The 70,000-nt window shown below is 49.4% G+C and overlaps 3 protein-coding genes across 10 annotated transcripts in view; 1 reads left to right on the top strand and 2 right to left on the bottom strand.

The window, feature by feature from the left end:
* The first annotated feature begins 7,704 nt into the window (after positions 1-7,704).
* On the top strand, positions 7,705-8,980 carry RXFP4 (relaxin family peptide/INSL5 receptor 4). The gene is given in 1 exon segment (XM_061119855.1): positions 7,705-8,980. A coding segment is annotated over 1 exon segment (1,122 nt). The 5' UTR covers positions 7,705-7,858.
* A 3,410-nt stretch (positions 8,981-12,390) lies between these two features.
* On the bottom strand, positions 12,391-60,751 carry ARHGEF2 (Rho/Rac guanine nucleotide exchange factor 2). Of its 7 annotated transcripts, XM_061120584.1 has the most exons (28): positions 60,513-60,751; positions 52,858-53,156; positions 51,360-51,477; positions 45,265-45,303; positions 43,598-43,715; positions 42,961-43,000; positions 41,709-41,802; positions 28,040-28,184; positions 25,840-25,907; positions 25,437-25,500; positions 24,660-24,786; positions 24,323-24,432; positions 24,027-24,173; positions 23,300-23,550; positions 22,968-23,093; positions 22,540-22,657; positions 22,094-22,342; positions 20,452-20,528; positions 19,827-19,996; positions 18,042-18,109; positions 16,701-16,901; positions 16,194-16,313; positions 15,996-16,066; positions 15,821-15,856; positions 15,561-15,611; positions 14,916-15,362; positions 14,489-14,672; positions 12,391-13,855 (listed from the first exon to the last, which is right to left on the bottom strand). In XM_061120584.1, the coding sequence occupies exons 2-28, from the start codon at positions 53,133-53,135 to the stop codon at positions 13,782-13,784; spliced, it is 3,591 nt and encodes a 1,196-aa protein (XP_060976567.1). In that variant the 5' UTR covers positions 53,136-53,156; positions 60,513-60,751; the 3' UTR covers positions 12,391-13,781. The 7 variants fall into 7 exon arrangements, with proteins under 7 accessions (XP_060976567.1, XP_060976568.1, XP_060976566.1 ...); XM_061120585.1 differs by lacking the exons at positions 52,858-53,156; positions 60,513-60,751 and adding an exon at positions 52,058-52,195; XM_061120583.1 differs by lacking the exons at positions 52,858-53,156; positions 60,513-60,751 and having other exon boundaries at positions 15,996-16,063; positions 51,360-51,496.
* A 3,912-nt stretch (positions 60,752-64,663) lies between these two features.
* Positions 64,664-70,000, bottom strand: part of SSR2 (signal sequence receptor subunit 2) — a 6,731-nt gene continuing 1,394 nt past the window's right edge. For both annotated transcript variants that reach the window (XM_061120580.1, XM_061120581.1), the window contains exons 3-6: positions 69,482-69,580; positions 68,261-68,369; positions 66,352-66,429; positions 64,664-65,241 (exon numbers count right to left, since the gene is read on the bottom strand). In XM_061120580.1, coding sequence (XP_060976563.1) covers positions 65,131-65,241; positions 66,352-66,429; positions 68,261-68,369; positions 69,482-69,580 — 397 coding nt within the window. In that variant the 3' untranslated portion in view covers positions 64,664-65,130. The remainder of the gene's footprint in view (positions 65,242-66,351; positions 66,430-68,260; positions 68,370-69,481; positions 69,581-70,000) is intronic.

Genomic DNA, 70,000 nt, shown 5'->3' with positions numbered 1-70,000 from the left:
ATGTACCCTTCATTCACTTAATTCCTCAAGATTGCCGAGTAGTCAACCTAATTCCTCCCTTTTCTTCTTTTTTTTTTATTGGCCTCGCCATAAGGCATGTGGAATCTCAGTTTCCTGTTGTTGTTCATTGTTGTTCAGTTGCTATTATTTCTGACCTCATGGACTGCAGCACGCCAGTCTTCCCTGTCCTTCACTATCTCCTGGAGTTTGCTCAAATTCATGTCAGTTGTGTCGATGATGCTATCTAGCCATCTCATCCTCTGCTACCCTCTTCTTTTGCCTTTAATCAATCTTTCCCAGCATCAGGATCTTTTCCAGTGAGTTGGTTCTTCACATCAGGGGGCCAAAGTATTGGAGCTTCAGCTTCAGGAACAGTCCTTCCAATGAATGTTCAGGGTTTATATCCTTTAGGATTGACTGGTTTGATCTTTTTGCTGTCCAAGGGACTCTCAAGAGTCTTCTCTAGCACCACATTCAAAAGCATCAATTCTTTGGTACTCAGCTTTCTTTGGAGTCCAACTCTCACATCCACACATGACTACTGGAAAAATCATAGTTTTGACTACACAGACCTATGTCAGCAAACTAATGTCTCTGCTTTTTAATATGCTGTCTAGGTCGGTCATAGCTTTTCTTCCCAGGAGCAAGCATCTTTTAATTTTATGGCTGCAGTCACCATCTGCAGTGATTTAGGAGCCCAAGAAAATAAAATCTGTCACTGTTTCCATTGTTTCCCCATCTATTTCTAGATCACTTCCCCATGAAGTGATAGGGCCAGATGCCATGATCTTAGTTTTTTGAATGTTGAATTTTTTTTTTTTGAATGTTGAATTTTAAGCCAACCATTTCATTCTCCTCTTTCATCTTCATCAGGAGGCTCTTTAGTTCCTCTTCACTTTCTGCCATCAGAGTGGTATCATCTGCATATCTGAGGTTGTTGATATTTCTCCTGGCAATCTTGATTTCAGCTTGTGCTTCATCCAGCCCGGCAGTTTGCATGATGTACTCTGCATATATATTAAATAAACAGGGTAACAATATACAGCCGTGTCATACTTCTTTCCCAGTTTTGAACCAGTCAGTTGTTCCATGTCCAGTTCTAACTGTTGCTTCTTGACCCACATACAAGTTTCTCAGGAGACAGGTAAGGTAGTCTGGTATTCCTGTCTCTTTAAGAATTTTCCACAGTATGTTGTGATCTACACAGTTAAAGGCTTTATGGTAGTCAGTGAAGCAGAAGTAGATGTTTTTCTGGTAATCCCTTGCTTTCTCTGTGATCCAATGAATGTTGGCAATTTGATCTCTGGTTCCTCTGCCTTTTCTAAACCCATCTTGTACATCTGGATGTTTTCAGTTCACAGACTGGTAAGCCTAGTTTGAAGGATTTTGAGCATAATAAAACCTGTGTCTCCTGCAGTGGAAGGACGGAGTCTTAACCACCGGATGACCAGGGAAGTCCTTCCTCCCTCTTCTTATCACATTACATCCCCAGTCAATTGATTCTATTTCTTAAATATAATCCATATTCCTTCCCTCCTCTACTTCCCAACTAACTCAGCACCTATTTACAAAAGCCTCCTAACTGATATTTCTTCTCCTGCCATTCTTGGCCTCTTTGAACGATCTTTCACATTGTCAATAGACAAAAAATAGATCTGATTCTGCCACTACTTAGATTAAAAACTTTTAGTGGCTTCTCATTCTGACACATGAAAGAGTAGAGATGGTGGCTGATTGGGTTGATGTGAAGTTAGGGATCTGGATTGGGGCGGTCTCCTACTTCTGGGGCTTCTCAGGTGGCATTAGTAGTAAAGAACCCACCTGCCAATGCAGGAGGCGTAAGAGGTGTAAGTCCAACCCCTGGGTTGGGAAGAGCTCCTGGAGGAGGGCATGGCAACCCATTCTAGTATTCTTCCCTGGAGAATCCCATGGACAGAGGAAACTGCCAGACTACAGTCCATAGTATCGCAAAGGGTAGGACATGACTGAAGTGACTTAACACACATCTCCATTACTGAAAACTTAAACTTTTGGGGGGTTTTAGAACAGTAACCCCCGGAAGAGTCTCTGATCATCTACATGCATGTGGAAGTATCTGCCCCATTCCTTTCTCAGGAAGATGAATACCTGACATCCGACATGGAAACCTACCTTTCAGGTGGGGGGCCTTAGAAGACAGAAAGGCTAGGATTCTCAGAGCCACAGCCTGGGACACCCAGTGTGGGGTGCTGTAGAGTGAACCTGGTCCAGAGCAAATGGAGTTGGCGATGAGGCTGTCCTGTTTCAGAGAACACTGCTAGGATTGGAGGCTAGGTAGGCAGGACGTGGCTGCACTTTAGATGAACCTGGAATGCTGAACAGGTGGGAGGAAGAACAGGTGCTTCTGTGAAGCAGATGGGAAGGGGCGACCATGGCCTGGCAGTCATCAGGGCTTTTTCCTCCATGGTTGCTGTTGTACCATTCCACAGCAGTAATCCCTTCCTTTTCATTGTTGAGTAGCATTCCACTGTATGAAAATAACTGCAGCGTATTCATTTACCTCATGGAAAATTAGATTATGCACTTGAGTTCTTTCCTATTTTAAGCTACTTCAAATAAAGCTGCTGTGAACACTGGTGTAGGTGTCTTCATGTGAGTATGTACTTTCATTCTTCTTGAGTAAATGCTTAGGAATAGAATGACTAGGACATATGAGGTGCATGTTTAACCTTTTAGAAAATGCCAAATTGCTTTACAAAGTGATTATACCATTTTACATTCCTATTAGCAATGTATGAAAGTTTTGGTACCCTACTTCTTCACCAGAAGTTGGTATGGTCAGTTTTTTTGTTTTTGTTTTTTTTTTCATTTGAGACATTCTAATCAGAAAATAGTATTATCTCGCTGTGGTTATACTTTGCATTTCCCTGGGGGCTAATGATGTTGAGTGTCTTCTCATGTGTTTATTTGCTATCCCTATATCTTTTTTGATGAACTATCTGTTCAAATCCTTTACCCCTTTTAAAAAACAAGGTGGTTTTCTTATTATCAAATTCTGAGAATTCTTTAGATATTCTAGGTATGTTTCTTTATAAGTTCTGTGATCTGCAAATATTTTCTCTTAGTCTGTGGTTTACCTGTTCATTCTCTTAACAGTATTTTTCAAAGACCAGAAGTTCTAGGCTTGTGGTTGCCCAGGGAGAGGGGGTTGGGGGAGGGATAGATTGGAAGTTTGGGATTAGCATATAAAAACTATTATATATAGAATGGATAAACAACAAGGTTCTACTGTATAGCATAGGGAACTATATTCAATGTCCTGTAATAATAAACCATAATGGAAGAGAATATGAAAAGGGATATATATGTTATATATAACTGAATCACTTTGCTGTGTACCAGAAACTAACACAACATTGCAAATAAAGTATACTTCAGGAGGGCACTTTCCTGGCTGTCCAGTGATTAAGACTTTGCCTTCCAATGCAGGGAGCGCAAATTCAATCTCTGGTCAGGGAGCTAAGACAGAAGCAACATTGTAACAAATTCAAAAAAGACAAAAGAAAAAAAAAGGAAAAGAAAAAACCTCTGATTTTAAATAAAGTATACTTCAATAAAAAATAAACTGGAAAAGAAAAAAAACCCAAGAGCAGAGTTCTTCATTTCAATGAAGCCCAATTGTTCACTTTTTGCAGTTACAGACTGTGCTTCTGATGTTGTATCTAAGAACTTTTTGCCTAAACCAAGGTCATAAAAATTTCTCCTTTTGTTTTCTTTTCGAAGTTTTGGCATTTTAGGTTTTATATTTAGATCTATGATCCATTTTTGAGTTAATCTTTGTGCACGGTGCAAGGTAGGGATCGAAGTTCTCTCACACACACTTTTTTTTTTATGAGTATTCAGTTGCTACAGAACCAATTGTTGAAAAGACTATTGTTCTTCAGTGAATTGCCTTTGCACTTTTGCCAAAAATCAGTTGACTATAAACGTGTGGGCCTATTTCAAGACTCTCAATTCCACGGATCTGTATGTCTAACCTTTTGCAGATACCACGTTGTCTTGACTACTGCAGCTTTATAGTAAGCCTTGGAATCGGGTACATGAGTACTTCAACTTTATTATCTTTTTACTAAATTGTTTTGGCTCTTTTACAAAATCATTTGGTTATTTGCTTTTTCACATGAATTTTAGAATCAATTTGTCAGTTTCTCTTTGAAAAAGCTGCTAGAATTTTGACTAGAATTGCATTGAATCTACAGACCCATTATGAGGAGAACTGACATCTTATTATTGAGTCTTCAAACTCATGAACACGGTATGCCTCTCTATCCATTTATTAAAATCTAAATTTCTCTCAGCAGTCATTTGTAGTTTTCAATATACCAGTACCGTACATCTCTTGTCAGATTTACCTCTAAGATTTTTATTTTTTAGTTTTGATGCTCTGGCAGCTTCATCTTAATATGGAAAATAAGAGATGGATCACCATCTCTGTTTTTGTAATTTTTCTGTAAATATAAAGCCATGCCAAAATACAAAGTTGAGAGAAAAAATAATTCCTTGCCTTGGGAAAAAAAAATAAAGTTGAGAGAGAGCAACAGAGATTAGTTCAGAAGTTTGGTAAAGAACCCACCTGCCAATGGAGGAGACATAGAGACGTGGGCTCAATCCCTGGGTTGGGAAGATGCCCTGGAGGAGGGCATGGCAACCCACTTCAGTCCCCTTGCCTGGAAAATCCCATGGACAGAGGAGCCTGGTGGGCTGCAGTCCACAGGGTTGCAGAGTCGGACACGAGGGAAGAGACTTAGGACGCACGCTCCTGCTTCTGCCACTTGGTAGTCCTCCAAGCAGCTCGTCTCTGTGCTTCAGTTCAGTCGCTAAGTCTCTGTCTCCACCGCAGATACAGATGCAAAGATTCCTTCTCGTTATGTTTTGTGGGCAAAGATCCATTCTCTTTATGCTCTGTCCTGTCCTCCTTCTCCTCCAATTCCTCTTTCCTAGGCTTTGGAGCGCAGGACAGGGATGTGGGGTTGAAAAGACACGTGGACTGCCCAAGGGGAGGGTGTTCGGGTGACTAAGGGGAAGGCCCTTAGTTACAAGTCCCTTTTATGGAAGGGAGACTCTGTGATCTACCACTGCAGGTCCTTGGATGCTGGGATCGAAAAGGAGGCTGGAAAAGAATGGCTCTGGAAGGTAATATGAACATGCTGCTGCTGTCGCTTCAGTCGTGTCCGACTCTGTGTGACCCCATAGACGGCAGCCACCAGGTTCCCCGTCCCTGGGATTCTCCAGGCAAGAACACTGGAGTGGGTTGCCATTTCCTCCTCCAATGCATGAAAGTGAGAAGTGAAAGTGACGTTGCTCAGTCTTGTCCGACTCTTTGCGACCCCACGGACTGCAGCCCACCAGGCTCCTCCGTCCATGGGATTTTCCAGGCAAGAGTACTGGAGTGGGGTGCCAGTGCCTTCTCCGAATATGAACATGAGAGATGGAAAAATAATTTTTATTGAATCCAGTTCCTCCTCCTCTCTCAGTTGTGGGTGAAGACCCCTGAAAGCGGAGTTGTCACTATCCCTCTGTGCATATCCTGCGGCTGTTTTCCTTGGGGATTCCCGGGTGCAGGGTCTGGCACTCTAGAAACGGAAGAGGTTAGAGATGGAAAGAAATGCCCAAGGGGTTTTGTGATGTATTGGAAAGAGCTAGAGTCTAGCAGTCAGAAGATTTTATCTCAAATCCTGACTCTGACACTACTTCCTGGTATCCTTGGGCAAGTCACTTTCACTCTCTATAAAAAGAGGAGTTGAACAAGATGATGTAAAAGATCCCACTCACCTCAAAGAGCTTACTGTATTTCATGAGGAGAGGGACCATGTAATGTTTTTGTCTCCCCAACATCTAGCACAATGCCTGGCACATAATAAGTGTTCAAGAAATGTTGTGATTAGTGAATGAGTGGATGGGTGAAGGAGATACTAAAATGAAAGGGCCCAAAGGGAAGTTCTTAAACCCAGTCAGTTGGTGGCACCACCTCTCTATATAACTACAAGGGAGTGTTGCTAGTCTCAGACCAAGGGAAAGGATTTAGATTAGAAACACATAAAGGTGAAAAAAAAAAAAAAGAAATAATCAGAGGACCAGATATTTCAAATGGAAAGCAGAGCCCTGAAATTGACCCAGCTTCTGTTTTCCAAGTCGAGGGACAATAGGCCCCACGCATTGAAAGACATAGTAGCTGCCAGATCAGCAAGGTGATGCTGGATGGCTGAAAAGCAAACACAGTCCTGAGGGAGGGAGTGATTAACACAAGTCACACAGGGGCAGTCCCTGAGGCTGGGAGGCAGCCCCTGGGGCTCACCTGAGCTTGGGCTGGGCACCCCCTTTACACCTATCCCTTGCCAGAGAACCCAAACATCTGGACACCCATTCTGAATCTCTTTCACTCCTGGGTCTCTCCTATAGGGTTTCATCAAACCCACTGCTGATTATCCTGAAAGGGTCCCTCTCCTCCCCCAGCACTCTAGGGAACTGAACGTCAAACATCTTAATTCGCAGGCAGAGGGCAAGAAGGTGGTTGAATATTTTTGAAAAAGCCTTTCTCTCTACCCTTCACACCCATCACAGCAAATTCTGTAACGGGTAAGGATACAGGCACAAAAGGCGAGGACCCACTGAAGCACAGATCATGGGGAGACAGGATGAGGCATGGTGAGAGTATATCTCAGCATCCACAGCTCTGAAAAGGGGTTTGGGGTTTGGAGGAGATAGTGGGGGTTATCGCTGACCTCTGCCTCCACAGATTAGAGCAGGGAAGGGTGAAATGGCCGTGGGAGTGAAAGAGGTTAGCAGGACTTCTCAGCAGGAAGAGAACTGAGGGCATGCCCAGGCCTGCTCAGGTCCTCATAGGCTCCAGTCGGGAGGGAACAGGAAGCTGTGACTTCCTCTCCCCTTTTCCTCCCTGCCCTTAACCTCAAGGTCACTGGCTGCTGCAGTGAATTCCAACCTGTTTTAGTTGGCATTGTTCCCCAGGCACGATGATCATAGCTGCTCAGTATAAGAAGGGAGTAACTTGCTCCCTCCTGCCACAGATGCCCCCAACTTTTCCTTTGAAATAATAATCACATTCATGCAAATAGCCATGTACAAGGGGCTTTTTCACAGATGTTACCTCATTTTGCCACACCCATTCTGTAAAGCAGAGACTTTTATCTGAAAATTTTAAGCAAGGAAACTGAGGCTCAGGGGAGTAAAGTAATTCACCCACAGTCATACAGCCAGCAGGAAGCAGCCCTGGGACTCCAGAACCTCTCCTCTTTCTCTCAGATACTATTCTGAATCTCTGCCTGTGTGCACAGTCCCAGGTCCCTTCCTCCAGGCCCCAAGGGAACACCTTCTGCAGAGAAGGGGGCCCCTGAACACCAGAAGGAGTAGAGGGGGGCTCCAATTTGGTTCCTGTCACCCCTGAGATGGGGTATTTGTGGCCTCTCCCTGAAGTGGAGGTGTGGGGCTGCCCTCCATAGTAGGATCATTCTCCCGTCCCCCTTCCCTCTCTTCCACACGGGGCTCTACACACACAGAGACGCACACGTGCACGCACACACAGGCACACGCACACACACATCTGTGCCAATGTTCACTTCTTCCTCACCTGCCCCACCCACCACCAAGACCGACAGAGAAGAGGAAGGCTGTCCTGTCCGGCCACAGCCCGCCCCCTGAGGTGTGGGTGTGGGCTGGCTCTCCAGGCAGCCAGCTGCCCTGAGAGCAGCAGACAAGCGCTCTGACCCACAGTGTCCTGCTGAGTGCCTTAGGTGCCCCCTGCCAGTCTGGCAGACACTCGCTGGCCCCTCCGCCCAGCACCACTGACGTCGGCTGCCCTGCGATGCCCACGCCCAATACCTCTGCCCCCCTGCCCGCTCTCTGGGTCAACGCCTCTGGAGGCAGCATGCTGAGTGCTGCTGATGCCACGATGCCTGTTGGATTCCTAGCCCTGAGGGTCTCAGTGGCCCTGGCCTATGGGCTTGTGGGGGCTGTCGGCTTGCTGGGAAATTTGGCCGTGCTGTGGGTGCTGGGTAACTGTGCTCGGCGAGCTCCTTGCCCACCTTCTGACACTTTCGTCTTCAACCTGGCTCTGGCAGACCTGGGGCTGGCACTCACCCTCCCCTTCTGGGCAGCCGAGTCGGCACTGGACTTCCACTGGCCCTTCGGAGGTGCCCTCTACAAGACAGTCCTAACGGCCACCGTCCTCAACATCTAGGCCAGCATCTTCCTCATCACAGCACTGAGTGTCACCCGGTACTGGGTGGTGGCCATGGCTGCAGGACCAGGCACCCACCTCTCGCTCTTCTGGGCCCGCGTGGCCGCCCTGGCCACGTGGGTGGCGGCTGCTCTGGTGACGGTGCCCACAGCTGTCTTTGGGGCCGAGGGCGAGGTGAGTGGCGTGCGCCTGTGCCCGATGCCGTTCCCCAGCAGGTATTGGCTGGGGGCCTACCAGCTGCAGAGGGTGGTCCTGGCCTTCATGGTGCCACTGGGCATCATCACCACCAGCTACCTGCTGCTGCTGGCCTTCCTGCGGCAACGGCACCGGCGATGGCGGGACAGCAGGGGCATGGCCCACTCCGTCCGCGTCCTTCTGGCCTCTTTCTTCCTCTGCTGGTTCCCTAACCATGTGGTCACTCTCTGGGGTGTCCTGGTGAAGTTTGAGCTGGTGCCCTGGGACAGCACTTTCTACACCGTCCACACCTATGTCTCTCCCGTCACCACCTGCCTGGCGCACACCAACAGCTGCCTCAACCCCGCGCTGTACTGTCTTCTCAGGCGGGAGCCCCGGCGGGCCCTGGCAGACGCCTTCAGGGGGCTGCGAGCAAGGCTGCGGCCCCAGGGTCGGGGCTGGGTGGGACAGGTGGCCCTAAAGGAAATGGGCAGGCGGTGGACGGAGAGCACCCCTCAGGAGGGTGGCCTTTCTACCATGCTCACCAACCTGGACAAAGGGACACCTGGGTGAAGGGGGCAAGTTAAACCCCCTCCTCTTTCTGGTTATCTGCCAAGTGCAGGATCCACGCATCCTAGGGAAAGAGAGTTTGGCCTCTCGGCCTTGATACAACGCCCTCAGGGAAAGTCTGATCTTTGATCCCCAGCTCCGGCTGTGGGGAAAGGCAGGTGGCCAGGGCCCAGGTCAGGACTGGGTACAACCAAGCCCAAGTCTCCACATGGCAATGGGAATCTAAGAATAAACCTCTGGATTATCCACAAAATGTCTGCACCTTTCATCTCAGTTCTACCTCCAGGTCAGTGAGGCCAAAAGGATTCTTTGCCCCTTTTCTGCCTTCTGTGAGAATTCCCAGGAAAATTTCCCTACGGGTTCTAGACTAATTGAGTCATAGGTCAGTAACTATCTCCCTCTGTCCTCTCCATCTTCCCTCCCTCACCTCAAATGGGGTGTATACTTGTCCTTCTCTGGTGCTGAGGCCAAATATGCCCTTCTGCCTTGGCCATCTCTACCTTCTTACCATCTTTTAGCACCCATAGAAACTTGGTGCCCACAGACACCTCCGAGGCAAAAGCTGTAGTTCCCCCTGCTGTCTGCAGGATCTTGGTGGATCCCTATCTCCAGCCAAGCCTGGAGTGCAAACCCCTGCTGCTGGCTGGGAGTACCTTGTCTCTCCTCAAATCAGGATTTGGAGGAAGAAGTGAAGATAAGGACAAGCCAAGGACATGGGTGGGGCATGGGGAGGTGAGATTCAGAAAGGGGTTGGGAGAAGAGGCGGCTGAAGGTTCAGCTGTATGCGTGCTCAGTCGAGTCCAACTCTGTGACCCCATGGACTGTAGCCCACCAGGCTCCTCTGTCTATGGGATTTTCCAGGCAATAATACTGGAGTGGGTAGCCACTTTCTTCTCCAGGGGATCTCCCTGATCCAGGGATCAAAACCGCGGATTCTTCACCACTGCACCACCAAGATAACAGGATGGAAGTGCAGAAGGAGGTGCTAGTCTCCCTCCTGTCCCACGTTCTTAGCTCAGAGCATCAACTCAGGTGTCAGAACATCTGGCTTCACCTCCTACGTCTGACACTAACCAGCTGAGGGACCTCAGCGAGTTAAATACTTCTCTGTACCTGTTTTCTCAACTTAAGTTGGGCTGGTAAGGATTTAATGGTGCCTGGAATAGCTATTCTTACACTCCACGTGGGCTTACCAGGTGGTACTAGTGGTAAAGAACCCACCTGCCAAAGCAGGAGACTTAAAAGATGCGAGTTCGATCCCTGGGTCAGGAAGGTCCCCTGGAGGAGGGCATGGCCACCCACTCCAGTATTCTTGCCTGGAGAATCCCATGGACAGAGGAGCCTGGCGGGCTACAGTCCATAGGGTCACAAAGAGTCGGACACGGCTGAAGCAACTTGGCACACACGCACACCCCATGTAAGATGGAAACAGAGATAAGAAAAAGGAGGAAATAAGGGGGGTAACTGGGAGACAGGGACTGGGAACCATAAAGGTCTTTTCTGGAATTTTTACAAGTTCTGGAGTGAAATTAAAGTCACAAAAGGAAATGAGTGAGGGGGTGCTCCCTATTAAAGGTGTGCACTAAAGGGAGAGGGGTTCCCCTTTGGTTTCTATATCCACACATCCATAGATTTACAGCAAAGATAACAGTCAGCCATCAGAAGGGACTTTCGAGGTTGGGGGCAGCCCTTGGAAAGGAGGGAGGTGGCAGAGGGAACATGGAGTGGAGTTCCCACTGCCATTGCCCCACCCGACGCTCTAACAGGTCTTGTAACCCAGGAGGACTCTGGCCACTCAAGATCCCAGGGCAATAGCTGGGCACAGCGCCTTCTGAGTATGTGGAGCTACCTTTGGAAGCGGCACCCCCCTGCGTCAGCTCCATCCAGTTGCTGAAGAGAAAAGGCTCTAAAGTCACCCAATTCACATATTAAGCCATGCTAAAGAGCTTTAATTAGCCTCTTGATGTTTAATTTCCTCTCTTTGATAATGTTTAAACTGGTATCAAAACTCCAGATCTGTTCCCAGCCAATTCAGGATGGAAAATCCTCCCCCACTCAAGTGCCCCTCTTCCCACCCCCTGCAGCTCCTCCAATGGCCCTGCTTGGGCTCCGGATATTGGCTTCTCTGGGGGCATCAGTGCTTTATGGGTTTTATGGGACCCGGAGGTAAATATTGACAAAGTTTAAACAGGTCCAAGTCAGAGGTGAATGAATGCATGCAGACCCCCACTTAGGGATGGGAGATGGAGGGGACGGTGCAATGGAAGGGAGGCACTACCGTGGCAAGAAGCTGGGCTCTGCAGCACAAGCCTGACAGCTTTGAAACTGCCAGCAGGACCGACAGTAAGACTGTTTCCAAAAATGGGAACAGAGAGGGGACAACTGACAGATTGGTGAGAGATATGTGACACAGGGACTAATCTTGGAGGAACTGCCGCGTCAGAGAAATTCGTGTCCTGTTTTGGGATCGAGGATGAGGAGGGGGTTTCAGTCCAGGGATAGCAGGAGGGACAGCAAAGTTGTCCGGTGAGCTGAGGGCTTCTCCGAACTCAAGCTCTGGGCTCTGTGCCTCCAGGTTCCGGTTTCCTTCCAAACAGCATCCTTCACTGGACCTGTGAGAACACTGTAGGACCCTGCATTCCCTTCTGGTGGTCTTTGAATTCTAACATCCCCTTCTCTGCCTTTACAGCTGGGTCCCAGCTGCTGAGCCATGGGCCAGTGTGTTGGAGGCTTGGCGCTCTGGTGTGTTTCGGCAGAGCAACTGAGGAGGGGAAGTGGGGGACTGCAGCTAGGACTGGCCCTTCCCTGGCTGCTCTCCTGGCCTGGCAATCCTTTGCAGCCTGGTTTCCTTGTCTCTAAAATGAGAACAATTGTTACCTCACAGATTCTGTGATGGATGAGAAAGCACCTTGTCAAGGCCAGATGCCAGTAGATGAGAATTACAGGAGTGGAGGGTGCTGGCTGCTCCCCCAAGCCTGCCCACACCCCATGTGATTTAATTCCTCTTTCCAGCTGAGGTTGTGAGCCCCATTCTTCTCATCTTACTCCATGGGCTCCAACAGAGGTCTATGCACTCTGCCAGCATTTATATGCTAGGCTCTCTCAGCCCCCCTCCCCCACAGCCCCAAAGCAGGCTATTAACCAAAAACAGGAAGCAAAAAATTAACCAAAAATAAGAACCGAAACCTACATAATCTCTCACTGCCTCTCAAAATGCAAAGGGCAAATGAGCAGCTCCTATGAGGGGAGAGGGGAACTGTCTTAAAAGAGGTTACCCCAGGATTCTGACACTGTGAAGAACAAGGGCAGAGTGAGGGCTGAATCTGAGGGGAGATGCTAAGGGGAACTGCAACTGTGCAGAAGGGGAGGGAAGGAGGCAAGAGGCTGATGCAATTCTGAGCACGGCATGCAAATGAGATGAAAACAGGTTTTTTAATATTGGAACCCCCCCAACAGCCACTGGAACCTAAGTGCCCCTTCATTTTCATCCTTGTGTTTGTGAGTATCACAGACGACAACAAAAACAGGTTGGCACCATTTCTTCTGTTAGTGCCCTGGGTTTTCAGGGAGGCAGCTGCCCCTCCTGGGAGAGGAAGAGGCTCCTTTCGGAGGAACACAGGGCCCTCCCTGGCTGTCCTCATCACCAGCATCCTCAGAACTCGCAGATATTAACAGACAGCACTTCCTGGGGTTCCAGGACTTTAATTTTCCCTGCTTTATCCCCCCACCCCCGACTTTCTATTTTTTTCCTTTTTTTAAAATAATCAAATTGGCAGAAAACTGGCTGGGGCTGGTGGCCACTGGGCAGGGGGTGCTGGATCCACTGAAAAATCTCCCAAATTCACACTGAGGTTTCGGGTCATGGTTGCTGAGGTGGGGGTGAGGTCAGGGTTTGGAGAGATTTCCCAACTCACCCTAAAACTGTTTTTCCAAATGACGGGAAGAGGTCAGAATGGGGGCCCCCCCCATTACTATGGATGAGTGGAGAAGTCAATGCTCCCCCCATCCCTCAAGTTCTTCAGAGATTTAGAGATAGAAGGCTGCAATTTCTAATTGCCTACAATCTTCTCTTAAAAATATAAAACACGTGCAGTTGGCTTTGGTACAAAAAAAAGAAAACAACAACAAAAAAATCCATTCTGGTCCCTGTGAGTTTTTCCCTTCACCCCCCAACAAACCATTATGGCCAACTCAACCTCTATTCCATCGACTCTAGGAAGCCAGGTTAAGTCCCTGGGGTTTCCATAGAAGACAGAGAGAAGGGAGAACAGCAGTAAGAGGTTGGGGGGAAGGGGAGAGGGACATGGCCCTGACCACAGCCCTTCCTGAAGGGGCAGTAGGGTCTTATGGCTGCAGCCTCTCCTCAAAGATGGGTGTTGCTCAGGAGGGGTGTCAGGGCTAGAACCCAGCAGCTGCAAGGTTAAGCCTGAATAAACCCCAGTAGTGTTAAAGGACAAGGCCCCCTGATCCCTATGGCTTGGTTCCCATGTCCCTGGTCCTCTAAATCTCCCCTCTCCCTCCGTAACTAATAAACAATAAATAAATAAATTTTCCTAAAGTAGAGGGAAGAAGGCATGAAAAAATCGGCATCTGCAGTGTAGCTACTGGATGCCACCAGGGGGCACTGTGGCCTAATCCCCCCAGCTTCCTAAATGGCCCCCACGTATCCAAGGATACCAAGAGCTGGCAAGGACAGTGAGCAGTTCTTTCAAATGTTCCCTCATCATTGGCAGATTGGAGTCCCCAAGGTTTGCCCCCCTCAGTAATGTTCTCCAGGGGACGCCGGGCGGGGGGAGGGGCCCCCTTAGCTCTCGGAAGCTACAGGCTCCCCATCTCGGCTCTCAGTCTCTTCCGGGATGTCCTGCATTCGGGTGAAATCTGGAGGAGGAAGGGGCAAAGTCAGCGAGTGAACAGAGGCTCCTAGATCAGCTGAACCCCTACACGGATGCCTCCCTGTCTGTGGGCTGGGCAGCTCAAAGAGCTGGGAGGGGTGGCAGAGGTCTGCAATCCCTGGGTGATGGGAAAACTGTCCACAAAATAATGTATCCATACCTAGGTACCTTGTTAAATATAAATATGTAAGATACAATGTGGTTAATAAGATACAAAATATTAAAATATATATATATTTTAAGATGAGTATTATATGAAATCACAGTAGCTTCGGGTTATTTTGTATTTCCTGAGCCAACTATAAGAACTTGGAGGTCTTTGACATTTTTTCACTCTGAAAGTCTATTTCTGCTTGAAAAGGTTGGGAATCATGGACCTACTGGAGCAGAGGCACCTATGTTTTCTGCTTCTGAGAGATCCACTACCTGTTTACCAGGAGGCAAGACAGGAAGCACTCTGGGCCGGTCCCAAGAGTGACTGTGGACCTCAGTGGTTGGTTAGGGACCATCCTAAACATTCCTGGGCTTTCCGATGCAGGCTCCATTTGGAAACTACAGCCCAAAGGTCTGTGCCCAGGTTGCACCCCATTTCTAAGCCATGTCTCCGCCAGGACCTCACCTCGCGGACTATGGGGTGGAGACAGACGGCTGCTACCCTCCTCCTCGCTGCCGGTGTCAGGGTCACTGCTATCTTGCAGCCGCTCGTCGGGGCTGCCCAGCTCCTGCCTCTCTCGATCCTCAAAGGGTCGATGGACGGAGCGAACAGTCACAGGCAAATCCAGGCGGTCGTGGCCTCGGCTGGGCTATGGACAGCAGGTGGAAAAAGCAGGAGGTCCAGGAATGAGCAGTGCGAAGACTTGACCCTCAGTACATCTACCACTGACTGATTTCTTTCTGCACCCGTCAAAATTGTTCAGCCCTCCCATCAGTATCCTAATATCCTTCAAGTCTAATGCCTGACTTCATTTGGCCTCCAGTTCCACTCAGATTCTCTCCTGGACCCTGATGTCCACCCCAGGTTAGCTCACTACTTCAAGCGTCCTTACTTGTGGGGGTGTGAAACTCAAGTACAGGGCATCGCCAGCAGGGAGGCTCCGACGCCGCGGATCCAGGGGCCGGCGGGCCCAGGGGGCCTCAGCCACGAGTGGGGGTTCTGTGTGGCCCAAGGCGGCCAGCTGCCTGCGAGCCTCCTCGGCCTCCCGCTCCAGCAGGGCACGGGCCTGCTCGCTCTCCCGGAGCCGGGCTTCCAGGCTGCCGGCCTCGGTCGCACGCTCCTCGCCGAGCCGCCGGCAGCGCCGCAGCTCCTCCTGCAAGAGCGCGTGTTGCCGCTGCAGCAATGCCAGTTCCGTAGCCTGCTTTTCAGGAGCCGCAGGGACACCCCCGACTCTGCCAGCCTCCCCATCCCGGGAGTTGGCTCTGGTCAGCTTCTCCCGCCGCTCGGGGCCCTCAGGGAACCGGGCTTCCATCAAAGTGTCCTGCTGGGCCACAGCCGCCTGGGGGTGGAATGGAGATGAAGGGGTGTATCAGAATCCCATTTCTTCTATCCCTCACTCCCCAGGGCCCAGGCTATGAGTCCCATAGAGCTCGAATCAGAGGAAGGCTTAGGCCTGTTAGGATGGTTCTGCTCTAGCTAAGTGGGCAGCTCTGGCCTGGCCCCTCCCATTCCCATTGGAGCGCCTGCCCTCACTGACCTGTAGGCCGTGCAGAAGTCCATAGAGATTGACCAATCGTTGCAACGCTTCCTGAGGACAGAGGAGGGGCGGGGGAACAGAGTCCAAGCTTCAGGATGGGAGAACTGACCAGAAGTTGAATAAGTGTGGGTGTGGGGATAATAAGACTGTAGGTATTTTGAGGTGTATACAGCACCCCCCCCACTCCAAACTGGGCTCCAGTTTCTCAGCTGAGAGTAACCCCTCTTTCAGTCTCCCATACCACCGCAAGCCCATCTCACCTCCTGGGGAGATCTCAGCTGATTTCCATTTCGATCCTGCAGAAACGGGCAAGGATGGGGCATCAGCAGACACACGAGTCCCTGGTGCCTGTTCCTGATAGCTGTCTCAAGGGTCTATAGGCCACCAGTCCATTTCCCACCCTCTAGCTAAGTCCCGTCACCTCCTGAAACCCACCTTCTGGCTGGAGTCTGAGTCGGCTCTGCAGAGCTCAATGGATCCATTGAAGGTTCTGGCCTCACCATCTACTGAGGAGGGGAAAATGATGCACTGGCCTCGCTCCCCCAGCACCCTGACACCACTCAGACCTTGGTACCACCCCGTTATCCTTAACTCCTCCCACGTGCTGCCGAGGCCCCCTGCCCTGACACTCACTGGCAGTGACTCCAGGACTCGTGTTACCACCACTGTCTGGTTCCACCGGCAAGGATGGTTCCCGGGGCGTCAAGAGCAGCTCCACTCCAGGCCCTACCAGCAGGTCTTTCAGGCCCTCCACTGTGCGGAAAGAAGAAGAAATGAGGATAGAAGGGATGGAATTCTGCAGGGGGTGTGAGGGGCTGCCATTCACTCAGTTCACAGGACATGCAGGCGTCTAGGGAAATGTCCCCTGCACAGGTAATGGGGTCTCAGTGTCACCACCACATACGAGGAAAAAGTCATTAAAGTGCCCAGGGGTGTGCAGGATGTGCAAGGACATGCAGGATGAGAGGTGGCAAACAGCAGCAAGGGCCATCTTCCCCCGCCGTTCCTGGCATCCGGTACCCAACAGGCACTCAGGGGAGTTACGGACTATGGGATGGACATCCCCCTTGGCTAGCCACGTGTCCCTGCTGTGTGATGGTGAAGAAGTGAGTCCAGATTCTTCCCCAGAAGCTCCCTCACCCTCACGGATGGCGTCCTGCAGTAGCCGCTCGCCACGAGGGGACTCAAGGGACTCAGAGCGGAAGAGGCCCCTGGGCAGGGTGGGCAGGGGCACCCCGCTGCCGCCATCCTCTTCCACCTGGAAGTGGGTCATCTCGGCAAATAGCCCAACCTTCTCCTGCAGCAGCTCCACCAGCGCCCGATCCTTCTGCTGCAGCTCCACTGTGGATGAGAAACAGGTGAGCACCCAAAGAGCCACTAATAGTGGAGGGGCAGCCCCAGGGATGAGGAGCCAGGTATGGGCAGAGCGGCAGGACTGCATTTTGGGGTTTGTTTTTTTTTTTTGGCATTTATGCAAAAGAACTTTTGTCGGGGAGGGAGTAACACATGCACTGTTGTTTTCAAAATGAAAGTAAAACAATGTGTAGCAGGGACTGCAGGCTGTCCACCAGTTTTCATCTCCCCACTTTTCTTTAATTAGAGAAGGTGTGCAAGTTTCATCTGGGCATGTGGCTGCCTAGTTACACGCCATTTCCCAACCTGCCTTGCAGTTAGGCATTGCCACATGACTAAATTCTGACCAATGAATGGGAATGTCTTCCTGATCCGGCCTTAAAAGAAATGAGTATAAACTCTCCTTGTCCCCGACCCCTCCTTGCCAGCTGGGATGCAGATGTGAGAGCGGAAGCTGGAGGAGTGGTGTGGACATAGAGATGGGGAATCTTCATGACAAAGAGGGCAGAGCCGCAGTACCGCCCTGCACTTCCCACTTCTGGACTGTTACGTAGAGAGAAATAAACTACCTCATGTGACCAATGGGTTTTTGTTGATTTTTTGTATAGCAGTTGGATCATACCCCCAGTTAACATAGAGATCTATGGTAAAAAAGTCAGTATCCTAATCCTGTTATTCCTAGTTTCCCTTCCCAGAGAAACCACAGTAATAATATCCCCCTAGAGATACTCCACACATATACACAAAATACATGGCACATATCTATCCCCAATATTTTCACACTAGTGACAGTATATACTTCACAGTGTTTTAAACCTTGCTGTTCTCACTTAACTAAATGTTTTGGTTGTGGATCTACATCAACCCTCATACAGCCACCTCATTTTAAGATAGTACTCCCCTGTGTGGATATATCATATTGATAAATTATTTAAACAAGCTTTGTGGGTAGACTTACTGTTTTTTGTTTGTTTTTTGAAAATGTCATGTAATTTTTTTTATTAAACTTTTTATTTGGTATTGGAATTTAGCCGATTAACAATGCTGTGATCGTTTCAGATAGACCGCTAAGGGACTCAGCCATACATATACATGCATCCATTCTCCCCCAAACTCCCCTGGACTTACTCTTGATACGCCGGAGGTAAGCCTCATCCTCTGTCTCAATCAGGGGGAAGTCCTCCCTGGATGGGCATCTGGAGGGATCACAGGTCGGGTGGGGTTCGGGGAAGGAAGCTAGGTTACACACCAGGAATCTGCCTTCCCTCCTTCCCAGACGTGCTCTATACTTCCCCGATAAGACTCGTCAGCTCCACACCCTGGCTTCATCTACTCTTGACCCTCTCCTTTTCCTAACACTGATGACCTGCATCTACTGGCCAGTACCTCTCCAAACGTCACCCAGAGAGGCAGAAGGACTACAGGTTTTGGCATTAAGTACATTGGACTGATTCTGGCTCCACAATTTACCAAGTGGTAACCTCTCTATTGAGAAACAGGGATGATATCTTCCTCACTGTTTTTTTGTGTGTGTGAGGATTAAATGAAATAATGTACTAGTGCTTTGAACGTGGCATAAGCTCAATAAAACAATTATCATAAAAAATGTTTTCACAACTACAAATATTAACATTATTAATAAAGAGGCCACTATAGATCTACTGTCAATGGGATAGGAACTTTGGTCTTGTTTTCCCAGAACAGGTAATTTCATATTTTTGCACAAATTTCTGAAAAATTTGTTCAAAAGTCTAAATTGCAGAAGTGAAAAAAAAAAAAAAATATATATATATATATAGGTTTATATATTATAAAGTAGAGAAGAATGCATTCCATGAAAAGTAAAAGAAAAAAAAATCGTAAACATCCTAATTGAGTTTATTTTTCAGGCATTATTCTTGAGAATGCACTTTCTTTTCTTTTTTCAAGTTCTATTTATTTATTTTTGGCTGTGCTGGGTCTTCGCTGCCACACAGGCTTTTTCTCTAGGTGTGGCAAACAGGGGCTACTCCCTAGTCATGGTGTACAGGCTTCTCACTGTGGTGGCTTTTGCAGTTGTGGAGCATGGGCCCTAGGGCGCTCGGGCTTCAGTAGTTGCAGCACGTGGTCTCAATAGTTGCAGTTCCTGGGCTCTAGAGCACAGGCTCAATAGCTGTGGTGCTCGGGGTTAGCTGCTCAAAGGCATGTGGGATCTTCCCAGATCAGGGACTGAACCTGTGTCTCCTGCACTGGCAGGATTCTTTACCACTGAGCTACCAGGGAAGCCTGAGAATCCATTTTCCACATTTTACATGCACTTTACTTTTTTTCAGTATTGAAGGCAGCTCTTCGTCTGAGCCACCAAGGAAGCCCCTTTACTTTTTTTTTATCACAACAGACACATACTCAGATCTGATGTGTGTCCAACAGAAGCCAAAGATTTGCTGCTTTAGCACACAAAATGATTTCTTGCTAGCCTCTATCATATGGAGTTTGAGTCTTGTTCCTTTGATCACTAGTATCAATGCTTTCATTATCCTCTTTTTCTTTTTTTTTCATTATTCTCTTTTTCATTCATTTTTAGAAAATGAAGGTAAAAGACAATACAGTCCAAATAATGGCCCACTGCCTACAGACTAAGATGTTAATGGAGGTGAAGCTGTACTGCTGGTTGGTAGGCATGCCGGCACGCGCCAACTTAAAGTATTCCTCTGGCTTGTCAGCTCAAGGTGCACTCAGAAGGCGGTTGGGGTCGTCATTGTATAAAATATAACTTTACTGGGCAAGAGAGCATAGATGACCCTGCCTGCCTTGGGCCATCTTGTCTCTCTCCTGGCCTCTCCTTCCACTTCTGAACCCTGGGTTCTGTTCTCTGGGAGTGCCGTGGTCCGGGGCCCCAAACTGCAGGAACCACAAGTCCATGCACACACTCACACTCGCACACTCTGCTGAATGACGCGGATCCAGGTGCTCCGGTCATCCCGGGATGCCGTGTGGACCTCGTACATCTCCGGGGGTGCCGCACTGATCAGAAACATCCCTTTCTCCTGGTTGGCTATGTCCCGGACGATGAGATTCTGCAGTGACACCACCGAGGGCTTGTCCTGCCAATTGGGGCACAGGAAGGATTAAAGCTGGGAATCCTGACCCCTGAATATTTGAGTCTTCAGTCCTTCTGGAGTACCCAAAGGACTGAAGAGTCCACGGAGAATACAAGAGCCCAGGCTCTGGTGCCAGCCAGAGTGGACTTAGAAACGCTTGTGACCCTTGACAATTTAATTAAGCTTTACTTTTCTCATCTACAAAAAGAGGATAATCATGTGCCTTTCTGACATGTGTAAAAAAAGTCGCTGTATATAGTAACAATATGCATTGGCTCTTTTTATTTCTTCTGATCATATTTATAGGTGTTGGCTCTTCTTATTTCTCCTGATTATATTACGGTAACTGTTACAATAATAGCTATTTGATCTTGGAGGATTTCCTGGCCGGGGTAGGAAAGTAAGAAGGGTCTGAAACACTTGTCTGTGCTGAGAAAGAAGAAGGTGGAAAGTCTCACCAGGACAGGAAAGATGTACTTCTGGTCCTTCTCTTGGAGAAACACCAGCACATCTGTCATCAGCAGCATGAGCACATCTGGCAGGAGGATGAAGGCAGGAGAAGAGTCAGCATTAGAGGATACGAGCAGCTGTTTCCCTTTCCCCAGCCTCTCTCCCTCTGGTTGTTTCCTCCACCTTTGCAGACCTCCTGCCTCTCTCCATGCTTACAGCTCAGAAATGGTGGGGGGTGGGGGGGAAGGCATGTGTCATTAGATAAAATAGTTTCTTGGGCTAGAGATGCCTATAAGCAATCACCCAGCGGCCTTGAGTAAAAGCCTCTTTATCCAATGAATGCAATTTCCTTAACCTGTGGTCTGCAGACACCTAGGGTGTCTACTATCAGGTTTCAGAGGCTCTGTAGATCCTCTGAAGTTCCATAAGCAATTTTTACATATTAATCTATCACATGTGTGCTTTTCTGTGTGAAAGGGTCCAGAATTCTTGTGAGGGTAAAACGATTCCCAGAGCCTTTCAGTTCCATGTTGAACAACTAACTAACATAAGATCTTTTTGGATATTTGGTCTAACAGTCTCCCCACCCCAGCATATTCCCCACTTATTTTGTGCTCCATGGGGAGGGGAACAGTTGGGTTCCTTATTCATTTCTCCCACCATTGAACAATCCCAATCTCCTTCAACAAAAGCAGACCCTGCTTTCATTTGCCTTTTCTGCCCCACCTTCCAGGCTCTCACGTTCTACAGGGTCCTGTGCTTTAAGACTTGGGGGAGACAAAGGTCAACCCGTGAAAGTCAGATGTCACAGTCAAGAAAACACACATGCATTCTCTGCCCTTGGAGATCTTTCTAAGTTGTGGGCACACAGAAGGGGAGGGCTTTTGCTAAAGGCTTCAGAAATAAAGCTCTTCAGCCTTGCTATTTTTAACCCCCCCATGGTTTATATTCTTAGCTGCTGCGTGGGAGGGATGGGAAGGAGAGAAAGGGATGGAGGAAAGGGGCTGGCAAAGCCTGCAATACTCAAGCCTATGGAGTGGGGACTTCATGACACGGGACAGAGGTGCAGACAAACTCTGGCCTCAGCTAGCACTCCTCACACCTAAAGCTGAAGTCTGCAACTCTTCTGCTTTGATTTAGGTAGGCGAGCCTTGGCCAGTACAGTCTGGGAAGAGAGGCTGGGACAGCGTGCCCCGCCCCCAACACACCTTCCCAGCAGTCTTTTCTCTGCTCCACTTGGCCCGCCCTTCCCTGGGCTCCGCCCCCTCCAAGGGCCTTCCTCGCTGTGTTCCCAAAGTGCCTGCTCATTCCCCAGCCTTAGTGGCTGGGACTCCAGCTGGTAGAACCAACTACCCGGATCTAGTCCTCCAAGCCTGGAATTTCTCTGTTTTTCTCATCAAAATCGGTAGCTTTCTGGGCACGCAAGGACCAAAGGAATGAACAAATCCTGACAACGAAGTCCTTGTGTCGCCCATGAAGTTAAATCCAGAATTCTGACTTTTGTTACAACAGAGCTCACATATTTTCCTCCCACTGGGTCTCACCCTGGGGTCTCGGGCTACATTAAAAGAGGTCCTTCGGGCTTGGAGGCTTCTCCCTCCTTATATCTGGCCATGGACTCTCGCCCGGTCTGCCAAGCTGTCCACTGACCTTTGAAGCGCCCGGTCGCCGTCTTCCAGAGCAGGCAACCATCGTGGATGAGCTTGCGCCGCAGGAGCTCCTCTCGGCCAAAGGGGCCCTTGCCAGGAACCGGGGCCTGGGCCCGAGGGTCCATGCGGTTGTAGATCTCCTGCAGGCGGGCCCCTTTCTCCAGCTCGTGCACATCCTGATCTACGTTGGACAGCAGCGCCTTCACCAGCCCCAGGGCCGTGGTCAGGTCCTGGCGCTCCTCCTCCATCCCTGACACCGAGGTCAGCGTGAGGAAGGGGTGGCCCAGCCAGCTTCACGCCAGCCCCCATCCCACTGATCTCAATCCCACCTTCAGAGGCTGCCCGGGCTTCCATATCCAACCCTCTCCCTCCCGGTGGTGGTCCAGGGCCTTCCTCGCCCCTGACGGCCCTCTCGAGTCCTCCTCCCTCCCGGACTCGCCCTCTCACCGTGCGAATGCTGCAGGATGCGGTTGATGAGCACCGGGTACTTGGTGATGCGCTGAGTCACTAGCAGAATGCACTCTTGCACCCCATGCCGCTTCAGCACCGCCGAGCGGGTCACTTTCTACAAAGCGAGAGTCAGGGTTCAGGGCCAGAGGGGGACCCGAGGGGAGAGCAACAGAAAGGACGCCGGGCTTGGAGCCTAAGCCCTGGTGCCGGCCTGCACTTGTTTATTTACCTCATGCCGGCTGGTGTAGGTTAATGACTCTGGAAAACGGGGCAGACAAGGTCACAGGTTTACTGTGAGGACCCAAGGAGCGAAAGCACTCGCTCTACCACTCCGAGGGGCTAAAGAGGGAAACACGAGCAGCTGGGTCCACTAGGGCTGGGGCACTAGAGCAGGCGGAGGGCGGGTCTTGGAGAGGTTTGCTCACCCGGATGAACTGCTGGAAGCGTTTGTCTCGGGCATACAGCTCCTTATAGAGTTTTAAGGCCTTGGTGTGGCGGCTACAGAACTCTGAGTAGGTCTTCCGCATCTGCTCTGCACTGGGACCTGAGAACTAGAAGTTGGGGGAGCACGGCTGGGTCAGCATGTCCCCCAAAGTCACATTTCATCCCCAATGCCCTCTCGCCTCCTGCCAAACAGGCTGGGTTCCTGCCTCTCCAGCTCTCTCTGCACCACCCCCCAGAGTCTGGAGATGAGAAATGCCCACTCTAGTCACACCCCCACCCAGGACTGCTGCCCAGGAGTCCTGGCTTTTCTCACCTGGCTGATGAGTAGGTCCCCCAAGCGATGGATGACGAAGTTCCGGGTGCTGCCGGGGCACAGGGCCTGGCGCCGGCGATCCAGCAGCTGGCTGAGGAAGCGTGTGTGGATGTCAGTGAGCTCGTCCACACAGGGGAACAGGCCCTGGACCACTGCCGGCTCCAGCTGCAGCTCTTCCAGCATGCCCGTGCGGAAGAGGCGGGTCATGATCTTCAGTGTCCGCACGTGGTGTAGCTCTGTCTGGATCAGCTCTGTGGGGACGGTGGAATACCCGGCTTGGCCACAACTGGTGGGGCCGAGGCTGGAGACCTCAGGCTCATTAGAGGTTTTCAGTTTCCCTTCCAGGCTAATATTCTGCATTATTATGATCTTAGCTCATTTTTCTAATCTTTTATCTTTATGTCTTGCCATCTCAAGGCATAAAGGCAACAACTATGTGTTCCCTACATGTCTAGACTTCCCACAGTCCCCAGCACAGAGTTGTGCATGGAATGGGCAGAGAGGAAAGACTAAGAATTGATTGGAAGGAATGGATTAAGAAGGGCCTTGGAGGTCAACAGCCCCAAAAGGTGGAGACCTCGTAGCTACTTATGGGATCCCTGGCAGGGTCTTGAAGGCCAACGGGATAAGAGGAAAGTGTCTTGAGAGGTAGGGGCTGGCAGAGGAAGGACACAGAGGAACAGGACTGGTGACAAAAGAGAAGTCCAGGGTGGTCTTCCTTGCTCACCATAGATGACATCCTGCTGCTTCATCACCTCCTTTTTATGCTGCTGCAAGAAGCTGCTATCCACCGCAAGGCTCCAGGAATCAGCTGCAAAGTCCTTCTCATCCATCTCAAAGTCACTCATCAGCTCGTTGTAGATCACCTCAGCACCTGGACGCGAGTGGGGGAAACGACTCAGACCCCAAATCTCTTCCCTGGGTCCGGGGCCCTTCCCCGGATCCCTTTCCACCCTGCCTTTCCCAGGCCAGCTCCCACCCGCCCCTCACGCCTGGGTCTTGCCCAGGTCCGGGCACGGTCACCTTCGTCGATGAGGGACTCCACCGACAGTGTCCGGTTCCGCATGTTGAGGGAGTCCGTGGACTGTGAGAGGATCCGGCGCAGTCCCAGGGGAGACTCATCATTGAAGTGTCTGAGGGGAATGGAGCCTGGCTGCATCATCCGACTGACTCAGGCAAGAGATCCCTTCCCAGGTCGGGGAACCAAGACAGGATCCCAGAGGCAGTCACCCCAAGTTCTCCTTACCTGCCTATCATTCTGAACTCAGAGATGGGAAGGATCTCTCAGCCCCTCCCTCCCACCTGTCTCCACCGCCTCACTCTGCCTGCCTGGTTCTCCCGTCCCCAAGTAGAGGCTCACCCAGCAATGTTGGTGGTGGAGACGCTTTTGGCTAAAGACAACGAGGAGCGGCCACGGCGGGAGCCGAGCAGGGACTGCCGGATGTCGGAGGGGTAGATGGCTGAGCTGGGCCGCTCCCGAGTGGTAGCTGTCAGAGGGGATACCAAGCAAGCAAGCCTCAAACCTGGTGCCTTCCCAGGATTCAAGCCTCCCAGGCTCCTTGACTAGAAGGAAGGCCTCCTCTCCCACCCCACCTTTAGCCCAGTTCTAGTCAGAGAAAGATGATAATAATGCTACCCATACACTTGTGCAATACTTTTAATGGTTACAAAGAGCTTTTCTTATCTCTTCCCCGCCACAAGCCTATAAGCAAACTGCAGCTCAGGATGGTGAAAAGACTTGTCTGGGGTGACTCAGCTGGTGGCGGAGCACAGACTCAGACTCTAGTCTTCCTGACTAAGCACCCCACTCTTTCTGTCACACCAGATCTTTCTGAATTGGCCCTTAACAACTTCTGCCAACATCCCCAAGTGCCATGTAAATAACTAATCATAATAATATAAAGTGTGAGCAGGCTCAGATGACCAGTCATCCCAAGCCTTCAACCTCATTTGAATTCTGCTGTTCTGCCCCCAGGCCCACAGGTCTAGATCTCCCTTGTGGCCCTGCCATCAGCTTCCAACTGAAGGGAGGAAGGTGCTGTGCCAGGGAACGACCTCTGGGGCGCAGCAGAGCCCATGGGCCGAGAGGCCTGGGGGTCCAGGGTCCTACGGCGGCTCCTGCACCCTCACTACTCACTCTTACTGCGAAGTGAAACGGACTGCAAAGCAGTGTTGTTCTTCAGCAGGGCGGCTTTCTGTTGCTGTGAGACAGAGAGCAAGAGAGACACCAAGAACAGCTGTCACCTAAGGGTCACCTCCGTAGGCCCAGGACAGGAGCTGGGTGGCTGGCCCCCTCGGGAGAAAGCTGGCTCAATGGCTAAGGGCATCAGGCTGGCTGAGCCCGGTGCCAAGGGGATGTGTCTAGAGCAACAGGCTGGCCCCCTCTGGCGGGGCCTGAGGCCTAGGGCGGAGGGTCTGGGCTGCCCCGTGGTGAGGAGAGGGGTTGAGGAACACAGGGTGAGGAATGAATGGAATAGGTGTGAGGGTACCACACACTCACTACCCTCTCCCCCCGCCCTCTGCCCTCCCTGCCAGCTCACCTTCTGCTTCACCTTGGTACAGTTGGCGAGGGTGTCTTTACAGCGGTTGTGGATAGTCACATTGCAGGCTGGGAGGGTGGGGTAGAGAGGGTGACGGGAGGGCCGGGTGGTGCAGGACAGGACACATCCACATGCAGACACCCATGTCCCCCTGGCCACGCCGCCGGAGACTCACCCCCTCCCCAGACCACATCCCAGTCCCTCTCCTCCCGCCTCCCCCTTCCTTCAAGCAGGAGATGAAGGCAGGGGGGATAGGTGTGGACCACAATTAAGCCACAGGAGGGGACAATCCTGACTCAAAGATGACCTGTGAGGTGGACTAGAGGGAAGAAGGGGTTACTGGCTGCCAGAGATGAGCTCAAGAGGCACAAAGGTGGTGGAGAATGACAGATGGCAGAAAGGACGCCCACGGAGCAGAAGGTGGCACAGGAGCAGCTGGGATGGGGGCTAGGGGCAGGGGGGGTGAACATCCCCCGGGCGGGAGGAAGCGTGCCACATCTAGTGGATCCTAGCAGACGCAACGATCCTCACCGGACAGATGAGGAACCTGTCTCCTGGAGAGCTTAAATCATTTGCCAGACGTCCTAGTGGCAGAGCTGGGGTTTAACTCAGGGGTGTCTGGGTTCTACCCGTGGAGCCACGTGTCTGCCCGTGAACCCTGGCTAGGCCTAAGCAACGCAGAGGCTGATGGATCCAGCAGCAGAGTGCCAACTGACCATGCCTTGCCCCTGCCAGCCACGCCTGCCTACCTTCTGTACTGCTCAGCTATGCTTGCTATGACTCCAGTCTCCCTTCCGGGCCTGGGGAGTCTTGTTCTCCAAGTAAGGCAAACCCACAGCTCCCACACTCCATCTGCTTCTCCCTCATCACCCACCCCACCTTGCTGTGGGGTAGGAGAGAAGAGGAGAGGGGGGTAGCCATGCCTGGGCGCTGGGACTACCGGCTGTCCTGTCCCTCTCCCCGATGTGCCCTCAGCCCTTGGCAGGCTCCAGCTTCCCCTCCCCCCATCCAACAACACCGGAAACTCTGCTAACTCCTTCAGACAATACCCAGCATCAGGCTTACTTCCACAAATACAAGGCGAGCAGGGTGGGGCAGAGGGGCAGACAGAAGTGGGGGCTGGGGGCTGCGCCCACCCCACCGAAGCTCTCCTCTACCTTCCAGCACCCAGTGTCTCTGGATCGAACCTCCGCTTTCCACCTGCTCTCAAAATAGTGCTCGCTGCCCGCCTCCCCAGTTCCCCTGGCAACGAGCTTCCAGATTTGGAATTTTGTCAGGTCTCTAGAGGGATCTAGATTGGGGTTCCCTCCTCACCCTCATAAACTCAAGTTGAACAGTGAAGAAGGAGGGAGGCCTCACTGGTTCTGTCTGTGGTTCCCTGCCAGGTTCCACAGAGATTTAGAAGCTAAAGCTTTTGCTCCTCTGTTCCGCAGTGGGCCCCAACACCTCTCATCCTGCTCAAATCAGAAGCAGCTCTTTGCCATAAATCTGGGGGTGGTTGGGTGGACAGGGTGGGAGCCCTCTGTATAGGCATTTTGGGGAAGGAAGAAATCTCGGCTTGTACTTAATACAGGGCTATCCTGAGATGTGGCTGAAGGTCAGGAGTTCTAACCGCTATTCCCTCAATATACACATTGCTGCCATCTCCTCTCTTTCTCACTACGTATCAGTCGGGCTAGAAATTTGAGATGGGTGTTCTTATCCCTAATCCTTCAGAGATTTAGAGATTTCAGCCTCCACCCAGTCAACAGAAACGGAGGGGGCAAGGGGACTCTGAAGTCCTGAACACCCAGTTCGGCCCAGGAAGATCGGCAGAGCAGCTGCAAGGCTGGCAGCCTCCCACCCAGCTCCCCTATCCATCCCCCTCCCCAGACACACAACATTCCTGTTCCTTCTCCAATCAGTTCTCTGACCCTCAGCAGCTGTTCGGGGAGATGAGGGAGACCCGGTGGACGACAGCTGCAAGGACAGCCACCCTGGCCTCCCCTCTCCCATCCCCACCCCCCCAGTCCTGCTCTTGCCATATTCTGACCGCCACTACTCCTAGACGTAAGGAAAGGGAGAAAGGGATCCAGCATCCAGCCCCAGCATTTGGGGCTCAGAGAGAGTGAGCCTTATGGACCCAGGGCAGAAGGGACAGAGAGAAGGATCAGGGTCGGGGGCACTGAGGCACAGTGGCACTCAGGTCCGGAGAGCTTACTCGGACAGATGAGGGCTTCCTTGGCTGTGATGCTCTTGTTACATGCATAGCACATGGTCATGCCCGAGACGGAGATGGTGGTGAAGAGGTGCCCATTGGTGTAGCGGGCGTCCTTGGCTTCCTTCATCTTCTCCTTTTCCCGGGTCTGCAGAAGGGGCGAGAGAGACAGGAAGTGAGGCTGGAGGATGCCAGGGTGCCTGAGAAGTCCAGAGAGGCAGGCGAGGGCAGAGGTGAGTGAGCAACACCTTCCTGGGGTTGCCAGCAACACACCACTTCCTGAAGCAGAGCCTGCCGCGGCGTGTCAGAGGCAGCTGTCCAGGAATGACTGGCCATCCCCAAGGGCCGAGCCGGCCCCTGACCTACCTGGCCCCTGCGGCTGGGTTGCCTCCTGTTGCCGCTCATCTCCACGGCTCTAGACCTCCACGTCCTCACTCTACCTCCCGGCTCTAGCCCTGCTCGCCCCCAGGCTGCTGTACTCTCTTCTCTGTGCCGGGGGAAGATGCGCAGAGAGGAGGGGAGAGCAGGCAAAGCAGAAGGTGCCAGCTCACCAGCGCTTTCAAATCTCTGGGAGTTAGCTCCTCTTATAACCATGACAACCGGTGGTGGAGCCACTGTCTCCGTGGCAGTGGCAGTCACAGTGGGGGGGCAGGAGATCCCCTGATCAGATTGGCTGAAGGGGGCAGGGTGCCGCCACTGCCCCCCTCAACAGGAGGTCAGGATCCCAAACTGTAGCGGCCTCCACGTCTGCTCAGCCCAGGGACACGGGGCCTCTGCGGGAGGCAGCATGTCCCCTGCTAACCTCAAGGAGGAGGAGCCTATTTCAGTCTCTTCACTTGTCCTCTCTGGGATCTTTAAGAAAGGAAACTTGGCCATCAAGGTCTCATTCCTGGCAGGAAGTCTCTTCTGCAGTTTAACTTTTATCCTTCTCACGCTCCCCTCCAAATCCTAGGATCGCTCCCTTCTTCCTCCTCACCCAGTTAGTCTAGGAAGTCCTTTCTGGCACCCGCCCTCCATCCCAGCTGCAGCATCAGTTCCTCCTGCTCTGCTCTGTCGAGATGGGGCACTCTCTGGGCTCTCTGCAGAACCTCAGAAGCAGGCATTTCCCACCAGCTTTCTCATCTCCTGCTTCACCCCCCCGACCCCCACCTCTGCAGGTCAAGTCCTTCTCCCTGACCCCTTTTCTGTCCTTCCTCAAGGCCCCTGAGCTTTCCCTGAACCTGAGGACATGAGAAGATGGGACACCATGCTTTACACCCACTCCAGGACCCTCCTCAGTGGTCACTTCAGATCCCTGGATTTTCCCTCCACTTAGAGAACTGAGAGCAGGAAGCAGAGATGACAAGACCACTCCTTGCAAGGCTTCCCTGCCTCTCTCAGAAACCAAAGAGCGAGATCTCGATGGCCGAGGGTAATGAGCCCCAAGTCAGATGATGCTGTCTGGGGCCCTGGGACAGCCAATCAAAACTCAGAGGAGAATCCGCAGCCTGGACTTGGGGGTGACTCTCAGTCCTGACTCTCAGCTGAAGTCACTCTAGCAGTGAGGAGGTGGGGGAGGGGAAGAGACGCGCTGGCCTGGGGCGAGGATGGAAAAGGGAAGTGTGGAGGGACAGGATGAGTCAACAGCACAGGGGCCAGAGGGCACTGGACCGTGGTGCCCGAGGGTCTCAGGCCTTCCTGGTGCCCCAGGATCCCTCTCTCTCCCACCGACCCTCAGGAGTCCCAGGTGTGTCTGATGGTGAGCAGAGCCTAGAGGCCTTGAGGTCACGCCCCACCAATCACCCACTTTGCCTTTCTCCTCCCCTGCCAGCCTCCCGTTCTCCCTCTAACACCCTCTCCTTCCCATCCCCTGGCCTCCCACCCCTTTCCCGCTCTTGCTTCTCCTCTGCTGCCCTTGGCCTCGCCCTCCCCTCCTCCTAGGCCTTGTCAAGGAAGCTCACCAACCTCTCACTCTAACCTCCCTTTTTCTATTCTGGTACCTACCTATCTGGACCACTAGAAAATTCTCTCTTTGGTCTAACCGCCATATGCCCAGCTTCAAATGATAGTTCTTTAGGAAATCTAATCCTCCTCTGAATAAAATGGCCTTATAGAACCTGGGAGACTTCCCTCATAGCTCAGTCGGTAAAGAGTCTGCCTGCAATGCAGGAGACCCAGGTTCGATTCCTGGGTTGGGAAGATCCCCTGGAGAAGGAAATGGCAACCCACTCCAGTATTCTTGCCTGGGAAATCCCCTGGACAGAGGAGCCTGCGAGGCCATAGTCCATGGGGTTGCTAAGACAAGACTTAGTGACTAAACCACCACCACCATAGAACCTCAAAGTCCAAGTCCAAACAGCTCACTGCCCTACACTCTGCCTTCTTTTCTCCTCGCCTGCCCTCCCAACCTTCTCCATGACATAAACAGAGAAGTTTGAGGAATTGTTATGTTTGAATTAAAAGTAAGCAAACAAAAATCCGTGACCATGTTAAAAAGAGCAACATGGGGAGGGGAAAATTAGGGGTATGGGATTAAGAGATACAAACTACTGTGTATAAAATACACAGGGAATTCCCGGGTCTGGTCCAGTAGTTATGACTCTGCAATTTCATTGCTGAGGGTTCAGTCCCTGGTTGGGGAACTAAAATCCACACAGCATGACCAAAAAAACAAAAACTGAAACAAACAGATGAGAAGCGAGGATGTATTGTATAGCACAGGGAGTTATAGCCATTATCTTGTAATAACTTTAATGGAGCATACATAATCTGTAAAAATACTAAAACTAATATAATATGGTAAATCAACTATATTTTTTTTTAAAAAAGTGACATGTCTGAATCGGGGTCAACTCCAAAATGGGCAGTCCTGCAGATCTGCTGCAGTGCTGCTACAATAGCCCCCTCTCCTCCCCCGACCTCTGCCCTCTGCCTTCCACCCTTAGGCCTCCAGGAGCACTCACCGGGGAAAGAGGGCGAGAGGACTGGGGCAGCCAGAGGACAGGGTCTCCTGTGGACCTTCCCTCTCTGGCTACAAGGGCCCAGCCTCCTCCACCTCTCAACACTCACCCTCTCTCCAAGGGACGCCCTGTCTAGGTGGGCCAGCAGCGGGCAGCAGCCACAGCAGCAGCACATCCCAACACCGACGCTGCCCAGCAGCGAGCGGCCCTGGCACTGCCTAGTGCTATTGTCCTGGAGGCAGTCTGCACCCTCCCCAAGGGCTCAGGCTGGTGAGGCAAGGAGGACAGAGGGCCGGCACCCCGGGGCTGCCTGCTCCAGAGTAAAGGGCCCTGTGTGCTTCTCTGTCCTACTCTTTCCAAGTATTCTTAAGATCACCCCTGTTAGCTGCCTGCCCACCAGCCAGCAGGACAGCCCTTCACCTCATGACCCCATCTGGCCACCAAGAAAAGGGCCCATCACCCCCCAGTCCACAACACCCACTCGCACCCTCAGAGGCCCTTCCTGCTTGCTTCAGCCCTCTACTGTCCAGTGTCCGAGTCCTGCTTTCTTACAAACCCTCACAGAAAGTCTTGCTACACAGCCTGCATCTCCGCCACTGTGGCATCAAGGATGAAATGAATAAAGCACGGGAAAGCACAAGAACAACGGCTGGAACATAACAGGCACTCAACATGTGTTAGGAAAGAAAGGAAGTAAAGAAAGATGAATGGATGGCTAGACACCAGGACAAGGGGTCCTAGCAGCACCCTCACCCCTGCTCTAGGAATCCCCTCATTCTTTATCACAGCTTCGGAGCTTTCAGTCTCCCCTTCCGCCTCTTCTCTTTCTCTCTCTTTGGCTGAGTCATGCACTTGCGAGATCTTAGTTCCCTGACCAGGAATTGAACCTGTGCCCTGTGCCCTGGAAGCGTGGAGTCTTAACCACTGGGCAACCAGGGAACTCTGGACTCCTCCTCTCCTGTTATTCTTTCCTCCCTCCTCCCGGAACTTCACTCCTAATTCCTTTGAATTTAGGCTCAGATGGTATCCTCTGAAAGTCAGGGGAAGACTTTCCTTTCCACTGTCACCCCAGACTTTGGTCATTTTGAAGAAAGAAAGACTAGGCAAATGGCAGAGGGCATTGAGGCTGCTGGCTCAAACACAGAGGCAGTCTCCCCTTTCTCTGTGCCGAGAGATGAGGAAAACAGTGACATACACAAAGGCCAAGGAATGCCAAAGCCTGGACTTTGGCTTCCTGTATTCCCAAGCGGGCAGCAGAGGGTGGCGGAGCTGACCCAGAGGAGTGAGGGCCTCTCCAAACAGAGCCTAAGCTCTCAGTATCCTTGTTCCTCCATTGGGTATGTCCAAACCAAGACCTCTGGAGAAGTCACATGATGCTGAGGATGACCTCTGCACCTGGGCAACGGGCAGCAGCCTCCTCCCCAAGGTGGTATAGTCTCTGTCCAGGCCGTGCTTGGTGGCCAGAAGGTCCCTGGAAGGTTCTACTAGGTTTCAGGTCATCTGTGGCTTAGACCCTGGACAGCAGGGGTTCAGAGTCATAGGCTGCAAAGGGCCATGAGTCCTGAGGGATGGGTTCTCGGGCTGGGAAATGAGAGAGGGGGTTCCTGGCCATGGGACTGAGAAGAGGGCTTGGGGTGGTCTCAGCCAGGCTTTGCTTCCTTTATGAGCTCCATGGATAAGATAAAGGCAGGAGGCTGAGGAGAAGGCAGCCAAACAGAAACATTAACACCAAAGCCAGAAACCTAACACAAAAAGACATCACTGAACACACAAAGGCACTTAATAAACGCTCGCCTGATGAATGAAGATGAGATACCGGACGGTGGGCGTGGGCACACGAGTGGAGCAGAAGAGGGGTGCTGAGGGCCATAGGGAATAAAGTTGGGCTGGAGACCGTGAGACTCAGGCATCCTGAGCCCCAGCCCGCCCCCCCCACCAGGCCACACCTGTCGGGTCAGGAGAGAAAGACAAGCAGAGATGGAGGGGGGCAGTGATGCAAACAGACGGGCATTTGTGCAGGCGAACAATAGCTGTGCCAGGACTCCCTGCCCTCCTGGCACAGGGCAGGCCGGCTGAGTTGGGAGGGGGGCAGCTGCTGCCTGCAGCCCCTCCCCCACCCTCCCCCAAGGAGACATAAACAAACCCAGAAGGGTCCAGCCAGCGCCTCTCAGCCATTTCTCCGACCAGCTCCAGGAACCATGACCAATCTGCTCCCTCTCCTTCCTAGATGATACTTCAAAGGAGAGACTGAGCTAAGAATGGAACTACTTCCTCACGTCCAGAGTGCAATGAGCCCCCTACTTTGGTGACCATCATTCAGAACAGTGACCCAGAGCATCTGGGGACAGGCAGACAGACACAGACACTCACACCAACACACAAACACATCAACACACAGGACAGGACATGTGCACACAGGGGATTCACTCCTTCAGATCTGCCCTCCCTGACTCCCAGGTCAGGGGTTCCAGGAAAGCCAGAGGGCTGAGACGGAACCCCTCTTTAAATCCCTCGGGCAGCCCAGGCACATCCCTCTCTAGGCGCCATCCCACCCCCTGGAGTCACTCAGCCACTTCCTTAAGCATTACGCTCCCTTCCCCCATCCTTGCTTCTCCCCTCCCCCTCAGCTCTTTTCCTAACCTCTAAGGCCCCAAGAATCTTTCCCTATGCCCCCAAAGCCTCAGCCTCTCTGGAGACCCCCCAATTCCTCAACTTCCCTCCCAGACTGCCAGCACCGCCAGTTCCCTCCAGGGCTCCCCCAGCCCTTGTCTCCGGTTCCACTCCCCGTCCTGCACACAAAGCCAGCCACCTCTCCAACACTCAGAACAAAGAAATAGTCTCTCTCCTCTCCACCACCACCACGCTCCAAAGCTGGGGTCCTTTAGATTCCAAGGGGACCCCCTAGCCTCCAGAGCCATCCCTGGTCCTCTGGTCCCTGCTTCCTTCTAGGCAGGAAAGGACTCTTTGTTCTGAGAGAGGAGATAGTTAAGGTTTGGGGGAGGAGGAAGGTGGGAACAGAGGAGGAAAGACAGAAAAGGGACCTCTGGGGTTTGGGGCCTATGGAGGTAAGAAGTAGAGCACAGAGAATGAGGGGGTGGAGGACTGAAGACAGCCTGGAAGAATAGAAATGGAGTGAAAAGAGAAAGGAGTCATGGGTGGTGGTGCGGGAGCTGCACAGACTCTAGGAGAGTGGGAAGGAGAAAGGGGCAGGTTCCACTTAAATTCCTTCTTCAAGGAAGTACCGAGGAGGAAGGCAAGGAATGGTGGGGGGCGGGGGCTCTCAGGACCTGCTGTGAAGCATCCCCCCAAATAGGCAGCAGGGAGACCATCTTCCTCAAATTATCTCATTTCCAGCAGGCCCCCTCTACTTCCCACCGCAGTATAAAAAGAAAGGAGACAGCTGGTGTGCTTGGGGGAGGGGGAAGAGGGGATCCAGGGTTTGTTGGCTAAGAACCAACTCCCCTCTTCTGTAACCACAGTTTTCCGGAGGTGGCCCTCCCCTTCCGACCAGCCCAAACTGACAAGCACCCTCCTCCAGTGGCCTCCCTGCCCTCTCAGATCTACCCACTCAGCCCCCCACATCCCCACCCCCAATCAGATTCCCGACACCCCCCAAACCAAGATCAGCCCCAGGACCCCAGGATGGAAAAAGTCAAGCTTCTAGATTCCCAGTCCTCCCAATGACCCAAAACAAAACAAACACTAAACCCCCCACAAGGCATTAGGACCCAGTTATCTGGCTCCCCAACTCCTCCCAATAACAGAAAAGGGACCCCAGTATCTACCTTCCCAGAACCCCTGTCTATAGCCCCTCACCAGTGCCCCCACGGCTTTCCTTTTTAGGGTGGAACCAAATTTCCGTGGTTTCATAAAACCTCTCCTCCCCCCTTGGCTCTACTCCAGAGTCTCAGCTCAAACGGTTGAAAAATAAACAGACTTTCATAGCTGGGGCCTGGCCTGGCGCAGGGTTGGGAAGAGCCTGCCTGCCACCCTGCTGCTTCACCGCACTTCAGCCGTCACTCCTCTGGACTTCTATTTGTCTCAGGCCCTACCCAAACCCCAGTTGCTTTCCTGTTAGCAGAATCTTATCCCAGCCTCCCTAAAGAAAAGTTCCAGGACAGAACCTCTCCCAAGTTGGTCTCTAGATAGGTGGCCAGGCTAGGAGCTAGGAGGGAAGTGGGGGAAAGGGGTTCCATCATCTCTGAGGGATCCGAAGGAGTACTGCCCCCATGCCTGAAGACAGTGATGGTGATCAGCATAGGCTGCCTGCCAGGGCAGAACACTGGGATCGGAAAGAGGCCAGAGATTAAACCAGCTATGGACTGGGTCTTGGCCTTTCCAATAACGGGTATACTGTAGCTGCCTCAGGCAGCTGGGAGGTGCTGTCTGCATGCACCACCTTCCTCCTCCCAGCTCTCACTTATTCACATACAAGTCAGCTTCATCATTTCCTGGGGGCTGAAGTGTGGACAGGTCACAGTCTTTGGCAGTGGGCCTGGGTACAAAGGCAGAAAAAAAAGGATACTTGGAAAGGAGTGGCCAAGAGCTGGAGATAGGGTTGGGGGACTAGGCTAACTATATACCCAGACTCTAGAAATGACAGAACAGTCCCAAGATGAAGAGATAACAGCAGAGGTGGAGAGGAGGGAGGAGGGCACAGCGCCAAGTGGGTCAGCCTAAAGGTTTCAGGTTATTTCAGGAAGCTGGTGGGGCAAAAAGGGATGGGCGACACTGATATTTCGGGAACTGGGGTGCCCAGGAACCCTCCTAAGGATGGAAGAAAGGATCCTAGCTACACAAAGACCTCTGCTCCTTTCACCTGCGGGTGATGCCTTGGGGGGAAGTAAGCTGTCCCTAAGCTGTCCTGACCCCAGTCACCCGCCCACCGGCGGGGAGAACTGAATCACAGCTGGAAAGTCCATCTGTGAGGAGAGGAGGAGCTGACTTTTGTCTTGCACGGGTGGTGATGCGGGTGGTGTTGGTGGTGGGAGGAAGCTGGGAAACCACCCCCTCCCACCCCTCGGCCGGATGGCGGGGACAAAGAGGGAACGACCGAGCCAGCGACTGCAGGGGGGCGGGGGGGGGGGGGGAATACAGAGAGCAACCTGGTGGGACCCTGGGAGAGGGGGTCCCCGAGAACCTTCACCGGGCCCACCCCCGCGACACACACACCTCCCTGTTCCCGCTCCGTCCCTTACCGGAGCAACTTTCTTTCACGAGGCCCAAAACACCGAGTCCCGCCGGATCGGAAGCAGCCCAACCCCAGGTCCGCTCTCTCCCGGGATCCCGGCGGAGAATCAGCACGGAGCTGGAGCCGCGGGTCGCGGCGACGGCTCCCCCAGCCCCCTCCCCACTCACTCACAGTCCCCACCCACCGCGTCCCGCCGCTTTCCCGGCCATCGCTCCGCCCGATTTTGGCGCCCAGAAAGCAGGCGGGGAGACCAGGGAGCGCCGCGCGGCTGCCGGGGATCGAAGGGCACCCCGAGGACCGCGGGCGGGAGGGACAGGGGTTTCAGAGCCCACCTTGCTGGCCAGCTCTTTGCTCCGGTCGATCCGCGCCCGTGTGAGGGATTCGATCCGAGACATAATCCGATGGAGGGGCGCCCAGGAGGATGCGGCGCGGACCCAGGCGTCCAGCTATTGTGGGGGGAGGGCGGGGGAGGGGTCTGCCCCGCACGCGTCAGTCTGGGGGACAGGAAGTCTGACTCCCCTCGCCCGGCACCCAGCGCCAGTTCCTCAAACCCGAGTCTCCACCCCCGCCCGAGCTCAGGAAGGGGGGAGGCGGGGCAGAGGGAGGGCGGGGTGCCGCGCGGACGGGACGCCTCGGTCCGTGGAGGGGCGGCTCGCACAAGTACGCGGGGCCGTGGACGGGCAGTCCGGCGCCGGTGTGTGCATGTGTGTGTGTTGGGGGCGGGGGGGGGGGGGTGTCTCTAACCCCAGCCGCCGCCTCGGCTGCAGTTTTCCTAAAACCCTCCCTAACCCGCCCCATAGCCCCCACCCCACCTTCATCTTCCCCTTCCCCTTCTCCTCCCCCAAAGCAGTCCATCAGTCTAGAAAGACCCGCGGGCCGGAGGATTCCAGCCGTTCCCAGCTCTCCAGGGAACCCGGACCAGTTCCTTCCAGGCCTTCGGGGGCCCATCAAAGCAGGCCAGAGCTGACCGACCCCTTTTACGATGGGGGCAGGGGTGGGGAGAGGGCGGAGAAATCAAAGGGGAACTAAAGGCTGGGTTTTAGTTCTTTACAGGGCCTGGAGGAAGAATCCGAGAGGAGAGAGTCCTTCCCCAGTCCCCATCCTCTCTGGGGCCTTCCAGGCCGGCACTCTGCCCACCCCCTTCCCTCCTGCTTCTGCCTCCACCGACGGCTGGGGCCAGGGGTTGTGGGACCAAGGTGCTGAGGAAGTCCTTCCTTGTGTCTAATCCCAGTTCTCTCTGTTGCAAGTTAGACCAGAACCAGAAAGCCCAGCAGCCAGCCTGCCCCACTGGAGAATGGCCAGTGTCTCCACGAGGAGGAGCGGTGGAGTGGGACACGCTTTCTGGAAACTCTGCCCTAGCCTGAGGCAACCTCCACCTTTTGGGGGAAACGCCTCCTCCTCTAGAATTATAATCATTCACATTGCCCTTCATTTCTACGTCTCAGAGCCTCTGTGTCTCTGGAGCAACCAGAAGCACAGAGAGTCCTGGAACAGAGCATCTTAAGTTTATAGGGTCCTGCCTGACTCTGGTCCCCAAAGGTGTGGAGGAAGGAAGGGAGGAGCGGAGGCCCAACCCAGACCCAGCGGCTCCCTGCAGGGCTTCAGCAGCAGGGTCTGGCTGCAGGTTTCAAGCCCAGCTCAGCACTCTTGTAGGTGCCAATTTTAGCCTCTGCCACTATTTTGGGCTCCACTGCCTCACCACTGGCTGAGCTCCTTGGGCTTCTCACCCCCACGCTGCTCCTCTGACTTCCCCTCCTGCCTAGCAACTCCTTCACCTCCTTCTTCACCCATTCCCCTGTTTAGGATCCTTATATAGCAAAGACCAGAAGAAAAGGAGAGAAAACAACCATGCCCAGTTCTAGGCTGGCTGGAAACTAGAAAGCAGAAAGGACTTCCCAGGGCCATCAGGGAGGCTGACTTCTCCAGGGTTGCACCTGCAGGGGAGATTTACAGGAAGGCCCTAGGAGCTCCCCAAAAAGCAGTGGTCTTAAAGCTCCTAGACCCATTACCCCAGACTTACCTCCCCCCAGTGGGCAGCCAGGGCTGAGGAATGTACTAAATTTAAAAACAGACAGCCAGAAGCCAGAATCCTAGCCACAAGGCTCCACCCACTGGGGGCCCAGAGACCAGGGGTAGGCTGAGACCTCTGCTTTTCTCCCAGGCCTGGGGTAGGAGGGTGTTGCAAGCTAAGGATGGAATCTTAAAGGGCCAAACTCCAGTCTGGATCTGCAGTAAACCCAGGACCTGAATCCCAGAGTTATGTGAGGGATCTCAGTCACCAAACTCAACTTAGAAGGTCTCTATATGAAAGAAGAGGACCTAATCTCGTAACCCTCTTCTGTCTCCCACCCCAATCTACAATAAACTTTCCACCCATTTGCTCTTTGTTACCTTCCCTCTTACCCTTCCTCTTCTTCCTCTTAAGAGGTGAATAGTAAGAAGGGGACTTAGGGAGTGTAAAGGGAGTCAGACTACCTTTAAGAACACCTGTGTTTTCAGCCAGCTAGGCTTGCAGCTTGACTTAATTTCCACTTTCTGTATCCTCTGGAATAGTGAACTCTTTTCCTTTTGCTTTGGCATCCCCTGACCTTTCTTCCAAACCATTTTCATCTCAGTCCCTGCTCCTTCTATCCAGTGATGCCTCTCAGATTTTCTGAAATTATTTTTTTAGATACACAGAAACAAAAGCCAATATTAATTTCTGCCAGAATCTAAAAGTAACCACCCCTTCTTTAGCTTATTTAATTTGACAGAGAAGTGCCTGCGTGCTCAGTTGTGTCCGACTCTTTGTGACCCCATCAATCGTAGCCTGCCAGGCTCTTCTGTCCATGAGAGTACCCAGACAAGGATACTGGAGTGGGTTGCCATTTCCTTCTCCAAGGGCTCTTCCTAACCCAGGGATCGAACCCATGTCTCTTGTGTCTCTTACGTCTCCTGCATCGGCAGGCAGGTTCTTTACCACTATCGCCACCAGGGATGCCCTAACTTGACAGTTAAGTCCCCCACATTTCAGGGGTAGGGAGGCTGTCCCAGAGAAGAACCTGGTTGTCAGGGTCTTGTCCAGTAGATGAGTGGAGAAAGCCACAGAGATACCTGGGCCCAAGTCCTATGGTGCCCAAGAGGTTTGTTTTTCTTCTTATTACTTTGGACCTTGTGTATTGTGGAGGGGATGATTAAGGCGTTATTGACTCCAATGGCCATCCATCAGAAATGGTGGAAGAAGGGGACTTCCCTCGTGGTCCAATGGCTAAGGCGCCATGCTCCCAGTGCAGGGGGCCCGGGTTCAATCTCTGGTTGGGGAACTAGATCCCACATGCCACAGCGGAGAGTTCGAATGCCACAGTTAAAATATCCTGCATGCCGCAACTGAGACCTGGCACAGCCAAGTACATAAAGACTTTAAAAAGAAGAAATGGTGGAAGAAGTAAAGAGAGGAAATAAACTGTTCCGTAGGTTTACTGACAGAGGCAGAGGCAACAGTATATAGTCAAAGCTCTAGGTTCATAATACAGCTCCACCTCTTACTAACTGTGGGGTCTTGGGCAAGTGGCTTAGCCTCTAAGTTATCTTGCCATAAAATGGAAATTAAAATACTTATCTTTGCCAGAGTGTTATAAGAATTAAATGAGATGAGGACTTCCCTGGTGGAGCAGGGGATAAGAATCCGCCTGCCAGTGTAGGGGTCACAGGTTCCATCCCTGGTCCAGGAATATCCCATATGCCTCTGAGCAGCTAAGCCCATGCCCCTGTGCCACAACTGCTGAAGCCGGAGCACCCTCGAAGCAGCAAGTCACAACTACTGAGCCTGTGTGCTGCGACTACTGAAGCCCGTGCGCCTAGAGCCTGTGCTCCACAACTCGAGAGTAGCCCCTGCTCTTCACAACTAGAAAAAGCCCACATGTAGCAGTGAAGACTCAACGCAGTCAAAAATGAATTAAAAAAAAAAAATAGATGCGATGAGCTCTGTAGAAGTGTTGTTGTCAACTCTGCATTGCTCGTCAAGTAAGAAGAAATAAGCTACTTCCTTCTTTCAATGCTTGACTGAGCGTCTCTCCAGCCACACCTCTGGTGTTTACCTGCTTATGGCCCCTATCCTGAGCTAGGAGGAGGGGAAAGGAAGAGATTTAGTGACTCAAGAACACACATTCACGGGGGTGGGAGCAAGATGAACCAAGAGATGACAAAGAAGGAAACAGGTAGACAGGACCAGAGCCCTGGTGAGGAAAGGCGACGGGGACAATGTCCTGATGATGCTAGTCCTTCCTGCTGCTGGTCTGGGCTCCTCTCTGCCCACTTTCCCCTTCATCCCCTCACCAAACTGCCAGGCCAAGCGTGGGCAAATGCAAACCAACTGGGATCTGGATGGCCCCTGGGCAGCATCGACTTCCCTTCTCATTCACATCGCAGGAAAAGAGGGTGATTCTGCCATCAGACTCTCCTACCCTGCACTGAGAGCCCGCGGGGTGAGGGGCCCCAGGGCCAAGGTCTCAGTATTGGCTTTGTTCCCTAGAGAGCTCTGCCCCCCACCAAGAGGCAAGAAGGAGCCTCACTGTGCCCAGCTTGCCCTGGTCTCAGACTGCCTGACCTCATGCTTCAGCTTCTCACTACAGCCTGCGGTGAGAAGGTGCTAAGAACCTGGTTTCATTTCTGCCCTCCCTGCCTACCCAGAGGAAGGAGAATCCTGGCTAAAAGACTGACAGAGAAGAGGGCCCAGGCCCTGCAGGCGGGTGAGAACTTTACTGGGTAAGAAACCTGTGGTGTTTCCAGGTGAATATGATGATGTCTCGTCTGGGGTTTTTCTCAATATTCAGAAGCTACCCCGGTGGGAAAATACATGCATACTGGGGTAAGCCAGGAGAGGAAAAGGGGGATGGCTCATTCTGCCAGTAAATGAAGAACGTAGAAATGAATTCAAACAGTAGGCAGAGGTCCCAGTTTCACCAGAGCCTGGGGGTTGGTAATATGGAAGAGAGCAATGTGCCTTCATCTTCCTGGGGTCAGAACTGCACACGGCCCCACATGCGTGCTGTATGTGTGCTTCCATAATCATACACTCCTGGCTTCCACTCTGCCTATGGTCTAATTTCAAGTCCTTCAGCTGCTATATCCACCCATAAAATTATGAGTGTAAAAGCACTTTGCAAAGCCTAATACTCTCTGAAGAAGTAAAAAGTGTTGCTGTAATTATTATCATCATTATGTCCAATGGCTAAGATTTCTGCTGCCCACCTCTTAGCTATGTGGGGCCTAAAGAGAGGGAGGGCTAGGGCACTCCTTAGCTTCTGAGGTTCCTGGCCCTTCTCTTCCAGCTGTCTATAGCTGGCTGCTAAGCTAGAGGCATGGGGAAAGCAGAGGAAAGGAGATTTACTGGGACACAGGGAGGGAGCCTGAGAGACATAATGTGTTCCCTTAAAACTTGACCCATTGCCCTGTGTCTCTGCCTACTGGGGGAAGCTGGGGCAGGGGGCAGATGGTGAGGTGGAGAGGAAGGGAACTGGGGAGGGCAGTGGGGCCCAGGCTTCCCGCCCCCCTGAGCGCCTACCTTGGCCTTCCCGGTCATGCCCAAGATGAAGCTGAGTGTCCGTCGCAGGGAGGAGCCTGCCCAGGTACCTGAGCCCCCTTCCAGTTGGCTGCAGCTACAGAGAGAAAAAGAACAGGTGAAGAGATGGAGCTAGAGCTGGAAAAGAACAAGATACTCCCAGAGATATGGTGGACGAAGGTGCCGTAACCAGGAGAGAGAAGATGGAGATTCAGGGGGAAGACTGAGAGAAGGATGGGGACAAGGGAAGGAGGACTTAAAAAGAAGAGGCTCCCACCCCCTACCTCCTGGGATTTTCTGGCTATGGTCACTACAGTTTCCCAGGCCCTTCTATATATGAGGGAAACTCCAGGCTCCTCCCAGATAAATACAGACTCCCCCCCCACCTCCCTAATCCAGGACCAATCTCCTTCATACTGCTTCCCAACGGAAATGATATGGGGTGTGGTGGGCTCTCCAAGAGGACGTTTTTCCCCTACAAAACAAGAGCCCTGTGTACGACCCTCTCTGCTGTGTGGAAAGGGCCTCTGGGCCTACCGCCAATAAGGACTGAATTTCCTGGGATTTCATCAGCCCCATCCCATGAGCTAATCCCAAACCCAGAGCCAGGAGGATGTGTCAGCTAGAGATTTTCAGGACCACAAATCAGAGCTTGATATCTTAAAGGGCCCATTCCCAGCTCACACACCCACACTGTCTCAGAGGGCTGACCCACTCTAATCAGGCTTTGGCAGCAGGAGCCAAACAAACAGGTGCTGATTCGGCATGCTTATTTACATAGATACTGAAAGCTCCCAGCTTCCACCTCGATCCTTGAACTACATGCCTTCAGCCCCTGCCCTCTCCCCTAGGGGCTCAACTGCCCATGCCCACTTCTTCTTAGGGCCACTCCCCATTGGTTCTTGGTCACAGTCTCTCCCTAAGATTGTAGAGCAGCCAATCTTCTGACCCTGACAACAGCCATCAACCTCCACTCTCCTATTCAACAGACACCCTGGGGTCTAGATACTCCTTTTCTTTCTCTAATTTCTTCCTCATCCCATGGAGCTACCGGGAACCTTCTTTGCCTTCCCTGCCCAATGAGAAGAAGGGGAACTCTTTGCAGTTCAGGGAGAAGGATATTTGGAGGTCTTTGATCAAAAAACATTAAGGGGAGAATGTTGCAGAGACCCTTGAGGCTACAAAATTCCTGGCCCAGTCCCATTGCCTCTCCCCCATCCAGGCCTTTGAGAGGCTCTGAATCCCCCAAACTTACCTTTGGCTGAGGTCAGCGGCAGAAGACTGGGACAAATTCCCTGCCAACACAAAAGGAGCCGTGAGGTGTCCAGCTAAAGCCAGACAAAGGCGCTCAGAGCTGCCTCCCCCACCCCCTCCACCTGGATCAGGTTCCCAAGCTGCAGGTGCCTGTGACGCCATTCCTGAGGGCGGGCACTGGGGAGCAGGGAAGGCGGTGTCTGAGCAGAGCAGAGCTGAAGAACCTAGAAGCCAAGGTAACAGGGCCCTGGGGGGTTGTGTGGAGAAAGGCTGGGGGGGCCAATGTCACAGTTCTGTTCCCAGCGACTGGAAAGGGCAGAGGATTCACTCTGAGCTCCCAGTGCCTCATCTTGACGACAAGGCACGTTGCGGGTAACCGTCCTCCGTCTCTGGTCAAAGGGGGACCTGGAGAGCCTCTTTCTGTCCTGTGTCCTCCTTCCATGGAAGGAGGACCTCAGAGTACCAAAGGCTTGAATTCAGATCTCTCGTTTGCATAAAGGCATTTTGGAGCTTCCAAGGGTGTGTGGTTGAACACAGCACAGGACCTCTGGACCCAAAATTTACAGCTGGCTCTGAGGACTGGGGTGAGACTGGCAGAAGGAGGGGCCACCACTGCTTTGCTCCCCACTTTTACTCACCAGCTGGGTCTGAGCAGCCCAAGAAGCAGTTGATGCCACTCATGGATACAGACTTGGAAAGCATACCAGTGCCTGAGTGGTCCAAAGGGCCAGCTGGTGGGTGACTGGAGCCCTGATCCTAGAATCAAGTTAAGAATCTTCATGCAAAGACCAAGCTTCAACCATCTTCCCCCCAGGCTCTTCACTTTCCCACAGCAAAAGGCCCTTCAGGCCTTCTACCCCTCCCTACTATCCATATCTGGAACATTCCACTTGAAATAGTTAGGAAGTTATTCCTGCTATTTAGCAGTCATCACTCTGTTGCAACTCAAATCCAGGCTGCCTTAATATAGAAAATATCCTAGAAAAGATTTACCCTGAATGGTTTCCAAAGTGACAAACTCAATCTACAGAGGTCAGGCAGATAGTGAAAAAAACAAAACAAACAAACAAAAAAAAACTGGGGCAGTCTGGTTTTAAAGAAATATTCATAAACTGCACACCCAATCTTTCGAGCCCTTTTTTTTTTCTCAACCCTACTTGGAACATTACAAAAACTGGCTATATATCAGTCCATAAGGCAAAATTTAACATCCTTCAGATAATCTCTATCAGAGAGAACATAGGAAGCAATCCAGAAATCCCTTTTCACAACAGACTGGATAAAGAATCTATGGTATATTTATATATAAAAGCATTATATATACAACAATAAAAATAAACAGACTATAGTTCACCCAATAATACAGATGAACCTCACAAAGAATGCCAAGTGAAAGAATGAAGACACAAAAAATTTATATCCATAATGGTTATATTCATATAAAGTTTAAAACAGGTAAAACTAATTGATATTGTTTAGAGATGCACATAAATGTGGTAAATCTATAAGGAAAATTGACCTTGAAAGTCGAGAAAGTAGTCCTCTCTATCAGGAGAGGGCTGTGAGTGGGGAGGGACCCATGGGGGCTCTGGGTTTGGTGGTGCTCTTATTTTTTTTAACCTAGAGTAGTTACATGAGTGTTTGCTTCCTAATTATTCATTACATTGTACAGCTATGTTTTATATACTTTTCTGTACATATGTTATATTTAAAAAAAATTTTTTTAATATCCACATATTTAGAAATTTTAAAATACCCTTCCAAAAATAAAATAAAATAAAATAAAATACCCTTCCAAATAAACTTGGTGATCAAAGAAGAAATCACTATGGAAATTTAAAGATATTTTATAACAACAATAATGAAAATACGACTCAATAAAACTTGTAAGAGATCGTCAAAATGTACCTCAAGGATAATTTATAACTTTAAAATGCTTATATTGAAATTTTTTAAATTGAAAATTAATGAGCTATGTCGACTTAAAAGTTAGAAAAAAGAAAAACAGAACAAACCCAAAGAAAATAGAAAAAAGGGTATCATAAAGATAAAAGCAGAAATCAATGAAGTAGTAACAACATAAAACAGGATCAATAATGCCAAGAGACAGGCCAATAAAATAGACAAAACTTTGATAATAGTGATGTGCAAATAAAAGTAGAATGAAAAAGTGGATCTAACTATAGAAAGAGCAAAAGGTGACTGGAAAGATAATGCTATGTATAACTTAATGCCAGTAATTTTGAAAATGGAAACAAAATAGATAAATTCTTAAAAAAGAAAAAAATATATATATATGACTTACCAAAACTGAATCTAGAAGAAATAGAATGTCTGAATGGTCCTATTAAAGAAATGGAATCAGTAGTTAATCTTTCCATAAACAAAACACACAAGGCCAAAACAGTTTTATAGTCAAGGAATAGATCTCTCAAGTAATAGATCACTGATCCAAACTCTTCCAAAGAATAGAAAACAAAAACAAAAACTTTCAAACCCTTTCCTTGATTCTTAAGCTACACATAGACAATATGACAAAGGAAAATTATGGTCCAATCTCTCTTATGCAAAGTACAAAAATTCCAAACAATATTAGCAAATATTAGCAAACTGTAACAGGTTTTAAATAGCCTTAATAGCCACAAATTATTTACAGCTCCTACCATTAAGAAGGAATCTATTTCTTCACTCTTTGTATCTGGGTGGGCCTGTGACTTACTAAGATGAATAGAATGTGACAGAAGTAGCATGATGTGATTTTTGAGACTACACCTCAAGAAACCTTAACGCTTCCTCTCTTGCCCACTTAGAATGATATTTCCATGTGATGGAGAAGCCATATGAATGAGAACCAGAGTATCAAAACAGGGAACCTAACAACCCACAGGCATGAAGATCACCATCCTTGACCATCAGTCCTTTTCAGCCACCAGATAACTGTGACCACATAAGTGAGGCCAGATAGAACTGGCAGAAGAATACCCAGCTGAGCTCAGTCCAAATTAACCATCCATAGCCCTCTGAGGGGGAAAAAATGGTGGTTGTTTTAAGTCATTATTAAGTTTGGGGTTGATCTATTATGCAGCAATAGATAATTGATGCCACAAATGAATTCCAGTAGTGCATAAGAAAGAGAATCCATCACGAATGAGTTGGAATGATCCTAAAAATATGAGGGTGGTTTAAGATGAGGAAAATCTTTAAATGTAATTTACCTCACGACATATTAATGGAGAAAAAAACATTACCAACTCAGTAAAAGCAAAAAAAAAAAAAAAAAAAGGATAAAATCCAACATTCACTCATTGTAAAACCAAAGACCTGGCAGTTGCCAATAGAAGGAATCGTCCTTAACTTGAGGAAGTGAAGTGAAAGTCGCTCATCTCAGTTGTGTCTGATTCTTTTGCAACCCCATAGACTATACAGTCCGTGGAATTCTCCAGGCCAGAATATTGGAGTGGGTGGTTGTTCCCTTCTCCAGGGGATCTTCCCAATCCAGGGATCAAACCCATGTCTCCCGAGTTGTAAGCAGATTCTTTACCAGCTGAGCCACCAGAAAAAACCTTACAGCCAAAAATCAATTTTAATGGTAAAACATGAAATGTACTCCCTCTAAAATCAGAAACAAGACAAGGATAGCCATTATTCCCATTACTGTTTAGCATTGCAATAGACCCCTAGCCAGGCACAGTAGGACAAGAAAAAGAAATGAAAGAAAGAAATTATTGGAAAAGAAGAAAACAAAGTTCATTTAAATATGACATAATTGTCTACTAAGATAAACCAAAAAGAAAATCCACAAATTGTTATAACTGAAAAAAAGAGTTTAACAAGATGAATAACTATAATTAATTCAACTACATTTCTATAAACCAAAAATAATTGTAAAATGTAATTAACACAATTTCTTTATATAAGAAAGCATTTATAATAGCAACAAAATCTATAAGGCACATAGAAATAAATCTAACAAAGATTGATAAGACCTGTATGAAGAAAACTAATACTTTGTTAAAAGACATATTTTTTAGAAAGCCCAACTAAATAGAGATATCATTTTTCATGGATAAGAAGACTCAATATTAGAAAGAAGTCAGTTTTTCTTAAATTATCTTTAAATTCAATATAATCTCAATAAAAATTCAGCAAGAATTTTAGCTGATTCTAAAATTCACATAGAGATATAAAGGACCTAGAATAGCCAAGATAATTTTAAAGAAAAGTAAAAAATTTGGTGAACTTAAATTACTACATTTTTTTTTAATTACTACATTTTTAAGATTTACAGTAAAAGCTACATTAGCCAAAAAATAAATAAATAAAACTTGTAAGAAAAAAAATTCGTCTATGGAGAAAGGAATGGCTACCCACTTCAGTATTCTTGCCTGGGAAGTCTCATGGACAAAGGGGTCTGGCGGGCTACAGTCTGTGGGTGTGGGGTCACAAAGAGTTGAATATGACTCAGCGACTAACACTTTCACTTTCATAATAAAGCTACATTAATTAAGATAATGTGATACTGGCATAAAAATAAACAAATAGATCGATGTAACAGAGAACAGGCCCCAGAAACAGACTCACACAAATACACTCACTTGATTTTCAACAAAGACACCACAGCAATTTAAGTAAGAAAATAAGTTTTTTTAATGAAGAAAATGTATATTTTTATGGGGGGAAAACCAAAACTTTGATTTCTTCTATATACAAGAACCTAGATAAGTCACAGACCTAAACATGAAAGCTAAGACTATAAAGCTTCTGGAAGAAAACAGTAGAGAAAAATCTTCACATTCTTGGGGTAGGCAAGATTTCTTAAACATGACCAAAAACACTAAGCACTAAAAAACTGATAAATTGGACTTCATCTAAATTAAAAACTCAAAAAATAAATAAATAATAAATTAAAAACTCATGCTTATTAAAACACAGTATTAAAATAAAAATGCAAGTCAAAGGCTGTGAGAAGATATTCACAATACACATATCTGGCAAAGGACTCAAATCCAGAATGCGTAAAGAGCTCTTACAAATCAATAAGAGAAAGACAAGCTGTTTTAAAAATTGAGCAAAAAACTAGAACAGACATTTCACAAAACAATATATTTGGATGGCCAATGAGAATATGAAAAGGTGCCCAATAAAATTTTTCAACAGGGACATGAAAAGTAAAACCAGAATGAGACAATTCAAAAACACCCACCAGAATGGCTAAAATTAAAATCTTGACAATAACTTATAATGTAAATAGATCTGAAAAAGAATACATATCTATCTATACATGTACAACTGAATCACTTTGCTATACACCTGAAACATTGTAAATCAACTGTACTTCAATAAAAATTTTAAAATTTTAATTTAAAATCTTGATTAAAAAGTATAATATACCTAAGAAAACATCTAATATATATCTATAAACAGTATGGAAAAAAATGATCAAACTTTATTGAAATACATTGAATGGAGAGGTATACTGTTTTCATGGGTAGGAAAAAGCAATATTGTAAAGATGTCCACTTTTCCTAAAATAATGCAACGCCAACCAAAATCTCAAAAGTTTTTAATGTATGTTCTATACATAAGTTATACTTCAATAAATATGTTCCTTTTAAATTAAGAAACTGTTTCTTTAAAGACATTATAGAGAGGAAAAAGACAAACCACTTTTCTCAAGATCATTGCAACACATATAACAACAAAGGATTAGTTTCAGGATATATAAAGAACACATTCAAAACAATAAAGAAAAAACCTTCAAAGAATCCAATAGAAAAGTGGGCAAAAGATAGGAAAAGGAACTTCACAGAAGAGGAAACACAAATGACCGAGGCAGAGAGAAAAAAATGCCAATCCCATTTGTAATAAGGATAATTCAAATTAAAACCACAATGAGATTTATAACCACTAGATTAGCAAAATTAAGAAATCTGATGATTCCAAATGTTGGAAAGCATGTGAATCAATGGAAGCACTTATATAGTGCTGATAGAAATAAAAAGTTTGTTATTATCTCATAAAAATGAACATTGTATACTCTGTGACCCAATAATTGTACTCCAAGGTATACCTCAGAGAAATTCTTGCAAATGAGCACCAGAAGATGGATAAAAGGATGTTCATAATGACACTCTTCATGATAGCAAAGAATGGAAATTATACAAATGTCCATCAACAGAAGACTGGAATGAAAATAACGGACTACATTTGCAACACGTGGATAAAAATTAGAAACAGAATGCCGAGTGAAAATGCAAGTTATAGAAAATTTTGTAGAATATAACATCATTGTTTTTAAAGTTAGAAACAAAAAAGAAATAATATATTACTAGGCAATACTTTGTGCAAATACTTTTTTTAAAACTACTTTTAGAAAGTAAATGAGTGATTAAGAAAATTGAAGACAGTGATTACCTCTGGAGGGGAGGCAAGGGAATAAAAGAAGAGAGGCAGACACAAGCAAAGATAAATGTGTCCGTAATGTTCTTGTTCTTGAGATGGGTGGTTGATTGATTAGGCATTCATTTTTCAATATTACTTTTAAGACAATGGAAAAATACAATACAGAATATTAGCAACTCTGGCAAACTGGAGGATAAAGCTCCCATCTAAGGACATCTGAATTTTAGAAATTGTAAACACTGTGCTGGCCAAACAAAATAAATTTTGAGCTAGACTTGGCTCATGGACTGTCAGTCTGCAAGTCCCAGTCTAGTTTAATGAACTTCAGACTTTTAGTCTATGGACATTGCAGAGGACTTAGCACCAACTTGCTGCTGCAGGAAGAAACAGACAAACAAAGAAAAACCAGACAGACAGACAAGGAGAAATTTAAGGGAAGTACTTAAAGATTAGATGAAGAGAGGAGAGGAATGAGAGAAGGAAGGCATAAAAAGAGAAAGGAAAAAAAAAAAAAAAAACACTAGAGAGGAGAGAAAAGAAGGAGACACATAATACCAGGAAGCGGGCAGCCGGACAAAGAGAGAGGTGGAAGAGGGGGGAAATAAGTATGAAGGGCCCGGAGGGGAGAAGAGGGGGAAAAAAAACCACCGTCTCCTGCATATTAGCTGCAGTATTGGGCACTTCAACACTTTTCCCCAGTAAAACAATCACAACTTGAAGAGACAGGTTGTAGTAGCCTGATTTTCAGAAAGATGAAATGCATTGTTCAACTAGGAGTCAGTGTGATTCCCAAATGCTGTTCTTTCTACTATACCACATCCAACTGGGCTAGAGGGAAGAAATGCAGAAATGCTGATGGAGAAAAGTGTGACCTGGGATAAGATGGGGTTTGCCGTTTCCCTGCCAGCCTGTAACAGCCCCTTCTTCTCAGCCTCTCGCGTGAACCACAGGCCCTAGGGTCATGAGGCCAGTGGGTACCCTGGTCAGTCAGAGTATGTGCTGGACAGGACGTAACCTTAAGTCACTGAGCTTGAGGTGTTTCTGTGTACAGCTGTCCCTCATTATCCATGGGGGACTGATTCCAGGATCCCATGGATACCAAAATCCAAGGATGCTCAAGTCCTTTATATAAAATGGCATAATATTTGCATATAACCTATGTGCATCCTCCCACATACTTTAAATCAGCTCTAGATTAATTATAATACCTCATGCAATGTAAATGCCACATAAATTAGTTGCAAACATAATGTAAATGCTATGTAAATATTTGCCAGCATGAGGTAAATTCAAGTTTTGTTGGAACTTTCTGGAATTTTTTTTTTCAAGTACTTTGACCCATGCTTGGTTGAATCCATGGATGTTGAACCTGTGCATATGAAGGGCTGACTATACTCAGGGACTCTTAGCTAGCAGACCCAGAGGTGTCTCTAAAACCTCCGTGTATCCTCAGCGGTCCCTAGGTCCTGGTTTGAGATCTTCCCTGTGATGTTCCCTGAAGCCAGAAGCCTGAGCAATCTCCATATCCTTTCTTACTTGATAGTCCTGTAGTTATCTTGTTAGAGAACTATTGTGTTTCAGGGTTACCAGATAACTAGTTTCATCCTACAAATAGTAAGTTCATCTCCAAATCTGGGAAATGTGGGGTCCACAGAAAGAAGTAGTTATAACTAGGGGAACAGGGGCCTCTTAATGAGAGAGGGGCAGAGATGCCCACATCAGCACAGAGACACAGAAAGCAGGGAACAGAGGGTCTCAGAGAAAGAAACAGAGGCAGGATACCAAGAGTGGGGGACAGAGCATACAGACCCGGGGAAGCAGACAGAGGGGTATAGACACCAGATTCAGATTTGGTCAGATGAAGTCAAAGTGATCCCTGGGCACAGAGAGCCTCAGCAGCTGGCAGAACAGAAGAGGCACAGGGTGGTGGTTGGACAGGCCAGGGGGCAGGGGAGGGGAGGAAGGTGGGAGCTCCCGTGGGGATTTGTTTGTCCATACCACGCAGGAGGGTTGGCCACCTTGGTGCCGCAGCTCCAGAAAGGGGTCCAGTTCCTCTTGGCTCCGCAGTAAGGAGGGCTCCTCGGGGCCTGTGCATCCCGATGCCTGCAGTTTGTTCCTGAAACACACATTGCCGCCGCTGCCCTCCGTGCCCAGTGGCTGCTGACGGGCACCAGGGAGAAACACCGCCTCAGCCCAGTCCCTGTTGCTTGCCCCCAGCCCAGCCCTTCCTGTTGGCATAGGCGCGGACCAGACCCAAACTGGCCTCCCTTTCGGGCTGTGCTTCAGCAAAGCTGTGGCACTGGCTGCGGGCAAGGACGACCCCTGCTGGTCAAAGGGCAGTACTGCGCTCCAGAAGACAGCCGGCGGTCAGCGCGGAGGGAAAGGGGATGGGGGTTCTGATGCGAACCTTAGCCCCTCCTCAGATAAATGGTGTGCCCAGGGCCCCCTTCCTTCTCACCCAAGGGACAGAATTAGTGCCTGATCGTGAAAGGTGAACCTGGGAGATCCTGAGATATAGCTGACATCACAAAAGTCACCTCTGCCTTAGACGAGCTGCTCTTAGGAAGGTGCCATGAGTCCTGAAGACCAGGCTTCTCACCCAAGTTCCCTCCCAAGCCAGTTCAGAGGCAAAGGTCCTCTCCCCTCACACGCCCAGCCAGCCCTGCCCAGGAGCTCGAGAAGTTTGGTCTACTTACCAGGCTAAGAGAATTTGTCCAAGGGGACCATTGCCAAAGCAGAGAGACAGGCCCTTCCAAGGCTGGCAGGCCCTCACAGGCACCACTCACACTGAACCCTTCATGCTGAGCCCCGGGCCTTCTCTTTCTGACTTCCTCTCTGTCTTTGGGGAAGTGGTCAGGGTTTTTCCAGGAGAGGGGAAGAGCTGGGTCCCTCACTTCCGGTTTGTCACGCATATATAGAACCCTGAGCAAGAGGAGCTCTTCCCCCATTGTACGGCTGGACTACGATGTCTAAACATCATGGGCTGCCTCAGCCCACACCATCAGGCAGGCAGCAGTTTGGGAAAGGGGGCTAGGTCCCATGCCCCAACCCTGGGAGCACGTCTCTCAAGAAAACTCCCAAAGCTCTCTGGGCCTGTTTCCTCATGTGTAAAATGAGGCGATTGGGCCATATGATCCCTGAATCCCTTCCAGCTCTGACTCTGCTGTATGTGCTATGAAACCCAAGTGGGAGGAGGAGGCAGTAAGACCCGAGTGTCCTGCTACTCCCCTCCCCTCCCCTCCACACCTCCCCCTCTCCATTCTCACCCACTGCCCTGGAGACTAGCAGAAGGAAGGAGCTAGGATGCTAGGGAGAGCCACATGTTGAAAGGCAGACTCCATTCTCCCCAAAGGCCCACCACAGGCCTGGGTTCAGACTCTCCAGACAAGAAGCTCAGGGCCAAGGCCTCTTCAACTCCTGTCATTCCTTCCCAACCACTTTCTCCTGGGTCTAGGACTTGAAAGAAGGAGAGACAGAAGGTCCCCTGGTGTTTTACCTGCTCAGTGGATCCTGGAGCTCCCTGCCCGGCCCCCAGCTATGCCTTTTGAAGGGGTCGTAGTTGTGGCTGTGGGCACGAAAAGCGCCTGACCTTCGGAGGGGTACAGCATGGAAGGCTTTGCCCTCCCTTTTTTCCCCCTCCTTCTCATTCTCCTCCTCCTCCTCCTCTTCCTCCAGCTGTGCTCTGGACTCAACTGCAGAGAGGCAGCGGCGAGTGTGGCCTCGGGGCACCGGGTCTCCACCTGCGAGGAACACCTCTGGGACTTCTCTGTTCATGGGAGGCACACACAGGCCAGTCTGGATCAAGAAGACAGAGAACAGTGAGCAGAGTTCTAGAACTCTGAACCTTGGAACTAGGAAAGTGTCACAGTCAGCCAGGCCTCGAGTCACCCACTCCTCCCTTCCCCAAGGCACAGAACTGGAGGATGGTTGGCTCAAGATCACACAATTAGCTGCAGAGTCAAACCAGGAACTTGGGTTTTCTGACTCCCAGTCTAGTGTTCTGTCCAGTACATAATGACATCCTCATTCACTCATTATCATTCCATTTGGTGAGCACCTACCTGACAGGAAACCATGCCAAGCAAAGAGAAATAGATATTGTTCTTACCCTCAAGGAATTCATTCTGGTGAGTGCGTGCATGTGTGCATATAGACAAAAGCACAAATCACAAACAACTGCCCAGAATTTGCCAAATGTCACAAGAAAAGTTTCAAAAAAGAAGACTTTGTGCTGAGTACATATAACCAGTTGGAGGACTCGGAAAAGGGAAACAGAAGGAAGTAAATAGCTGTTGAGATGGGCCTGGAAGGGTGGAGTGGTTAGGATTTGGCCACGTTGGAGAGGGAGGAGTCTAGGCAAATAAAACAGCAGGGAGAAAAGGTGCGTGAGTGAGGCAGTATCATGACTTCTTCCTTCTAAGACTCTGGTCATTTGGGGAGTAAGACAGCTATTCTGACCTCTCCCCATGGAGCAGAGCAAAGGGCCCCCAAATTAGCCGTGTTGAAATTCCTTCACTCTGTCTCCCAGGTGGGCATTGTTCTCACAGCCCAACACTCCTGGAGGCCGTCAGGGCTTGCCTCAGTGTGTCTCAGAGTTAAGAACCCTCAGGAGCTCTTTTTTTTTTTTTTTTTTTTCCTCAGGAGCTCTTAAAGTTGAAAGTGATAAGCCCCGCTCTAGAAACAAGTACCAAATACCAGAGTACCAAGGTGGCGGAGGGGCGGGCAGGCAGCTGCTAGAATGAGTTTCCCAGGCTCCTCTTCTCCCAGGAGAGAAACAGCTGAGATGCTGGGAGGACCCAGGAGGACCAGGAAGCAATGAGCCAGAACTCGCCCTCCTCCCAGGCTTCCTGTGAGGGCATCAAGCCTTCTGCAGTTTATGTTATTGCCCGCCCCCGACGCACACACACACACACACACACACCCCTAAAGTCCAGGTTGTTGGAAGGTCGTTCCTTCCAGCTGCTTCTCCCTCTCTCACTGCAACCTGCTGCCGCTGAACCCAGAACCACTGAGACAGTGCCTGTGCCCCGCTGCACGCCTGCCTACCATGGGGAAGGGAGGACACAAGTACTCAGGCCTCTGCAGGGGGATTCTGCTGCTCTGCCAGGTGGGTCTAAGAATAGAAAACGAGAGGCCAAGGAGACCAGCCCAGACCTGGTGTCTCAGCCTATCTGGAAGCCACATAGAGGGGCCCTCTCGTCCAGCCACTGGGACACATCCTCTGTGTCCCCAGACTTGGGCCTCATGTCATCTGATGTGCCATCTGCAAACAGGATGGCCCGGGGACTTCCCTAGTGGTCCAGTGGTTAAGAATCCACCTTGCAAGGCTGAGGACGTGGGCTCAATCCCTGGTCAGGGAACTGGGATCCCACATGCTACAGGGCAAATAAGCCCACGTGCCACAACTAGAGAGTCCGTGCGCCACAATGAAACATCCCACATCCCATCTTAGAACAAAGATCCTAAGACTCAACACAGCCAAATAAACAGATATTTTAAAAAAATAAAATAAATGGAATGGGCAGTTCTGCAGGGAGCAGGACAGAGCCTGAGGGACACAGCATGATCCCTGCCAACCAGGGGTCTCAAAGCTGAGATTTGGGGCAAGGGGCGGGAGGTACTGATAAAAAAGTATTGAGGGAAGCTGGGAAGGAGGAAAGAGTAGGAACTGGGAGTGCCCCTCACAACAAGGGCTAGGAATAGGACACAAATGGGCACTGAGGGGGCACCATGAGGACCTTGGATCTGGCATTCAATGACCTCACAAAAGAGAAAAAGCTGTTAGACCTATACCCCTTGTACCCAGCTTCTATCTGCTCTTCCTGGCTAGATTTTGCTCGCGGGGCTGGATTTGACTAGATGAATGAAAAGCAGTGAATGGATGCCCTTTCCTTTCCCTCCATCCCTGGAGATGCTTCCTGTTGGAGGTGGTACCTTGCTGCCTTGGCCTGGTGGACAGACATTTTTAATCCAGAGATCTTCATGTCCTGGGATCTCACCCTTCTTCCTCCAACTGAGACCACCTTGAATCTGACCTCTTCTCAAAGATCTACCTTCTTTCTAGCCTCTTCTGTCATGTCATTCATGGTCTCTGCTCTCTGTGAAAATGGAATCCACTGGACTCCTTCTCCCTCATATCTTCATTCCATTCTTTGGAAAGTTTTTTCTGTTTTCTAAATTCCACTCCTTCATGCTATAATGTCAATAATTTTCATTCTCTCCTTCAAAGAGATGAGGTTTAGCAAGGCTTTCTCATCCCCCTTGCAGAGATATTCTGCCCTCCGCTTTCTGTGACTGTGTTCCCTTCCTCGCTGCTCCTTCCATCAGTTCTCTCCCAGCCGCCTCCCATCTTTCCCTGGGTTCCCGAGCTCAGGAAATGGTACAAGGGAGCGGCCAGGGCTAGGGCTCACACAATGGCTTTATTTAGCTCCTGAATGAGATCACATCGTGTCACATCACTGCTTCCGCTGAGCAGAGATAGGAGAGTCTGAAATAGGTCTGGGATCAGATGCTGGGGATGGGGGCAGGGGAGGAAAGCCAGAAGGGGCCCTCAGTTACTTTACTTTTCTTCCTGCCTCAGATCAGATGCTTTTCCCACCAACACAGACCATCAGCATCTCCTGATTTCCCCTCTGTGTGTAATCTCCATCATTTCCCTAGTCGCCATTGATTTGTTAGACATTCTACCGTGTGCTGAGATGGAGGCATGTATTATTTTAATAGAGAGAGATTTCTCTTATTCAGAACTCTGAGACCATAATTTCTTCAGGATGCTACAGTGGCTTTGAAGTTCGGCAGATTTGCTAGCTCTGCCACCTTCATAAGCCACGTGAACTTGGGCATCTCAATAAATAACCACATGACATTGCTTAGTTCATGTTTTTGAGCTCTGGAATCATCTGTAAAATGGGAATGATAATACTACCTTGCAAGGATATTGAAAGACTTGATGACAATGTAGGTAAATACAACTAATATTGTGCTTGGCACATATTAGGTACTTAGTAAATGCTACTATTGTTATTGTTGCCGTTATTTAGAGGCAGAGAGAAAGCAGAGCACTGAGAAATGGAGATCTGGAGAGAGGAAGGCTCAAGACAGAAGCACTATATGATGGTTACCTCACTGTTACCTCTTCAAAAGAGAGAGTGAATAAATAACCCACAGGCTGACACTAAAACAGCTATGATGGGAACTAATGATCATAAAGTACTTCTGATATAAAAGAAGCAAACAACCAGAGCAAGAAGGACCTTGATGAACCTGATGAACCTCTTCAAAGAGAAGGGAGGGGCGATAGCCTCTGGTGATTTGCAGCAGAGGTTGGCAAACTATGGCCTGTGGTCAAATCTGTACTATTTTCTTTCTTTTTTTTTTTTTTTAATTTTCTTTTTTATATGCTTGGGGAAAAAAATCAAAAGAAGAATACTACTTTGTGACACATAAAAATTGTATGAAATTTAAACTTCAGTGCTCATAAATAAAGGGTTTTCTTGGAACACAGCCATGTTCATTCATTTACATATGGTATATGGCTGCTTTTGCATTACAACAGCAAAGTTGGTAGTTGCAACAGAGACCATATGGCCTGTAAAGCCGAAAATATTTATTATCTAGGTCTCTACAGAAAAAGTTTGCAGACTCTTGATTTAGAGAAGCTGGGCCTCAGAATCTCAGGAAGGAGAGAAAAAGTGATTAAAGAGAGACAGTAAGGCTCACTGCTCACCAGCCAGGCATCTGCAACCAGCTTAGGGAAGAGGGACATCAAAGACCCCAGCTCATCCATTTTCTAAATAGCATCTGAGCCTACAGGGGTAGAGGCTTAACCCACAATCAGTGCCTATATCATCTTGTGGGACCCTCCCAACCATTTCTTGAAATAGATGTTATTATTCCTATTTTGCACCAGAAGAAACAGTCACCACAGAGAGGGACAGTCACTTGCTCACGGTCACAGGGCTGCAAGAGGTAGAACTGAGTTTTCACAGCAGATCCAACGCACTGCAGAACCTGAGTTCTCCTCTGAAACCAGAAGGCAAGCTCCCAATGAGCGCCAGTGGCTAGCTTTGAAAGAAGTCTGGGGAATTCTCTGGCAGTCCAGTGGTTAGGACTCCATGCTTTCACTGCCGAGGGCACAGGTTCAACCCCTGGTCGGGGAACTAAGAGCCCATCCCACAAACTGCTCGGCCAAAAGGAAAAAAGAAAAAAGAAATCCAGCACTGTTGTTATTCACTCCCATTCTCATCCTCATTTCTGCCCCCTCCACACCAGCCAGAGAGAGAAAGCAGCTTCCAGAAGAAAGTAGATGGGGAAAAAAAAAAAAAAAGAAAGTAGATGGGGGTTAAGTTAAATTTGTCCTTTTTACTCCTTCTGGATCTTAGATATCTGAATGAGGTGATGGGTGGTGGGCAGGGAGGGCCCTGCTTACTTTTGCTGCCAGCAAACACTGAGGGTAGGAACTGCTCAGAGCAACCCCACAGCTGGGCACGTGGGATGCTGGGCAATGCTGTCGGGCCCCTTCACAGTCTGGGTAGCTTCCTGGGTCTGGCTCTAGGGTCCTAAATCTCCCCAAGGGGGAAATAATGGGGAAGACCTGAACAAAACTAGAAAGTAAAGAATGGGGAGGAAGGGAGAGGCCAGGTGGCATGATCTGCGGGCTTCTCCTCCAGGTCTCCTAGCCCTGGGGGACAGGGTCATAGAAAACCCTTTGATGGTTCAAAATGTAACATACCTGCTTCTTCTCACATAGAAAGTAAATCATTAATCCAACAGTATCCCACATAAAAGACTACAGCAGTACTTCAGGTAAAGAAGGCTTCAGTTTAAAAAAAAAAAAAGGCGGCTTCAGTAACCACAGTTCCTTCCCACCTGTCCCTGCTCCCCGAACACCCCATTCTACAGTGGGTCATATGGCACCCAAGTCTCTAATACCTCCTCACCTCACCTCAGCAATGGCTTCACCATTGCTCTATTTCTCAGTGTGAGACATATGAGATTTTGCTATGTGCTCAACATTGTGTAAATGAGGGCTCTGAAAAGCCTCAGTGGTAAAGAATCCGCCTGCCAGTACAAGAGATTCGGGTTAGATCCCTGGGTTGGGAAGATCCCCTGGAGAAGGAAATGGCAACCTACTCCAGCATTCTTGCCTAGAAAATCCCATGGACAGAGGAGCCTGGTAGCTTACACTCCTTGGGGTCGCGAAAGAGTTGGACACGACTTAATGACTAAACTACAACAGTGCCATAAAATTAAAAGATGCTTGCTCCTTGGAAGGAAAGCTGTGACAAACTTAGCATACTAAAGAGCAGAGATACCACTTTGCAAACAAAGGTCTGTATAGTCAAAGCTATGGTTTTTCTAGTAGTCATGTATGACTACAGTGCCCACCATTGTGTTTGCACGTAGACCTTTCTGGGTCCTGCCAGATGCTGATAGGTGCTAAAGAAATATGTGCTGAACATGTTGTTCAGTCACTAAGTCGTGTCCAACTCTCTGTGACCCCACGGACTGCAGCATTCCAGGCTTCCTTGTCCTTCACTGTCTCCTGGAGCTTGCTCAAATTCATGTCCATTGAGTTGGTGATGCCATCCAACCATCTCATCTTCTGTCATCCCCTTCTCCTGCCTTCAGTCTTTCTCAGCATCAGGGTCTTTTCCAGTGAGTCAGTTCTCTGCATCAGGTGGCCAAATTATTGGAGTTTCAGCTTCAGCATCAGTCCTTCCAATGAATATTCAGGGCTGATTTCCTTTAGGATTGACTGGTTTGATCTCCTTGCAGTCCAAGGGACTCTCAAGAGTCTTTTCCAACACCACGGTTCAAAATGCAGAATCTTAATTCCCTGACTAGGGATTGAACCCGTGCACCCTGCAGTGGAAGCCCAAAGTCTTAAGCACTGGACCATCAAGAAGTCCCACCATATCTCCATAAAGATCAGCTATCAAGCATCTGAAACACCCACGCCAAACCACCCCCGCCTCTTTGATATGTTAGGCTCACAAAGCAATCCGGACTTTTGCTGCTTTGGGCTTCCAAGTGTGACCATCTTCTTTCTTTCTTTAAATAGATTTGCAAACTGAACCTAGGGATCCTGTCCATTCTTTCTGCTAGGCTTGTGTGCTTTCTCTACCAGAGGTTTGCTGGGACCCAGGCTAGATGATGTGTGGGTACGAGGGAATAAAAGGGGCAAAGCCAATCAGTCCCTTTCCACCTCCTGTCAGTTTCTCGGCCTGCATCCTGGGTGCCATGCCAGAAGGGTGGGGCAAGAGAAGGGCTCAGGTCCAGAGGGACACACCTGAGAAGACTTTGGCCATAGAGTCCCAAGGAATTAACCCATTAGATCCCAGGGAACACCTAAAGGTAGTGGGTGAAGGAGGAAGCCTCTAATCTGAATGGATGGAGTAATCTGGAATCTGGAAGCCTCTGAGCCTCAGATATGAGTTGGTGGCCCTTTAAATCTTACAATTAACTCAGACGGATGAAGGGAGTACTGTCAGGCCTTAGAGGAGGGGACCCTGGGTGAATTAGGACTTGAGATTTTAAAATTCTAGCCATCCTTTTTGTCCGTACCTCTTGAGTAAGAAAAAGAGACTAAAAAACATCATAATGGATTTTGCTGCCAGATGAACTTGAGTTTGAATCCCTCTTAATTGACAAGGGTTAGCTATTTAACTGGGCTTCCGTGGTGGCTCAGTGGTAAAGAATCCTCCTTTCAATGTAAGAGACCCAGCTTTGATCCCTGGGTTGGGAAGATCCCCTGGGGAAGGAAATGGCAACCCACCCCGTATTCTTGTCTGGAAAATCCCATGGACAGAAGGATAAACCTCACTTTTAATATAGGGATTGTGATATGCCAACCTCTTAAGGATTGTGAGGATTAAGAATGCATAAGCAAGCTTTGGCATCACTGGTTGCACAAGTAGTGCTAATTAACTGTTGGCCATTTTGGTGATTTTCTATTTGTACACCTGTGCACACTCACACAGACACAAACAGAATGCACCTTAGTTAAAAACGGGAGCTGAATACAGGAGATTGGTGGAGAATTGTTCTGCCCACTTCCTGGGGGTGCTGAGGGGTTCCTGAAGATCCCTACTTCTGGGGAATGCACACTCATGAAAGAAGGACTCGGGGAAAGGGAAGAGGGAAACTCACCAGACTCAAGAGATATCCCAAAGATGGGAGACCCGTTCTTGCCCTTGGTTGATGACTTCAATATGGTAGGAAGTCCTGCTTCAGGCAGCCCCTCTATGAATCCAGTCCAGCACGTTAATGGGGGTGCCTCTCTCTTGGTCCTTTTAAGGGAATTGCTCATGGTCCAGAAGTTTGCTTAGGAGACAGGGGGGACTCATTCCAGTCCAGACCAGCTGCCTCTCTAACAACTCTAGCCCTTCCCTTCCCCGCCCTACTTCAAACACCCTAGACAGTGCTGTGCCCCGGACTTTAACCCCTTCGGTGCCAATGCTGGTCCGGAGGATTCCTGGGTTCTCCTGTCCTTGACATCCCCCAAAAGGCAGCCACTGGATTCAGTCACAGGTGGAAACAGATCTAGGAAGCCAAGCTGGGGTCATCCTGAGCGGAGAGTATGTGGGAATGACATCCCAGGGAACCTTCACCCACCCGTCAGTGGAGACAGGGTGGAACTGAGGGGAAAAAGAGGACAGCTCAGGAGAAGGCCCACGGCTGGCACCCTACTTCACAGCAAGGTCTTAGTGGGCTCGGGGAGGTCCTTCGCTCTCTCTCTAATCTGGTTTCCAAATGCTGGTCGTCCCCTTTAAGAGGCAGGTTACAGTAGGGGAGGAGGACAGACTGTATTTTCTGTGATGAAAGTGTAGGGAGGAGCGCTGACAAGGGCAGCGGCATCTGAGCACGGCCCTCCTTCGGCCAACAGGAGCAGGGTGAGCTGGCAGCTCGGCGCACTCAGCTCCACTCCCAGAGTGTTGTGGATACCAGGCACAGGCTATCTGACCGGTTCTCCACCCCCTTCCCTGATAACCGCTTCTGGGGGTGCTGACTCACCTTCCCTGCCTCCCTGGGGCAAAGGATGGCGTGGGCAGACACTGGACTTCCTGAGGTACCGGAGAGCCTCCTCCCTGCCAGGCCCATGGTCTAGTGAAAAGGACATGCTGCAATTGGAAGAGTTTGGCTGCCTCTGCTGACTCCCTAGATAAGGGGCCTTGGAGAAGTTACCCATTCTATTAGCCTCATCGCCTCCTCTGTACAATGGGGCTAGTGAATGAGAGGTGTACCAATAGTGGCACTTGAACGCTGGGTCCATAACAGTTATGATATAAATAATAGTTATTCAGTAAATATGCTCTTCAATAAAACTGCCACTTGCTGTAAACTTGGATAAGCCCCTCCACTTTCTGCCTTCCCTGATCTATTAAATGAGATTAAATTATGTGATCCGTGGTCTATCCTTGCTCTCAGACCGTGAGAGGAAGAAGGCAGCTGTTGCCAGATGTGGGAACTGCGTGCCCTTTCCTCCCCGTGTGAAACTGTTACTTGCTCAGTCGGGACTCTTTGCAACCCCACAGGCTGTAGCCTGCCAGGCTCCTCTGTCCATGGGATTCTCCAGACAAGAACACTGGAGTGGATAGTCATTCCCTTCTCCAGGGAATCTTCCCGAGCTAGGGATCAAACCCAGGTTTCCCACATTGCAGGTAGATTCTTCACTGTCTGAGCCACCGGGGCAGCCCTTTTCCTACCTGGCTGGGCTCCAAACCATGTGAGTGACTAGTTCTTACTTCTCAAGAATACAGGGGAAACAGCTGCCTGTTTTGTGGTGGAGGATCCTCAGAAATCCTAATTAAACAATCCTGTGATTGTACAGATGAGGACACAGGCTCCAGAAGGAGGCGTGATTCACCTGAGGTCAGCCAGCCAGTGGGTGGTGGAGGTGGGCGGGGACCCAGCGCTGGAGCGTCTGTGGTCAGTGCTCCTTCCACCACCCTGAGCTGCTCTCTCCGGGAACCAAGCCTTGAAAACTCCCATCCTCTCACCAAGCAGCTTCACTATCCCCAGCTTTTTGGGAATCCTTATCCCCATTTCCCATGGACTTTCTTCAGGTGAAATCCCAAAGCCTAGGATGTAAAAAAGGTATTAATCTTGGCTCTGGCTCCTCCTGGTACTGGGGCTGGGTGTGGGTGAGCGTGTGCCAGCTAAAACTCTGCATGACATGGGAGGGATAGAGGGCTGGTTTCCGGGGGTGGAGGGGATCTGGAACCCATTGACAGCTGGGTTACCATCTGTTCTGCCTTTCAGGGAGGAAGTTCTCAGGTTGGGTACCCAATCTCCAGGAAGGATGTGAGGTGGGTGCTTACTTTCTCTCTCCTTTGCAGACCTGCACAAAATCTGGAGGTCAGGGTTCCCATCTTCCTACGGTGGTTTTCACTAGAGTGAAGCACTATCGGCTACTCATCCTCCATTAAGTTATCTCAAGAAGAGGGCTTAATCCTAAAGCAACTACTCCAGCTAAGTCTAGCCATCTATAGATTTTAGAGGCTCTTCTATTCTCCAACACCACTACTTAAGGGAGGCTCAAATTCCACCCTGACTCCAAGGAATTTGGTCTCTCAAGAGATGAAGTATCTGGTTTTGGCCTTTTTTTCAAGGTGCCTGTGACCCTGCCTTCGCTTGCTTCTCATCACCTGGGTCAAACCTGGGCTCCCCTTAGTCTTCTCTGTAACAAGAGCCAGGAAATCAAGTGGGAGTTCTGCAAGGAAAGGTAAAGACTGCCCCAGCTTTCAGAAAAGGAGTACCTCCCAGCACTCAGACTGAGGAAGAAATCTCATATTGCCTTCCCAAGTTATGAAGTTTATCCTACCCTCTAAACCAGAACCCCTCCTCCTACAAGTTAACTCCTCACTCTGTTTCCACTAGACACCACACAGGTGGCAGTGTGTTCCCGCCTCCAAAGACTAACATCTTATAGTGCTAAAGAGGAAGACAATACATATCAAACTAACTCCCTTTTCCTTCCCTATACTTGTTCTCAACCCTAAGCTTCTGATTCACTGCCCTTTCCCCCATTCTCCTGAGCAAATCCCAGGTCTCCACCAGCAACACAATGAACAAAAGCAAACACATCCTCCTCGCCTTCTGACCTGGCCAGTCCTGGGGTGTCCAAGCCGCAGGCCCTGAAGGAGGGACGTGAGCTGGTGGAGGGCTACTCCGCTCAGAGCCTCCCGTTGTCTCCATGTCCTTTTCATCCTTCAGCCCAGAGGCTCCAACTGCTGGGCGAAGGAAAGGTTAAACCAGCTGAGCAGCCCTCACTGCCCCCATACCCCACCAGAATCTAAGCTGAGAAACGGTGGCAAGAACAAAGCGGGTGTTTGTTGGGTTTCTCTCCTGCCGGGGAGGCTGTTCTCGGACCACGGCATTCCTGGGTTGGACAGAGTCAGCTCAGAGTGGCTTCTCCCCACTGCTGCTGCAGCAAAACCCACTGCCTTTCCACAGGCTGTGCTTAGGTAACAACTCGGGGGGTTCAGTTGCTTCTGCCTGGCCTGAGCTCAAAGCAGAGGCATTAAAATAAGCTCAAACTTGACAAAAGCTAAGTCTTAAACACAGGAAGAGCTAGAATCAGGTGTAATCGATAGCTTTTCAAGAATAGTCAGTGAAGGGACTTCCCTGATCCAGTGGTTAAGAATATAGCTTGCAGTGCAAGGGACACAGGTTCAGTCCCTGGTCGGGGAACTAAGATCCCATGAGGCAAAGCAACTAAGCCCACATTCCACAACCAACACCTGACACAGTCAAATAAATAGTTTTTTTAAAATAATGAATTAAATTACCCTCAGAAGATCTCCTGGGGATAGAACAATTGCAGACCATCTTTCCCCATTTTCCCTCCTCTACTGTGGAGAGGGGCTCACAAGCAAGGAAGATTTAGGGGAATATATGGTGACTGGCACAGAGATAAAGAGTCTGCCTGCCAATCCAAGAGCCAAGGGTTTGGTCCCTGGGTTGGGAAGATCCCCTGGAGAAGAAAGTGGCAATCTGCTCCAGTATTCTTGCCTGGAAACTTCCATGGACTGAGGAGCCTCGCAGGTTATAGTCCGTGAGGTCGCAAAGAATTGGACATGACTGAGCATGTGGTGACTGGTGAAAACAGACAGGCAAACAAGGGGCAGAAGCAAAGATGTTCAAGAAGGTGGACGGGTGGAATACCTCTGGGGAACAGGACACACACTCCCTAGAGCAAGGAGGCCGGAGTTCAGCTCACCTGTCCAGGAGCCTGAGTAGTCAGGGCCTGCGTACCAACAGCAACCTGAGTTCATCCAGGTGATGGGAAAACAGACACGTCAGGGTGGCATTTGTTTTTATTAGAAAACCCCATTTGGTAAGAACTTTCCTAAGCCAGTACAGAGACTGGGTAGCCTCCAAGAGTCCCACAGCTTTCATCTTATCTTTCACCCTCTTTTTGAGGAGTGGTGGGGGATGGGGTAGTGTCAGGCAGTCTCCGAAATGCCCTTTCCTGGACCCCTGAGAGTTCACATCGCCAGCAACATACCCCCGGCACCTCAGTGCTGCAACACAGGGCCCCAAGGTCAAGATGGCTGCCGAAGGCATTCCTGTTTGTCCGGCTTCGTGATGGAACTGAAGAGGTGCTCACAGACTCCCAGGCCTGGTCCTTTGCTCTGGTTAGAGCAGGACAGGACCCAGGAGAAGATGGCCAAGGGCTAAAGGAGAAGACACTGCATTTGAGATACCCTTTGGAGTCTGGAAAGCACCTGGATTTCTTGGGCAGGGAGGGCTGTGGAAGCCCCACTCAGTTCTTCTTCGTTTTGGGGGTGTCATATTTCCTCTTGCTGGAGTACCACAACAGCAGGGGCACGCCGATAGAAGGGAGGGTCATGACCCCGAAGGCTGCCCAGTCCAGCTGCGGAAGACAACAAAGGCCTTGCTTAGAAACCTGGATTAGGGCGCAGGAGGGGACTAGGACGGAAGGGTCCAATGAGAAAAGGGAGCAGCCAGCCCAAATGAGCAGAGCGTCAGCAGGAAGGCTCCTCTCTGGCCACTCTGGACACAGAATGGCTCACTGAAGACCAACCTTTCGAGCTATGAAACCAGAGGCCTCACCTGACCCAATCCAACCTGGAAGAGAAGCTTCTCTCTTCCAGACAATTTGGGGAGGGAGATGTCCAGGTGTTGCCCTGACAGTCAAGCTGCCGGCAAACTAACTCCAGCTCACACCGCCAGCCTCTCTCTTCCATTCCTCTGCCTCACGTGCTGCCCTCCAGCCTTCCTAAACTACCTGCTATTCCTGGACTCCACCACGCTTTCTCTCACTTCAGAGCTACTCCCTCCTCCTGGGGTGCCTCCCCTTCCCCACCTCCTCTTTAATTAAGGAAACCTCTCTCCCCCAGAGAATCCTCCCTGAATCTCAACACGAGGTTAGGTGTTCCCGCTGCATCTCCTCCTAGCCCTGTGTGTGACTGCCATCACAGCTGTCCTCCACTGAGGCCTCCATAAGCCCATAAGATCTTCAATGGGAGGGACTGCCTCTTGCGCTGGTTTCTCCAAGCAAAGCACAGAACTAAGCACGTAATTTGGAACCTCATTATTCCCTGAAGGAATGAATAAATGAATCTCCTCATTCAGTACCTTAGGCAAATCTTCAAAAAATTCTCTCCTGGACTAGAGTACAACAAAGTCCCCATTTAACCGCCCGATGCTCGGGGACTCTTTGAATCTAAGCAGATACTCTTTTCATCCTTGAATTAGACCCAGGACTTCAAGGTGGGGCTTTACTCAAGACTGAGCAGAAAAAAACAGTAGTTTTTTTTGGTTTTGGCAACTGTGATCTCATTGCCAAAAATCTCTAGCCATGGTTAAATCACGATGTTTGATGGCTGTGTATACCAGACACCAAAAAACAGATATGACAAGAACCAACCAACTATACACATCTTCTAAGGAGGCCAAGAGGTCTCAGAACAAAAAGGGTGTTCTCCTCCCAGGGGAAAGATGAGAGGACTGCAAAGCTTACAAAATGGGGGGAGAATCTTCTATCAAACTCCCGCTGAGCCAGGATTCCGCCCTGTCCAGGTGCACTGGTAAAGCCGATCTGAAAAGAAGAAAAGAAGGCAAGTCTTCAGCTCTTTCTCATCTGGGAAAAGGGCAGTTTTTCAACCAACCCAGTTCTAAGCAATAGAGTCTTAGTTCCGAAAGGCCCAAGAAACATCCAGATGAGGAAAAGCTTTTGAACTAGAGAAGATGGATGGTTCTTTCGTGTGTTGTAAAGATGAGTAAATTAGGAGCCAGGAGACACATGATGAGCATTTACTAAAAAAAAAAAGAGGAAAAAAAAAAGGTAGGACAGGTATGCTGCTGTAATTAAAGCCAGATCATTCTACCTCAGCCTCAGACTCTGGAGAGAGTTGCTCACCACCACTGGCCCTTCTGCCCTGGCAATCATTTCCCATTCCTCAAGTGGAAACACTCTCCTGTAACTCACAAGCTGACATGAGGCTCCAGTGAAATAATGAGGATTCCGTAAAGTCTCAAGCCCTACCCAAATGTACATTACCAGAGGAGGGGCTGAGTCTGCCCCACATTCCTTCGTCTTGGAGAGCAGGCCAAGAGTTTGGAGCACACGGCAAACAACTTTGTTCTAAAGTGGCAGCTGAGCCTTTAAGTTTGTGTCTTTTAACCCATCAAGGACCAGGTGGAACCAAAGAATCCCAGACGAGGTTCTTAAAGCACACAGGATGGAAGATGTGAAAACAACATAACCAGAATTACAAGAATATAGTCCCACAGGCTCATTTAAAAAAGATAATTTGGAGAGTGCATTGAATGTTCGAGACTCTTGGATTTCTTATAGTTCTATGGTTGACTACGGTAAGTCCTTTCCCTACTGTGCACTCACTAAGGAGCCTAAAGCCCATGTGTATTTATAATTCATGACCTAAGCTTTTTGAGGCCTGTGACAGTATCTTATTAATCTTCTTTGTATTTCCTATCATCTAGCACATTGTGGGGGCTCAATAAATGTCTGCTGACCTTTATATCAATCAATCAAAAGACTGTTTACATTGGATTTCTACCCTATATGGGAAACAGAAAGAAATCTAAGACACAGACCCTCACTTCAAGGAGTTTATAATTAAACTGGGAGGTGGGGGTGAGGGAAAAGATCTAGATATAAGAAAGAGAACTACTGAAGATAGTCAAGAATTAAATGTGCAAGTGGCATGGATTTTAAGGGCTACAGAAGTTTTGATGCAGTCAATGAATGTTTAGTGAAAGAATGAGTAGGAAAGAGCAATATGAATTGTAAAAGCAGGAGACAGAATCAAGGAGATGCAGTTCAGAACTGGGTCTTGAGAAGGTGTCACATAATGAAGTGGAGGAGAGAGAGTACTTCAAACAGAGAACAAAGGCAGAGTGGAAGGAAGGAGCACTGAGACAGAGGAGGCGCTTGGCCTCATTAGGACAGAGGATCCTGGTGGTTAGAGAATTGAAGGGAGAGGCAGAACACAGCAAAACTATTGGCGGGTGTGCAAGGAAAAGCGTGGCCTTGATGTGAGAAGCAGGAGCATTCTAAGCAAGGAAAGACACAGACACAGCGGAGACTGGGAATCATCTGACGGCAGTGTAGAAGGTGGGTCAGAAAGGCAAGGATGGTAAAAAACCAGGTAGCACATGACATTGTACAGAATAAAAGTGAAGCAGAAGGAAGGGAATCAGACAGCACTCCCCTCCTGTTCATTTCAACTGCTTGATTTTGAGACTTTATAACAATTTGAAATATGCTCCTTCCTATAACAATATCCCAAGTTTTTGGTCCTTCTTACCTTCCCCAGAATTTAGCACCTGCTCTGGAGATTTTCTGCACGAGATTTCAAAGGAAGGCAGAGCTGAGCCCCAGCCAGCTAAGTGTTTGGGTGACTCACCACAACAGGCCCATCCTCCTGGGCCAGGTATGTAACAGTTGCTGAGGTGAAGTTGAAATAACCAGCCTTGAGAGGGCGCAGGACCACAGTGTGGGAGACGTTGCTAGCACTGACTCAAGAGTTAAGGAGGGAAAAAGATGAAGCTACAGTTGTAACAAACTTTCAACTTAGGGACTAAATGTACCATTCACAAAAAGAGCTGCTAACACATATAATATTTCATATCTAAGATACTCTGCAAAAATAATAAACACAGGCTTTTTATCTAAGCCTAAAGTGGGTGGTATGATATTTTTTTAATCAAGTTTTAAGAGGTCTATGACATACTCAATATTGAAATGTTTTAAAACAATACAGGTTATAGATGAAAAATTAGTCACTTAAGGTCACAGAAAACCTTTCGCTGCCTATAACTGAAGGAAATTCTTGAAAATACAAAACAAAAACAAAAAACAAAGAGAACACTTACCCTTGTCAGAAAATCTAAATATACTTTAACTCACAAGGGAAAAAAGTAATCTAAATCAAAACACTCAGGAAGGAACTTCCCTGATGGCCCAGTGGTAAAGAATCTGCCTGCCAATGCAGGGGACACCGGTTTGACCCCTGGTCTGGGAAGATTCTGCATGCCGCAGAGCAACTAAGCCTGTGTGTCACAACTACTGAATCCGGATCTCCCTAGAGCTTGTGCTCCACAGGAGAAGCCACTGCAATGAGAAGCCCATGCACCACAACAAGAGGGGCCCCCACTTGCCGCAACTAGGGAAAGCCTGCATACAGCAACGAAGACCCAGTGTAGCCGAAATTAAGTAAATAAACAATACATTTTAAAAACACTCAAGAAATTACCAGTTGATCCAAATAAGGGGTTCATTGAATAAGAAGAGCCTTTAAACAGGTCACCCAGGTCTTCCACACTAGCATCCCACAGAATTTCTTTTAAAAGCACCTTAAAGATCATCAACCAGCCACAAACATCTGCCTACATTCTCCCAATACAGAATGTTTTAGGGCTTTATAACCTAAACTTCAGGAACCTCCTTCCTCAGGCCCACCCTAAATCATGCACACTCAATTCTCACTAGTCTCTCTTGCCACATATTACCCAGAGAGGTGGCAAGAATGGCCATATACACTTAGACTGATGTGATCCTACTGCTTTGCTGGCAGTATCCCTCCCAACATCCCATTAGCCTTCATCAGCCAGTGTCAAGAGGATACGGAGCAATCCGGTCCCATTTGACGTTGAGCATTCCAGAGACAATGCCAAAGTCTTCTGGAGGGAAGGAATCATCAGATAATTCCACATCTAATGCAGCACTAGAGAATGGAGGAAACACAGAAAGGTTAGTAAGTAGTGGTTATAAAATTAAAGCAGTTAGCAATCAAATCTGTCTGCCTGTCCTAAAAAATCAGAACTACAAAGGACAGATGAGTCACATAGTTACACTGAAGAATCTCACTCAAGGCCTGGATTCTGGGCACCAAAATAAAATACTCGAAATATCTAGGAATGAATGGGCCTGAATCCATTTTTGCCCTAGTGTTTTCTCACGTGTGTGTGTGTGTGTGTGTGTGTGTGTGTGTGTGTGTGTGTGTGTGTGTAAGGAGGGGAAGAGGAGCAAGATGCATATGGAAAAGAAAATTAAAGGGAATAAAGTAAAAGAGAGGACTTTCCTGGTGGTCCAGGGGACGCAGTAATGAAAATCCTGCAGGCCATATCTAAGGTCCGACACGAAG

Source organism: Dama dama, chromosome 20, assembly GCF_033118175.1.
Source record: "Dama dama isolate Ldn47 chromosome 20, ASM3311817v1, whole genome shotgun sequence".
NCBI lineage: Eukaryota > Metazoa > Chordata > Mammalia > Artiodactyla > Cervidae > Dama > Dama dama.
The sequence above is the reverse complement of the archived record's forward strand: the minus strand, read 5'-3'. Positions and strand labels throughout refer to the sequence as shown.

Excerpts from the sequence above, each read along its gene's own strand:
- ARHGEF2 (XM_061120584.1), bottom strand. The coding sequence starts at position 53,135 with ATGAACAGAGAAGTCCCAGAGGTGTTCCTCGCAGGTGGAGACCCGGTG. Across the intron at positions 25,501-25,839 it reads GTACCAAGGTGAAGCAGAAG|CAACAGAAAGCCGCCCTGCT; the intron begins GTGAGCTGGCAG and ends TCTGTCTCACAG. Across the intron at positions 24,174-24,322 it reads GGAGTCCCTCATCGACGAAG|GTGCTGAGGTGATCTACAAC; the intron begins GTGACCGTGCCC and ends ACTCGCGTCCAG.